General features: G+C 41.0%; 2 protein-coding genes across 2 annotated transcripts; both read left to right on the forward strand.

Moving 5' to 3' along the window:
* Window positions 1-533: 533 nt before the first annotated feature.
* Window positions 534-14,089, forward strand: LOC132762018 (b(0,+)-type amino acid transporter 1-like). Its single transcript, XM_060755031.2, has 6 exons — window positions 534-1,311; window positions 5,195-5,328; window positions 9,351-9,480; window positions 11,132-11,256; window positions 13,064-13,151; window positions 13,856-14,089. Exons 1-6 carry the CDS (start codon window positions 565-567, stop codon window positions 14,087-14,089), a joined length of 1,458 nt encoding a protein of 485 aa, XP_060611014.2. The 5' UTR covers window positions 534-564.
* A 13,226-nt stretch (window positions 14,090-27,315) lies between these two features.
* RHOB (ras homolog family member B) lies at window positions 27,316-32,194 on the forward strand. The gene has a single exon (XM_067468739.1). It carries the CDS (start codon window positions 27,502-27,504, stop codon window positions 28,093-28,095), a length of 594 nt encoding a protein of 197 aa, XP_067324840.1. The 5' UTR covers window positions 27,316-27,501; the 3' UTR covers window positions 28,096-32,194.
* The last annotated feature ends 39,895 nt before the right edge of the window (window positions 32,195-72,089 follow it).

Below are 72,089 nucleotides of genomic sequence, written 5' to 3' on the forward strand. Positions count from 1 at the left end.
TAAACTGGCTGGAATTTCTGGGAGTTGTAGGCCAGAAACATCTGGGGACCCCAGGTTGAGAAGCACTGTTCTAAAGTGAGTCAGGTTTGTTACAGAGACTTTTCAGAACTTTGGTCCATTATTTAAGATAACATTAGAACATGTTTGGTGTGAACTTTCTTTAAATTGCTTTTATTAATCAGGTAAAAAGAGTAAAGTGCAGTGTGTTAGTAACTTATTTACTGCATATCTTGTGTGAAGCAGAAGGTATAAATCAGCGAACTAGACAGCGTGCTTTTTTGCTGGCACCGTAGAAGTCAAGATGAAAACACGTGGTAGGATTTGGGCCAAAAGGAAATAACTCTCCCTTACCTCACCCTGCCTCAAAGAAGGAGAGGATCTTGAACAAGCTGCTACCAGGAAAGGCTTTAAGAAATAGCAAATGCAAGAAGCAAACATGGCAAGACACTGCTTTTGACTTATTACCTACAATCATTAACTTGAAGTTCCAGCTGTATCGTTATTCCTGGAAACTACTCTGCTGCTACTTCTAGCTTCACTGGAGAAACACGTTCTGCCAGATCCATGATGACAGGAAAGAGAAGACCAAAAATGCGTGGTTCGTCTATCCAACCCAGTGAGGCGACAGAAGTCTTGAAACTGAAAAGAGAGATTGGACTCACCAGTGCTGTGTCATTAATTGCTGGAACCATGATTGGTTCAGGGATTTTTATGTCTCCCGAGTTCGTACTGCGTAACATTGGTAGCCCTGGGGGAAGTCTCATTATATGGACAGCCTGTGGCTTGCTGGCTACTTTCGGGTCATTGTCATATGCTGAACTGGGAACGTTAATTAAAGAGTCTGGCGGTGACTATATCTACATTCTGAGGATTTTTGGCTCTTTTCCTGCTTTTCTTTACATATTCATCTCCGTCATTGTGGCGAGGCCTGCCAGTGTGGCAGCTATCTCTTTGAGTTTTGCTGAATATGCTGTTGCCCCCTTTTATCCAGGCTGCTCTTCACCTCCACTGGCAGTCAAATGCACAGCTATTGCCTGCATCCTTCTTCTAGCTTTGGTCAATTGTCTCAGTGTGAAGCTGTCTACCTCTATTATGAACATATTCACAGCTGCCAAACTATTGGCCATGCTGATCATCATAGTGGGTGGAATCCAGTTGCTTGTCCAGGGCCACACTCAGAGTTTTCAGAATGCCTTTCAGGGCACTAAAACAGGGGCTGGGTTCATTGGAATTGCATTTTATCAAGGGCTTTGGTCTTTCGACGGATGGAACAACCTGAATTCTGTGACTGAGGAAGTTAAGAAGCCTGAAGTGAGTGAAGAATTCAATAAATCAAGTGATCAATCAGTGAACTTTATACTGTTAATGTTGGATAACTCTATGTACATTTAAGTATGTGAGTTTTGCATCTTTTTTTCATGTCAGGAGTGACTTGAAAAACTGCAAGTCGCTTCTGGTGTGAGAGAATTGGCTGTCTGCCAGGACGTTGCCCAGGGGACACCTGGATGTTTGATGTTTTACCATGTAAGAGGCTTCTCACATGTCCCTGCATGGGGAGCTGGAGCTGATGGAGGGAGCTCAACCCACTCTCAGATTCAAACCGCTGACTTCTTGGTCAGAAATCCTGCTGGCACAAGGGTTTAATCCATTGTGCCACTAGTGGCTCCTGGTTTTACTTCTAATGTTGCTATATCTTCCAGATAGGAATGTGTATTGGATTCTGAACATGCTACTTGGAGCATATGTGATCTGTTAGTTGGTCCAGATTCTTAAACACCCTCTCTTCCCCCCGCCCACATTTTTAAAAGATCAGAAACCACTGATATAACAGAAGTGGAAAATTGTGACATGGCATGGGTTTATTCTTTTTATTGCTCTGCTGAATCTAGAAGTAATGAAAGGTCATATCTGGTTTTATTTTAGGTCATTCCTTAACCTGGGTGAGAACTAAAGTCTTGGGAATGTGGGAAAGAAAACCAATGATTTGAAGCATTTTTAATCCCTTTTGAGATTATGGGTCCAGAAATATAATTGAAGCGTGCAGTTCTGTTCTGGGGAACGCAAAGGATTAGAACAGTGGTTCTCAACCTATGAGTCCCTATGCGTTTGGGACTACAACTCCCTGAAATCCTAACCAATTTACCAGCTGTTAAGATATCTGGGAGTTGAAGGCCAAAACGTTTGGGGACCCACTGGTTGAGAACCATGGATTAGAACAAAATTTGGGGGCTCATGTGGTATGCAGAACACACACCAATAGTTCTATTGCAATGTTAACTGCAGCAGTTTAAATTCCTTTTCAGAAATTGTAACTCCAGTTCTGATTTACTGTAACCTTCTTATCTATAACAGTAAGCTATTGCTTTTTAAACATGACCCCCGAAGCTCTGATTGTTATTTAATATTTCACTTTATCTCCACTTAGGCAGAAAAAATGAAATGCAAAGATACAGAATGGGGGACACATAGCTCGAGAGCAGTATGTGTGAAAAAGATCTTGGAGTCCTCATGGACAACAAGTTAAACATGAGCCAAGAATGTAATGCAGCAGCAAAAAAATCCCAATGGAATTTTGGCCTGCATCAATAGGAGTCTAATGTCTAGATCCAAGGAAGTCATGTTCCCTTCTATTCTGCCTTGGTCAGACCTCACCTGGAATATTGTGTCCAATTCTGGACACCACAATTGAAGAGAGATATTGACAAGCTGGAATGTGTCCAGAGGAGGGCAACTAAAATGATCAAGGGTCTGGAGAACAAGCCCTATAAGGAGCGGCTTAAAGAGCTGGGCATGTTTAGCCTGAAGAAGAGAAGGCTGAGAGGAGACATGATAGCCATGTATAAATATGTGAGAGGAAGTCACAGGGAGGAGAGAGCAAACTTGTTTTCTGCTGCCCTGGAGACTAGAATGCGGAAACATGGCTTCAAACTACAAGAAAGGAGATTCCATCTGAACATTGGGAAGAACTTCCTGACTGTGAGAGCTGTTCAGCAGTGGAACCCTCTGCCCAGAGTGTGGTGGAGGCTCCTTCTTTGGAAGCTTTTAAACAAAGGCTGGATGGCCATCTGTTGGGGGTGCTTTGAATGCAATTTTCCTCCTTTGTGGCAGGGGGTTGGACTGGATGGCCCATGACGTCTTTTCCAACTCTATGATTCTATGATCTCCTTTCTATACATTGTTCACTTTCAGTCCACTGTGTGTATGTGTGTTTGTTGGGGGGGGGGGATATATACCTAGGTACTCATCAAATGATTTTGTGTTAAACATTTATTTATTTCATTATGTGCTGGTTATGGTGTTGCTCTAGCATCTTGCCACTTCACTTTCATTTTACATCTCATAGCATTTTCACTACAACCCCATTTCTACCTAAGGTCGGCCTTCTGTGTAAACATGGTAGTTTGTGCAATAACTTCTGCCATCTGGTTGTCTTGTTCTGTTTGGGGAAAGCACCTTAAATGAGGAAATGAGAAATTTGTGAAATGAGATGGCAGCACCCTTTGCCAGGTACCTAGATACCAAAATCACGAGTTGTGATTTCATTAGTTCTGATGATGATAGATGGATTGTGTACATTGTGTACTTTGAATGTGATCTTCCTGCTTCTTGGCAGGGGGTTGGACTGGATGGCCCACGAGGTCTCTTCCAACTCTAGGATTCTATGATTCTCCATGTATTATGAAGTAAGGAGGGTTAATAAGAAAGGTGCTCAGCTGGGTTTTAAACTACAGGTTGTGCACCAGATCTGCATAAATTAAATGTTGCTACTTGTCACCTCCTTGTAATTGAAATAGAAGACAAAATCAAACCTCACAGCCTTACCTATGACTTTTGGCAGCTCTTGTTTTTTTTTTTTTAAAAGTGTGCTGACAACTTCGAAGTTACTGTGCTAATACAAATGCTAATTGTACTATTTCAAAACCCACAGACAGAAAATACCTTGGCTAAGACCAAGTAAAATGCCAAACAAAAAAGCAGCCAAGCTTTTATGTTCTCTAGAACACATTAAGTTGTTCATTGCAAGAATAAATAGAGGGGGAAACTGCTTTGATGTTCCACCCACAAAATCTGCATTCTTACACGTTTTAGTTAGGATGAAAGGGAGAAGGACTTACTGTAGGTTTGTATATTTTTACTTTGAGAAGTGTATATGTATATTTGTAGTGTAGTCGTATTTTAACAGCATTACAAAATAAACACTGTAACATGTATCATATAATACAATACAATAGGTGAAGTTGTGTACTCTTCTGTTCACACAATTTTCTTAGGAGGGAAATCACACTTTTATATTTGTATTTACCATTTAATTATATCCATATTATATACAGTTTGGTTATCTTATCACCCGCCGAGCTTTTGTGATATGGAGTAATCCATCTGGAATTTGTGTGTGTGAATATTTTTATTGTATATTCCCCAGTCCAGACAATGTAAAGCACACTACTGTAATACAATGGACCATTATATAGGCAATAATGTATCAAGAAAACCCTAGCCTTCATGTTTGCTCAATCTTCATCACACTAGAGAATGAATCCACTTCAAATCCGGTTTCTGCCTCCTGCAGAATTCTGGAGTTTGTAGTTTAGTGAGACTGTTAAAGACTCCTCCCTAAACTACAAATCCCAGAATTCTGCAAGAGGCAGAAATCGGATTATAAGTGGATTCATTCTGTAGCATGATGAGGTCTGAGTATTCAGACATTACCAAGTAACACTTTGGGCCCTTCCAGACAGGCCCCATATATCACAGGATTTGATCCCAGGTTTTCTGCTTTAAACTGGATTATATGAGTATGCACTGCCAGATAATCTGGGATAAACAGAAAACCTGGGATCAGATCCTGGAATATAGGGTCTGCCTGGAAGGACTCACCCTTGTTTCAAATTATTGACTGCAAACCTGTGCCCTGGTTAGGGAAGACTGTCACCTAGTGCTGTCAGGTAGTAGTGCAGAATTCAAAAAATGGTATTATATGAAAAATAAGACTCCTCTTGACATGCATGCCACAGATCAGGTGTTTCGTTTCCTAGTATTTGAGCCATGGCCAACAGGCAGCTATACGTTCTCATTTGTTATAATGAGAAAAGGGCATATTTATAAATAATATATAATTTTATACATCAAATAACACACAGGTGTATATGTGTTTAGCATATGCTATTGTGTATCTTAATTTTCCTCTTCCTAGGTGAACCTGCCAAGGGCAATGATGATTGCTATTCCCCTGGTTACCTTCTTCTACTTGTTGGTGAACGTGAGCTATTTTGCAGCTATGTCTCCTGCTGAGCTTCTTTCTTCAAGTGGTGTGGCCATTACTTGGGGGTGAGTCATACTTCTGAGTACTGAGACCTTACTTGTATGTTTAGTAAAAGTGATCACATCTGTTTGTGCTCTAGTGTTGAACATCTATAATCATCACACCCTGCATGATTTTTTCCCCTATGAAAAATGAGTTTGCACACCTCCAAGTCCATTTTAGATTGTAGTCTGCGTTTATCCAGTAAACTAAAGAAGTCTGAAATTAACACACACCCCAGAAGCTTTATAATCCTAGGTGGGGAAATTTGTAAGAGCAATTTGTCAAAAGGTTCTTGCAATGCCATGACAACACTTATTTAATTCTATAAGAATAGTTCTGCACCCAACTGCAAAATAGCACAAAATTACATGTCACCTTAAAGATTGAGTCATTGTACAAATAGCCCTCCACATTTGTGAGTTTTGACTCCCTTCCCAGGGATATTAGATCAGCCCCCTCCCTCCTGCCTTTCAAAAAAAAAAAGCAAAAACTTGGCTCTTCAAGCAAGCATTTGGAATAGATAAACATGAAACTATGAAGAATGAACATGGAATGGCTAGACAATGCCATTGGAAAATAATTTTAATAGGACGACACTGGTGATTACATGTTTTTAATGGTTTTTAATAGGTTTTATATATATGGCGCAGTGGGTTAAAGCACTGAGATGCTGAGCTTGTTGATCGAAAGGTCGCAGGTTCGATTCCAGGGAGCGGCGTGAGCTTCCGCTGTCAGCCCTAGCTTCTGCCAACCTAGCAGTTCGAAAACATGCAAATGTGAGTAGATCAATAGGTACCGCTCCGGCGGGAAGGTAACGGCACTCCATGCAGTCATGCCGGCCATATGACCTTGGAGGTGTCTACGGACAACGCTGGCTCTTCGGCTTAGAAATGGAGATGAGCACCACACCCCAGAGTCAGACATGACTGGACTTAATGTCAGGGGACTACCTTTACCTTTACCTTATATTGCTGATTGCTTTAATTGTGTCTTTTATGACAATATGGCATCGAATTGTTGCCAATCTGTAACCCGCCTTGAGTCGCCTTTGGGCTGAAAAAAGCGGGCTATAAATGCCATAAATAAATAATAATAAATTTGCAGATTTTATTATGTTTTCTCTAAGAATCCCTAGGTCACTTAGTGAGACTCCATTGTCAGCTTCCAGCTGAAAGTGACCATGGAGTCATGCTGGAGGATCTCGAAAGGGGAATAGAGATCTCATCTACCTCAAATCTAAGCACATTAAGCACAATGAACTTCCTTCTTTTGTTGTTGTTGTTCATTCGTTCAGTCGTCTCCGACTCTTCGTGACCTCATGGACCAGCCCACGCCAGAGCTCCCTGTTGGCCGTCACCATCCCCAGCTCCTTCAAGGTCAGTCCAGTCACTTCAAGGATGTCATCCATCCATCTTGCCCTTGGCCCTTGCCCTTCCTTCTTTTATGTGGCTGCTATTTTGTAAAGTAGGCTGGGGTTGTGTGTTTCAGATAGCATACTTAATTTAGATACTTCAATTGATGCAAGCTGAGTTCAAAGCACAAAAATAGTTCACTCCCAATTAATGGGTAAAAAGAGGTGAGATGGGATCTTGCCCTTTCCAGTAGGTTCAGGCAAAAGCAAACTGCTCATAGCTTCTGTATTCTTCCTCGTTAATAACTTTTGCCATCTTGAACAGAGTCTGATCTTGTTTGGCCACATATATTTTAAGTGTGAACTGCTGGATATGCTACTGGGTATCAGCAAACTAGATTGGCACTCTAAGAAACAACTCAGTATTTGGAGAACAGTGTTCATCTTCACTTCCTATATATTGCCTATAATTATGTATTAATACTTTGCATTTTACATGTGCTTGTGTTGTAACTTAATACTGGCATAATTATAGCATATACATTTTAATGTAAGATACATATTCTTTTTGTTAACACTTCTGCCTAAATTTACAAAATACCTATTGAATCAATGGAAGTAACGTAAATATTTTCAAAGTTTTCTTTTCGATTTAACAGATTTATTCTGTTTAGGACAAATAGTTGTATTTAGGCCATATTTTATAGGATTGAGAGCAGCAGAGAAAAAAAAACAGTAGTAGCATTCGGAGATATAGGGCATATCTCATGACCTTTTCATGCACTTTCTTAACCATCATTCCTTATTAATGTGATGGTACCCTTTTGTTACTTGTTTTTATATCTCCACCCCACCCATACTCAAGCCATTCTCTATTTGTGTGTTTTGTCTGATTAACTTTTCCATTCTTGGGAACCAGGTTGAAGAGAGCAGTATAGGGTGGAATAGGGAGAGGGGAACTACTACGAAACTGCTTATCTCAAGGAACAGATGGAAGAGAAGGAGGTTATGGATACATCAGGAAGTACAGCATTAGCAACTGTAACATGATGCTCACTATCTCAAAGATATGCACTGCTGACAGTTTAAAATCATTTGTTTCCTTATTAAATTAAGATTCTACCTTTGTTCCTGAAATGAGATGCTGGTTGACAAGCAGACCGTTTTGCTCTCGTGTTACAGCCTTTACTTGGCAACCACACTCCCTCGTGCTGTGTAGTGCCGAAGGATTAAAAACCTTCCCAGCTATGAAACTGCCACAGTTTGGGATGTTGCTTTTACACATGGTCCACATTGTTTGGTTTGTTGTTGTTCTTTAATTATTACATTTGCTTTGATAACTTAATAATTTACAGGCTTCATGCTGCAAGGAAAAGTGGGATACTCGTAATATTATTTTCTGGGAAGAGGGCATTTCTCCAAAAATGACTGTTAAAGAAAAACAAGTTCATTATTTGTTATCAGCACTCCAACCACAGCATTGATACCGCTGCACTAGTTTAAGAGCTGGGGGAAAGAATACATGCTGTGTTGCAGTAGACCTAAATTAGATCATTTTTCTTCTGGTATGGGTAGGAACTGGGTGGGTGGGCAAATCAATACAAATTTTAAGTGAAATGGAAGCAATGGGCATGTCCTTAGAAACATTCAAGAAGGATTTCAAAACCTCGCTTTTCTGTTGTGCTTTTGGAGAGTAACCGCACAACTGTACATTGTTGTTCCCCCTCAATGTTTATCCCTACAGTACACTCCCCCCCCCCCCCCTTGTATGAAGGCCTGTTTCTACTATGTTTCGTTCAGCCGTATTGTTTTATATTGCTTTCAATTGTGTTGTTATTTGTTTTATCTGATGTTTTAATTGGTTAAAGTGTTTCACATGTGTGTTTTAATTGTAATCTTGGGTGTGTCCCTTGTAAGCCGCCCCGAGTCCCCTAGGGGAGATGGTTGGCAGGGTATAAAAATAAAATTATTATTATTATTATTATTATTATTATTATTATTATTATTATTATTCTATAACCCTGTTTTTATGTGCTCTCCCTCACAAATAATCTGCTCCATTTCTATCTCATCCCGGGTTTTTTTTAGTCTTTTATCCTGTACAATGGCCCACTTATTGTCACTGTGATTGTGAATTACTTTTTATTGTATTTTATATTGTTTCTTGTATTCTCATGTTTTATGTATTTTATTGTGTTGTTTTTTATGCCTTGGTTTTATTTTATTGTAATGTGTTGTTGGGCTTGGCCTCATGTAAGCCGCCCCGAGTCCCCATTGGGGAGATGGTGGCAGGGTATAAATAAAATTGTTTATTATTATTATTATTATTATTATTATTATTATTATTATTCAAGAAGCTGTTGAAGCCCTTTTGGTAGAACAACCTCTAGAATCTTCTAGCCACATTAGTTTGGTTACAAAATCTTCAAGATGCAAAACAGGATGATAAGGTCTGGTTTGCTTGTCCAATTGAGGCCCCTTCTACATATAAAATCCAGATGATGTGCTTTGAACTGGATTATATGGCAGTGTAGACTCATATAATCCAGTTCAAAGCAAAAAATATGGACTATCTGCTTTGATAATTTGGATTATATGGCAGTGTAGAAGGGGCCTGAGTGTGACTCAACAAAACTCATTAGGTGTTCTTTTCTTCTTTCTACTAATAATATTCTTCTCAACTCCATTCCATAGAAACAAGGTCCTAGGCAGCTGGGTATGGCTGATGTCATTATCAGTGGCACTTTCAACATTTGGATCAGCAAATGGAACATTCTTCAGCGGAAGCCGTGTGTGCTACATTGGCGCAAGGGAAGGCCACATGGTAGGTTTGACCAGGTCTTTAGCCTTCTCTACTAAAGAGTCTAACCAAACTACAACTCTCAGGATCCCATAGTATTGAGCCATGGCAGTTAAAGGGGTGTCAAGTTACATTCATTCTACAGTGTAGATACAAATTAAGTTAGCAGATCTGAGACTGAATCTGTATCTATAAATAGGACTAGATCCATACTTTGGCTGCAGCACTATATTTGGTTTCTAGGACCAAATTCCATAAAACTCAAGTTTTGACAGTGTACAGTAACAAATGCTGTACCTTAAATATGCCACAACAACTGCAGCACGCCCCCATATCCATGGATTCTGCATCCATGAATACAACCAGCCAGAAATAAAAAATATTCAGAGGAAAAAATCCTAAAAGCAAACCCTGACTTTGGACACAGAAAGCATTCAGCTGATGTGGAGTCATATCCTGCTGTAGCCTCCACCATGTCAAAGAAACTCAAGCTCTTTCCAGAGCTTGTATAAGTTGTTTCCCATTTTATATAAGGTATGCCATTGTACTATGCCATGATAATAATGGATTTTGAGAATGATAGATCATAAAACCAAATTCCAATGGATTCCATGCGTCCACCGTACCAACATTATCAGTGGCCATAAACAAGACACCACTTCTGTCTTATTTTATCCATCACCTGCACAAGGTAGGAGAGAGATACAATACCAGGAATATCTACTTTACACCCAAACAAGTTTGTTTTAAGTTGAACTGTTCAAAGATTTATTTGTTAGAAAGAACCACAATTGGTTGCTAGTTTGTAGCAAATTGCTTAAATAGAGTGAAAGGCTGTATGAAATTAACGCATTAAAACAAATGCTTGCAAGACATTAGTTTGCTTCTGAAAATACATCGACCACATTTATTGCTCCTTTGCTGATTAAAGCTGCGAAAGGGCCTCTGATGAACTGATGGAGTAAAACAATCTGCCTTGAGTTATCTTCGGGCTTGAAAAAGGCGGGATAAAAGTATCATAAATAAATAAAAATAATACGAGGGGTATTTTAAAAGCAAGGTCCGTTTTGTTGTAGACACTAGTAGTTCGCGCGCATACCGCAACAAGCGCGTGCGTCGTGTACCGGCATGCCTCGGGAACAACTGTGCTCAGTTTCTGCTCTGTAGCTAATCTGTACGGTTCTGTTCTGTACTTTAAAAATGTTTAAGACTATCAACTCACCCTCCACATGTGAGGTTCGCTCAGTGATACAGTTTTTGTCAGCAAGGAACCTGCCTGCTGCAGAAATCCATCGACAGATTTGTGAAGTGTACGGTGATACTGTTATGAGTTAAAGCAAAGTACGTAAGTGAGTACGACAATTCAAACATGGCCGTGACAACGTCCATGATGAGGACCGCTCAGGTTCCTTGCTGACAAAAACCATATCACATGTGGAGGGTGAGTTGATAGTCTTAAACATTTTTAAAGCACAGAACAGAACCGTACAGGTTAGCTACAGAGCGGAAACTGAGCACAGTTGTTCCCGAGGCATGCTGGTACACAATGCACGCGCTAGTTGCGGTATGCGCGCAAACTACTAGTGTCTACAACAAAACAGATCTTACTTAAAAAATACCCCTCGTAGATCCTTCCAGCATTGATTCTAATTTTTCTCTCTGTCTTCATTTTCAGCCAGACATTCTATCTATGGCTCACGTAAGATGTCTCACACCTTCTCCTGCACTCATATTTACTTCGATTATGTCATCCATTATGGTTATACCTGGGAATTTCAGTCAGATAGTGAACCTTCTCGGGTGCGTATGTTTGCTCTTCTTCTTACTCTTCTCTGTACTCCTCAGCAGTGCTGATTTTCCAGCATCCTTTGGATCTCATTTTAACCCTATTCTATCCTGAAGCCGCCAAGGGAGAAGCAGGGCTGTGCGTACTTGCTCCACATCCAACATCTCTGTGTGCAACAGCAACACCATCTATCTTCCTGCATGGATGTACACTGGAGACATGGTTAACATGTTAGGACTACAACTTCATAGAGAGCACTTGAAGTATTTAGAGATCCTGATTAAGGAGTTTTATAAAGACCTGTTATAAAACTAAAAGCTTTATAATAGGAACTCCCATTCTAAGATGGGAAAGTGGATCTATATTATCTACATTCTAGGGAAGAGCTGAGGGAAGACTAGCGGCATGAGGAGATGTGGAAAACATCCCTAAGAGTATCAGTTTATATTACAGAAAAGTCTTGACAAGTAGACATGGAAGAAAGATACTTTAGGTCACTCATACTACCTAAACCTATTACGTTTGCCTGCTTTGAGGCCTTCTTGACTTTTCAGTACTAGGTGTTATTGGACTTCCACCCCTAGTTGAAGGCAATAGTGACCAAACAGGGCTTTCTTCATTCATTAACTTCTCTTTCTCTTCTTGTTTTAAAAGTCTCTAATATTCTAAGACATTTTTATAAGTCTTCACTTAATAAGTTATCCATCATGTGAGAAAGACGGAATAAGAGGGCTACATATAGGAAAGAGAAACAACTGAATCAATTGTTTGCATTTTTACAAATCAAAGCATGTGTGATTGTGACAGATACAGAGGGATGCTGCCTTGTATGTGTGTGAAGCAAGGCTGGGAAAGTTATATTTAAGAAAATGAATAGAATGACATGTGGTGGAACCATCCATAGTTGACCAGCGATAAGATGACAACCTGGAACCATCCTTCTAGTGTTCGATAATGAATGGGTCCAGCAAATGTTCATTTTTAATCATTCTTAAAAGTAACTCCCAAAGCTCTGAAACAGGAGGAGTAAACGTGTGTGTGTGTGTGTGTGTGTGTGTTCATACATTATACCCCCCCCCTGTATTATTTATATAATGACATCAATGTGCATAATGCTTTGCAGAGAACAAGAGAACAGAACTCTAACACAACAATTAATGCATATTTAGTCTCATTGTCCAAAGATTAGAGAAAAGAAAAATAGGACCTGGTTGCTGTAGGTTTTTCAGACTATATGGCCAAGTCCTAGAAGCATTCTCTCCTGACATTTCACCTGCATCTATGGCAAGCATCCTCAGAGGTTGTGAGGTCTGTGGATGTTTGCCATAGATGCAGGCGAAATGTCAGGAGAGAATGCTTCTAGAACATGGCCGTACAGCTCGAAAAACAACAACCCAGTGATTCCACAAAAATAGGACCACCAGTACTTACTTATTTAGGTGGTCTCTTGTTGTCCGAGTATGATGACCCTCCAAGTGCAGTGTCCTGGCAGTGAATACGTAGGTGACTGTGGAGACCTATTCTTAATCTGCATGTTCTTCCACAGTGAGGGCATTGACCACTAGTAGCTAACCTCTAACTAGCTCATGGACTCAGCAGCATGATTCTGTACAAAGTAAAATGAATCTTAGGTTATTGTAATCAGCAGATTTAGACACACCTGGGGGCAGAATATACTTAAAGCTGCAGGACTGCATACACTAAATTATGGGGAAAACAAAGTGTGTCAAATATTACATGAGCTTTTAATATTACCCTCATAACATCGGGAATTGCACATTCAGTTCTAGATTAGCTTGTATTAATTCTATTTCTAAACAGTTTTACAGCTTGGCTTTTCTATGGGACAACGGTTTCCGGTCTCCTGTATTTAAAGATCAAGAAACCTGAAATGCCCAGATCTTATAAGGTGAGTCATTTTAAAATGCATTATTTTCCTCCTTGTATAGAAAACTGGTTAATTTTTTTAAATTGTACATGTGTTTGCCCACTCAGCTTTTTCTCTCTGAACCTTTGCCATCAAGCATGTGGTAAGCACGTTCCCCTGAATGAGATACTCTATCCTTCCTGAGACTATGTAAAACTCTATTTTTCCTTTCACCCTAAGAAACTGAACCTGTGTGTTATTATGCACAAGCTGTGAGTAAACATTTTTTACTACCCTTTACTTAAGTTTGGTTCTTTTATCTGCTAGAGTCTAGACTCTGTCTTGGAGAGGGAAGTGGCTGGTCTTTCTGTTTTGACTTGTACTGAAACAGGTTTAAGTCCACACAAGCCACTCAAAACCCAGGCTTTCTCAGGGAGGGTGGCTACATGTCATCCCGATAGCAATCGTGATGGCATGCAGCCCCCTAAATAACCTCTTAAAAAGAAAGAAAACTTAACTGGCTGCCAATATGGTTTAATGAGGTATTTAATTAATTCGTAATAATTGAGGTTATTCTGAATTAATTTACTTCTACAGCAGGCATCATTTGGATGCCTCTGGTAAAACATCTTGCATTTTGGGTCTGCCTGGATGGACCCTTTGTGGGCCATAGGCTCTGCTACCAAAGAGATTCATGAAATCTCATGCTGTTAAACCTAAGATGAACATGTATATTCTTTCCACAGGTACCAATCATCATACCTGTCATTTTTCTGTTGGCATCTGCATACCTGGTTCTGGCGCCCATCATTGACCAGCCCCAGATGGAATTCCTCTATGTCATCCTCTTCATTCTCGGTGGTGCCATCTTTTATTTCCCCTTCGTTCGCTACAAGTACCATCCTGCTTGCTTGCAAAAATTGACTTTGCACCTGCAACTGCTCCTGGATGTTGCCCCAACGGAAAAGAACATGGACTAATTTAATGCGCATCCAGTTGCTTGGAGAGAACTGTCCATTATCTTTAACTGTTGAGGGATATAATTTTTCAGAGGGAACAATGGATGCCTTTAGCATTTTTTTCCTGCTGCAAGAAAGTCTTTAAAAATCAGATTGTTTTACAAGACTATTCATAACTCAGGATTTATATTTCGTGAAATTCATACGTTGTTGTATACAATTCACAGTTCAATGTGAATTGTATACAACTATGTGGAAGGGCCTGAGGCTAAGATAATGTGACATGTCCATGGGCACCCAATGCAATTATATTAATGTGACTTAAACACAGGTCTCTAGAGTCATATTCCAATCTTAGGGCCCTTCACCGCAATATCTGCTTTGAACTGGAATATATGGCAGTGTGGACTCAGATAACCCAGTTCAAAGCAGATATCGTAGGATTTTGTGCCTTAGTATTCTGGGTTATATGGCTGTGTGGAAAGGCCCTCAAGACCACTACACTATGCTGGAATTGTCATGCACTCTAAAAGTGCAAAAAAGATTTCCTTATTCCACTTCTTATATAATATTTGTTGTAATTTACCATGTTACACTGTCTCTTAAAAGATGTTTTTAAAAGAGCTTATAGTATTTAGAGCTCTTTAGCTCTGTAAGGAGCTTATAGAGGCGAGTACCATTTCTCATGTTTCTCTTGATTAAATAACGATGGTGCCCTCTCAATCGAGCAAAATTAAAAGCCAGCCGTCACAACTCAGGACAAATGGATCCAATGTTCTTCTTTAGAGAGTGTTTCCTTGTTGTAAAAAATGAAGCAATATGTTCATAAAACTTACATGCAGGAACTTGCACTGATTAGTAGAAAAGTGTTGCTTTGAAATGTCAAATCTTGATGTTAAAAGCTCTATTATTACTTTAATCATTGTTATAGTTTATGCTCCCACAAGAACATTAATACTGAGGCTAGAAGCAACTGTGAACACTCAGAACAGAACATCCAAGAGAAGGTGGGTGCTTTGATAGGAACTTGGGGAACTCACATTTTCAAAGTCACCTTCATATGTATGAAATGTTGAACAAGGATGGTCGGTATGCATTCTCTTTCAAAGAATTCAAAGGAGAACTCTTTAACTAGAGCCAGTGTGATGCAGTGGTTTCAGTGTTAAGACTTTTGAGACCACAGTTCAATTTCCTGTTTGGCCATGGAAACTCCCTCAGTGACTGTGGATGAGTCGTACACTCTCAGCTTTAAAAATACTTGAGATAGGTTCACCTTAGGACAAGTCAGAAATAGTTTGAAGGCACACAGCAACATGAACAAGAGCAACTATTAATACAGTATAAAGGTAAAGGTTTCCCCTTGACATTAAGTCTGTCCGACTCAGGGATGGTACTCATCTCCATTTCTAAGCCGAAGAGTTGGTGTTGTCCGTAGACACCACCAAGGTCATGTGGCCAGCATGATTGCAGGAAGCGCCGTTACCCTCCCACAGAAACAGTGTCCTATTGATCTACTCACATTTGCATGTGTTTGAACTGCTAGGTTGGCAGAAGCTGGGGCTAACAGTAGGAGCTCACTTCACTCCACTGATTCAAACCGACAATCTTTTGGTCAGCAAATTCCGCAGTTTAGTGGTTTAACCCATGGCACTACTGAGGTCTGCTTAATACATTGTAGCCTTCTCTAAAAGGAAATCTCTGTATTGGTTACATGGTGACTCCTATTATACACATAAAAATTCCCATCTCTCCCCACAGATGTGTAGTTTCTTGGGCTAGTAACAAAAGTGTGTGCATATCTTTTGATTTCTGTCAACTGGGGGGGAGACCACAAAATTAGAGTATGTGCCCCCCTTTTCTTCCTTGTTCTCATATGATAACCATGTTTAAATATTTGAAAGAATGTCATAAGGATCCCAATGCTTGGACTCTCTTCTCCAGTTCCCAGGACACGTGAGAAGAATTCCAGGGTGAGAGAGCTATCTTGATAGGCATATATGTGTATATATTTATTTTTCTCATTTGTTAGATTTGGATTTTTTTCTGTTTGAGCAACACACTCTATTCAACTATAGTTGATGCTTAATGACATTGTCAGAGTCCATCTCCTGCGACATTGGAAAAGGCTGCACTTAAGTTTCAAGTTTTGGAGAGTCCTGATCTGGCAGTCTTGATAACTACATCATGTGAACTTATACAACACATACATGTTCAGTTTCTTGCTCCTCTTCCTCAGACATGCTATTGCCCTTTCACAGGGTAAGATCTATTGCAAGAACAACTTTGGCGACTGCAGCCATGTCCTTCTTTGTTTCTGAAGTTATGTGCCTTTCTCATCTGAGTTAATGAGCACTCTAGTAATTCTTTAACAGAGCCTTTATATTGCCTGAAGGATGCACAGATCAAGATTTGTGGTGACTGCCTTTATGGACACAGCAAGGACTGGTCACATAGATTCTCCAATGTGACAGTATTATAGCTCCACAGTTGGCTTCAGACTGTGATATATGGAAGCACACTGCTAGAAAGCATTATTGCTGGACCTGCAAATCCTTATATTCCATACCGAGAGTCGGGTACTTAAGAGACTGCTGGAAAAGTGAGAACTACAAAACTGTTGTACTCCAGTCCCAGAAACATCTATGACCCCAGCACCCCACAGAGTATAAGCAAACAGTTTATTGTAAAAACACATAAAATATATGAAAAATCAGGAAGAAGGAAAGAAGATGGATAATCCAAAAAAGAGTTAGCAATCGGTGTAAACCAAACAGTAATCCAAATGTCTCAAGCAAATCCCAAGGTAACACAGTCCAGGAATAGCCAGGAAGTCACAAGTACAGTGTAAGTCCACAAGCAAAAGTTATTTCCTAGTAAAACTTGGGAATGAATACAAATACAAAAACATTAAAAAAAAACTTCCAGGATACTAAAATCCAAACCGAGGGTTGACTTGAAACAAGAACCAGAGAACTCAGGCCTACCTTCTCACTTGAATGCTACATTGCCTGTAACCCTTAGGTAAACAACTTGTTAATTAATAAGCAGCTGTGAAGTCATTTCTTTTCCCATGAATTTTCTCCCCAACTTTCCCACGTACATGCCCTGATGGGAGATGCCTATTTTCTGCTCTAATCTGCAGACGAAGACCTTTGTTGATCTCCATACCTCCAAGTATTTTTCCCTGGGAGCCTTCCATATCACTTCGCCTGACTTCTTATCTAATGTTGCAGTTTCTGGCTCCCATGACTGACCTTGCCCTGCACTTTCTGAGTCAGGTTTTCCCCAGATAAAACCATCATTTCTCTGATTCATATCTTCATCACTTTGCGCCCCAGGAAATCTCCCAGAAAATCCCACAATTCTCTATAAACCACCAGTGAGCCCATCAGCCCCAGGCTGTACTACAACAAAAACAAACCCAATCCATAGTGTGGCATACAAAAAATGACAGGACTGGTAGTTGTTTCCTTTTTCAACAGCAGCCACAATGAGATTGCAACCTCTACTGCACCTAAATCAGGTGAGCTTGGAAAACCCACACTATTTATTAATTATTTATTTACGATATTTCTACTCTGCCTTTCTCACTCAGTGTTGTTGTATGGCATATATCGCTCTGTCATTCAACAGAAGGGAAAGACTGGAGAATTTATGGAGGACAGCCAGGCATCTGTCACCGCAGCCATACTATATATCCCGTTATCTTAAGGAGCATCTAGATTGTAGGATTGCTGCAGTTTGACACCACTTTAACTGACATTGCTCAGTGATATGGAATCCTGGGAGTTGAACTTGGTGAGACACCAGCACTCTTTGCCAGAGAAGGCTAAATACCTTGTAAAACGACAGGTCCCAAGATTCCATATCATTCTGTCATGACAGTTAAAGTGGCATTAAACTGCCTTAGTTGTATAGTATCGATGCACCCTTAGGCATTGAATTTATTCTGCTGTGATGTATTCAGCAATTGTAAGCTGTGCTCAAGATTTTCTCCGCATATGTTAATTCATGAGATGCAGGATTCCATGGGATGCAGCTATTATACTTGAAGTAACAACAAAGTGCTATTACAGAGCAGCGTGTTTCCAATATCCTAACACCCTTTCTTTCACTGATCCCAGACTGATTTGTCCACATGGCTCTTCTGTATCTGACGTTGTATTAAGGGCATGGGAGACACTTCAGCTTAATACTCACACTATGCCTTCTGTGCCGGTTTATCTGCATCAGCAGCAGAAAGGTTGGGTCCAAAGTATGAGATTTCATGAAGTAGGGATGAAAAAGGTATTGCTGATATTTTACAGTAAGGCCTCCACATCCGCAAGAGATATGTTCCCAGCCAGGCTGTAGTTATATAAAGTCACAGATATTGCAGAATTTTGAATGACAGAAACAGTTTTCCTCAATGACTGTTAGCAAATCAAAAAAATGGTAAAGACTGAGACAGAGATCTTTAGAAGAGTTGCAAGGACAGAACAGACAAGTAATTGTGGTAGGCAGAGAAGAGCCATGCTTTCAACAATGGCCTTGTTTCCAGACAATGCTTGTGTGTTTTCAAAGTCATTTCCTCAGCAAAGAAGATAGATGGCCAAGTTCATTGTGGATTTAAATTCTAGAGCATGCATAATTCTTTCTTCTAGTAGAATTTCCCAATCCTCGATCATTCGGGGGGTATTTCCTATACTTTGCACTAGATTCCAGGCATGCATCTACCCAATAAACATCTCATTCTCTCTATGTGCCAGTGGATGCATGCAGAAGGTTATAAAACATAGGAGTCACAGTCATGCAATGGGTTAACACCTTGAGCTGGCTAAACTGCTGACCTGAAGGTTGGCGGTTCGAATCTGCAAGACAGGGTGAGCTCCTATCTGTCAGCTCCAGCTTCCCATGCAGGGACATGAGAGAAGACTCCCACAGGATGTTAACACATTCAGGTGTCCCCTGGGCAACGTCCATGCAGACAGCCAATTCTCTCACCCCAGACGTGACTTGTAGTTTCTCAAGTTGCTTCTATGGAGCCCTCGATGGTGCAGTGGGTTAAACACCTGTGCCAGCAGGACTGAAGACCCACAGGTCGCAGGTTCAAATCCGGAGAGAGGCGAATGAGCTTCCTCTATCAGCTCCAGCTCCTCATGCGGGGATATGAGAGAAGCCTCCCACAAAGGATGATAAAAACCTCAAATCATCTGGACGTCCCCTGGGCAACGTCCTTGCAGATGGCCAATTCTATCACACCAGAAGCGACTTGCAGGTTCTCAAGTCGTTCCTGACACAACAAAAAAAATAAGTTTCTTCTGACACCAAAAAAAAAAAACCTTCTTTTGCTTTGCCTCCGTGTATTATAATGGTCACTGACAACTACACAGTTACACCCACAGTTCCTAGTGAAAATAGCAATTTTAGGTATGCCTGCACTTTGTGCTGGTTTCTAGCCACAGTCATTTATTTCTCTTGTGCTACAGAAATAATGCCATTCTGTACTTAATGGATTCCAGAATTTAATTATAAAATTAGAGTCAATCAAATGATAGAAAAAGAGATTTAAACTGTGCTATTATTTTTTTGTATTCTTGTTTCTCATGCTCATTTATCTACCGGCAAAAATAACTTTTCATCCTTGTTTTTATGTGTATTCTTAAAAAGACCCAGTAAGACAGAATTCATTATACTGGACCACTAGTTATGGCCACAAGATGGCACTAAATCCCAAGGAAAGCATAATGAGCCTTAGATTTTTATTTTTTTAAAAGTCTAGGTTGGGTAATATATTGAAACAGGTAGGAAGAGTTCATACACAGCATGCCAAATGTAGGTGTGTCTTAGGAAGAGACATGCAAGTGCTTGTCATTTTGATCATCTCTGGACAATGGAACATGTTCTAAGGATTGTCTGGTTTAGGTTATGCATGGATTAGGTTTGCAATTCGCTATAACCTGATAAATAGAAAGAGTCAGAAACTTTCCTGCCATAGAGGGTGGATCTACATTGTCGAATTAATGAGGTCCTTAGCTCTCTCTACCAAAGAATCATGGCACCTCACTAAACTACAACTCCCAAGATTCCATAGCACTGAGCCATGACAGTTAAAGTGGTGTCAAACTGCATTAATTCGACAGTGTAGATCCATCCAGAGATGAAGTAGTAAGAGGAAGACTTTGCCTGCTTAATATTGCCTTATCAATATATTGCTAAAGCAGAACTTGGGAAAGTTACCTTTCTCTCCCACAACCCCAGTTTCCCAGCTATGATGGTGTGTGTGTATTTGCCTGTTTATCACCTATCTTTGCTGTGTGTTCATGTGTTGCTTTTTGTTTATTATTGGGTGGGACTCATGTGATCCTTCAGATGATATTAAATGGCAATATTTGTACTATACTAATACACACACACACACACACACACACACACACACACACATATATATATATATATATATATATATATCTCGTAAGCCGCTCTGAGTCCCCTTCAGGGTGAGAAGGGCAGCATAGAAATGCCGTAAATAAATAAATAAATAAATAAATTTCCAGCATCTCTAACTATTAGGCATGCTAGCTAGAACCATTGGGAACTGCAATCCCCCAATATCTGGTTGATTAAATACTTCACCCTTGCTTTATTAAATTATTTACATGCTTAACTTAGTTAACTAAGGCCCCTTCTACACTGCCATATAAAATCCAGATTATCTGCTTTGAACTGGATTATATGGGAGTGTAGACTCATATAATCCAGTTCAAAGCAGATAATCTGGATCATAGGGCAGTCTAGATCCAGCCCAAGTCTCTGAAATAGAAAGTCCTTTGTTTACAAAGTCTTCTCGCATTTGCCCTTCTCTTTCCTTTTCACATTTTCTGTCTAGATGGAAAGGTGTTTTGTTTTGAACTGTGTTGACACGGGGAAGATAATCAATGGGTTACATCAGCATTTCTGGGATAAACAAAGTAATAAAGGTTGAGCTGAGAAAGTGTGTGATCTAATTTACTTCAGGGCTTCTTAAACTGTGGGCCCTGGCCCAAAATGTGGTTCCCTTAGCTCAGTGTTGGGGTCAGGAGAAAAAGAAAAACTGGCAACAGTAAAAGATTTTCACTAATCTCTTAGCAACAACATGCAGGATTTACTGTGGACTCTGCAGAAAATGCTTCAGTTGTATTTGTTAGTTCAGGATAAAAAGCTTACTGAAACATGTTGCAGTGTTTTGTGGTTAAGAACCTATCCTTTCCATATTATTTCTACCTCTGGTATCCAATTTTCGATTAAAGAAGTAATGTTCAGGAAAAAAAACCTACTTTGTTGACTGTGGTATCCATTTATTATCCATTTGTGTTGTTTTACATTGTTTTGGAAGCTGACTCGAAACAACCTTCTGCCTAGAAAAGATGAAACTTTTAACATACATAACATGTAGGAACCATGAGGAATGTGGCTTGGACAAAACATTTCCACAGGGCCAAGGAACATTCTGGGCTCCTCCACACAACCATATGAACCAGAATTTCAATCAGAAAATCCCACAATATCTGCTTTGAACTGGGTTATCTGAGTCCACACTGCCATATATTCCAGTTTAATTTTTGCTCTACTTAATGGCAATACTATTGATAAGAAAAACAAGACTTTGTTTACAGGCAGCAAAATACAAGACTCTGAGAAATACTTCGTATTAATATTGACTGAATTGGTTCTGTTTCAGCTCTTTGCAAAGCCAGAGGGAAATTTTGAGAAAGCCAAGTGTCACAAACAGTTTTTACTCATTGTTTTAAAAATGGTTTGGGAGCATTTTTGCATTTTGAAAACATATACTAAATAATAATAATAATAATAATAATAATATATTTATAGCCTGCCCTTTCTCCCTGGAAGAACTGAGCGGTTACTTTAAAGTAATTTATATTTTAAAATAAATTAAAAATAAAAACTTGAAAGAATCAGAAACTAGACCCCTGCTCATAGATAGATAGATACCTCTTGGATTCATTTGGTTTTAATAATGTATGGTACTGTTCATTATTTGGGCGAACTCCAAAAGGAGCCTCAACAGAGAAGTATAGTCCATTTTATTGTGTGTGTGTGTGTGTGGGGGGGGGGGGGGGTTGAAGAAGGAAAACCATATTTTCGCTGGTTATTCCCCACTCCCTTTCCCATATTATAAACGATCGTTGTTGCAATGACAGCGACATGGGTGGGAGAATAACAAGAAAACAGGGGGAAATGGCTTAACTGGATTACAATTTTAGTTAGGAGATGCATTGGATTGTTATTGATGGGCCAATATTGTGTATGATGTTTTTATGGTTTTAAATTGAATATTGTTGACTGTTGTATTTTGTTGTAAACCGCGTTGAGTCGCCGGCTAGGCTGAGAAACGGCGGTATACAAGCATAGAAATAAATAAATAAATAAATTAACCCCTTCATCTCCCCCCCCCCCCCATGAACTATCCTTCTCTCTCTAACACCTCCCTTTGGATAACAGAGCAGGACCTAATGCAGTGGTTCTCAACCTGGGGTCCCCAGATGATTTTGGCCTACAACTCCCAGAAATCCCAGCCAGTTTACCAGCTGTTAGGATTTCTGGGAGTTGAAGGCCAAAAACATCTGGGGACCCCAGGTTGAGAACCACTGACCTAATGAATTGCTCTTCAAACAAAGGGTAAGGAGGATAATTAAAGACATTTTCTACAACATGTGAGTGTGGAGAAGAGCAAACCACAGAACACTTACTAGAATGCAGTCTAGAATGCACATGCACAATCGAGGACCTTCTTACAGCGACACAAGAGGCACTTCGAGTGGTCAGCGTCTGGACAAAGGAAATATAGTATAATGCCAAGTTTTGTACTTTGTTTGTGATTTCTCTATACATTATAACTGTATTCTCAACACACACACACACACATATATATATAAGTAACAAGTTACAAATTACTTTAAAAATAATGCTCCAGCATATCATTCTTTCTGCTTTTGGAGGCTAAGCAGGAACAGACCTGGTTAGTATTTGGATTGGAGACTCCAGTGCGGTCAGAAGACGGCCTAAGAAAACCCTGTGAAATTCATGGGATCACAGTAAGCCAACAAGCAACTTCAAAGTACATATACTCATATTATGTGGGATAGGTGATTGAGTCAGGGCCCTTCCACACAGCCCTATATCCCAGAATATCAAGGTGGAAAATCCCTCATTATCTTGAATGTGGACTCAGATAACCCAGTTCAAAGCAGATATTGTGGGATTTTCTGCCCTGACATTCTGGGTTATAGGGCTATGTGGAAGGGCCCTCAGTGAGTAATGAAAGCCTACCAAACTGTAAGGAAGAAGTAACTACATGCTGAAATGCTAGTGAGTACTATTCACTATATGAGATTTGCTTCTAGGTAAGAGGAGTAGGACTATATATTCCACAGGTACCAAGTCCTGTCTGATCCTGAAAGCTTAGCGGAGTTGGCCCTGGTTAGTACATGGCAAAGAAACCACCAATGAATACTAGGTGCGGAAGCCTGTCTTTCAGGGGCAGAAACTGGAAAAACCAACTCTTAGCATTCAGAAAATCCTATAAAATTCATGGGGTTATCATATGTCATATGTCAACGGATGACTTGAAGACACATACACAAAGAGTAGCAGCACAGTGAAAAAGGAATACCAGTGTAGGGCTTTTGCTTTTCAAAGCAGATGACAGTATTGGTCTGAGTGCTTGGGTAGTACATTCATTTGGCAAGAGCTTTTAGTGCATTATTTAAAAGGCATACAGGGAACTCCTTGACATTAAAAAGTTGTTCGAATGTGACACAGCCATCCTACTAACAGTTCAAAATGAGTCTAATCTCTGGGATGCTACTTCTAAGAATGATTTCAAGCCTGTGAAGTGTACAGCTTTTCCAATGTTGTTGTTATGATCTCTGCTATACAATGCTTGTGTGTCTGGTGACTCTCAGGAAGGAAACTTGGGTGTGTATGTCTTGCACTGCTTATATATGCAGAAGAATTAAGAAGGGTGAGGAAGAATCAGTGCCTTTCTGTGTTCCACATGGTAAAACTATTTGTTTGTTTTGCTTAATCCTGTTTGGGAAGGAATATTCCCAGTGAAGATAAATGCCTCTGTTGTGTTAATGTTGTGTTATCGATGTTTGTTTGATGTACTTCGGGCTTAGCTTCATGTAAGCCGCACCGAGTCCCTTGGAGAGATGGTAGCAGGGTACAAATAAAGTTGATTATTATTATTATTATTATTATTATTATTATTATCATATGTTCCGCTCCTCTGGAAATCTGTTTGCATCCTGCCATCAAGGTCTGGTACTGGCCAAACAAAAGACATCATCATCATCATCATCAACAACAATAAACAAACAAACAAATACAGCATTACAGATAAGAGGGGTGATTCTGAGGATGCAGATGTGGTGAGCTCCTATAGTATGAGGATAACCTCATATTGGGAGGCTTAATAGCCTCCCAGGCCCCTTCCACACAGCTGGATAAAACCCCACATTATCTGCTTTGAGCTGGAATATATGGCAGTGTGGACTCAGATAATCCAGTTCAAAGCAGATATTGTGGGATTTTCTGCCTTGATATTCTGGGTGTGGAAGGGCTCTGGGTGGGGAAAGGAAGAGAGAGTGGGGAATAGATGAAGTGGAGCAGCTGCATTGGAGGAGGGAAAAAGTTGGAAAGTAACTCAGCCACACTTCCACTGGAACTGAACTGAGCATTGCCCTAAAGCCACCAAACTCTGACCGATTGTGGAAGCTAAGCAGAGTTAGCCCTGATCAGTACTTGGATGGGAGATCACAAACAGAGACCAGATGCTGTGGGTCAGGGGTCCCCAACCTAAGGCCAGTGGGCCAGATGTGACGCTAAGCAGAGTCAGCCCTGGTCAGTACTTGGATGGGAGATCACAAACAGAGACCAGATGCTGTGGGTCAGGGGCCCCCAACTTAAGGCCAGTGGGCCAGATGTGACCAGGCCCTTGCCCTAAACATTTGACTTAAGGCCTTTCCACACAGCCATATAGTAACCCAGAATATCTAAGCAGAAAACCCCACAATATCTGCTTTGAATTGGGGTATCTGAGTCTACACTGTCATATAATCCAGTGCAAAGTAGAAAACGTGGGATTTTATTCAGCTATGTGGAAGGGGCCCGAGGGTCATCTTAAGTCTGAAAGTATTTGAAGGCACAGAACAACAGCAATCCTAATTGACTTGATTATGGCCCCTTCCACACAGCCATATAACCCAGAATGTCAAGGCAGGAAATCCCACAATATCGGCTTTGAACTGGGTTATCTGAGTCCACACTGCCATATATTCCAGTTCAAAGAAGATAATGTAGTATTTTATTCAGCTGTGTGGAAGGGGCCTTTCTCATCAACCAAAAGGAGGCCCACACTTCCCATTGAAATACTGGGTGTCTTCTACAATGCCATATAAAACCCATTTTATCTGCTTTGAACTGGAATATATAGCAGTGTGGACTCAGTGTTTGAAGCAGATATTGTGGGATTTCCTGCCCTGATATTCTGGAATATAGGGCTGTGTGGAAGGGCCCTTTAAGGCACAGTGATGGAGACATGATTCATGTGGAAGGGAAACGAGTGTGAAAAAAAACTCCAAGGTGCATCTACACCAGGTATGGACAAACTTGGGTCCTCCAAGTGGACTTCAACACCCACAATCCCTAACAGCCTGTTAGGAGTGGTGGGAGTTGGCATTCATAATACCTGGAGGGCCAAAGTTTGCCCATGCCTGATCTTCACTATAAAACGAATGCTGCTTGATCCCACTCAATGATATGGGATTATGGGAGTTGTAGTTTTACAAAGCTTGTAAGCAATCTGTTGCAAAAGTGATGGACAAATCCCAGGATCCCAGTTTTTGTGAGCCATGGCATCAAACAGTATTCAGTATAACAGTAAGGGTCTGGAGAACAAGCCCTATGAGGAGTGGCTTAAAGAGCTCCTCATAGAAGAGAAGGCTGAGAGGAGACAAGATGAGGGCCATGTTTAAAGAGATGAGGGGAAGTCATAGGGGGGAGGGAGCAAGCTTGTTTTCTGCTGCCCTGGGATTTTGGCCTGCATCATAGTGTCTAGATCTAGGGAAGTAATGCTACCCCTCTATTCTGCTTTGGTTAGACCACACCTGGAATATTGTGTCCAATTCTGGACACCACAATTGAAGAGAGACATTTACAAGCTGGAATGTGTCCAGAGGAGGGTGACTAAAATGATGAAGGTTCTGGAGAACAAGCCCTATGAGGAGCGGTTTAAAGAGCTGGGCATGTTTAACCTGAAGAAGTGAAGGCTGAGAGGAGACATGATAGCTATGTATGTGAGAGGAAGTCATAGGGAGGAGGGAGAAAGCTTGTTTTCTGCTGCCCTGGAGACTAGGACACAGAGCAATGATTTCAAACTACAAGAAAGGAGATTCCATCTGAACATTAGGAAGAACTTCCTGACAATGAGAGCTGTTCAGCAGTGGAACTCTCTGCCCTGGAGTGTGGTGGAGGCTCCTTCTTTGGAGGCTTTTAAGCAGAGGCTGGATGGCTATCTGTCAGGAGTGCTTTGAATGCAATATTTTTTTGCTTCTTGGCAGGAGGTTGGACTGGATGGCCCATGAGGTCTCTCCTAACTCTTTGATTCTATTCTATTCATACCACAATGCCATCACTTTGGCAACAGAATGCTTTGTAAAACTACAACTCCCACAATGTATGAATCTTTAAGATTCTATGTGTTTTTGCAAGCGGAACAGCTCCAAGCTTTCTTAAATTTCATTCTGGTGCTACTTCCACAACCTCTGAGGATGCCTGCCACAGATGCAGGCGAAACGTCAGGAGAGAATGCTTCTGGAAGGTGGCCACACAGCCCGGGAAAACTCACAGTGAAAAAGAATAGTTCGCTTCTTCTTGGTGTTGGCTGCAGCTCCAGCTCGAGAGTCATTCCGTCGCTGCAGATCAGCTTCGCTTTCAAACCCAATTCAGAAACCTTAGCAAAGAGGAGGTGAGGAGAAAGCCACGCCCCTTTCTCTCTCTCTCTCTCTCCAGTTTGCAAACAGGAGGCGGGGAGAACGCCACGCCTCCCTCTCTCGCGCTCCCCGCCCTGTCCAGGGCGGGGAGCGCGAGAGAGGGAGGCGTGGCGTTCTCCCCGCCTCCCGCGCTGCCGCAGCTCGTCCCACCAATGGCGTGCCGCTTCCCAGAGGATGACCTCACCTCCTGCTTCCCTATTGCTTAGCTATATTAAGAAAGTCGCCGGCCCCTTTAAATACCGGCGCTGCAATGGAATAATCGAGGAGAGGCGCGAGAGGGAGGAAGAGAAAGGGAAAGAGAGCGCGCGCGAGAGAGGTGGCGATTTGCAGGGCTCGTGAATGGCATAGAGTTTGGGAAGCAAAGCAAAGCAAGGCAAGGAAGGGAAAGGAGGAGAAGCCATGGCGGCGGCGATCCGGAAGAAGCTGGTGGTGGTGGGCGACGGCGCCTGCGGGAAGACCTGCCTCCTGATCGTCTTCAGCAAGGACGAGTTCCCGGAGGTGTACGTGCCCACGGTCTTCGAGAACTACGTGGCCGACATCGAGGTGGACGGCAAGCAGGTGCAGCTGGCGCTGTGGGACACGGCCGGGCAGGAGGACTACGACCGCCTCCGCCCGCTCTCCTACCCGGACACCGACGTCATCCTGATGTGCTTCTCGGTCGACAGCCCGGACTCGCTGGAGAACATCCCGGAGAAGTGGGTGCCCGAGGTCAAGCACTTCTGCCCCAACGTGCCCATCATCCTGGTGGCCAACAAGAAGGACCTGCGCCACGACGAGCACGTGCGCGCCGAGCTGGCCCGCATGAAGCAGGAGCCCGTCCGCGCCGAGGACGGGCGCGCCATGGCCCTCCGCATCCAGGCCTACGACTACCTCGAGTGCTCCGCCAAGACCAAGGAGGGCGTGCGCGAGGTCTTCGAGACGGCCACGCGCGCCGCCCTCCAGAAGCGCCACGGCGCCCAGGGAGGCTGCGCCCACTGCTGCAAGCTCCTATGAGGCGGCAGCAGGAGGAGGAGGAAGAAGAGGAGGAGGAGGACAATGACAATGGGACTCTCCAGCCACCCCTTTAAGCAGGAGGAGTCAGGAGGGCCTTCTCCTTTCCACCTTTCCTCCTTGGCCAAAGGAAGCCCGGGACAGTGGCCATCAGGAGGAGGACAATGGGACTCTCCATCCATCCCTCCTCTTTGGCTCATTTAAGCAGGGAAGGGGAAGCTTAGAGAGGGGAGATGCCTGGCACTCACCCAACTGAAGGAACGAACTGCAAGGCCTTTTTCTTGCTTGCCCCTCCTCTCCCGCCAATCCTGCAAGTGGGGCCTTCTCCCTTCCACCTGTACTCCTTGGCCAAAGGAACTGGGGGGACAGAGGCCATCAGGAGGAGGACAATGGGACTCTCCATCCATCCCTTCCCTTTGGCTCATTTAGGCAGGGAAGGGGAAGCTTAGAGAGGGGAGATGCGAGGCACTCACCCAACTGAAGGAACTAACTCCTCTCCCTCCAATCCTGCAAGTGGGGCATTCTCCCTTCCACCTTTCCTCCTTGGCCAAAGGAACTGGGGGACAGAGGCCATCAAGAGGAGGATAATGGGGCTCTCCATCCAACCCTTCCCTTTGGCTCATTTAGGCAGGGAAGGGGAAGCTAGAGAGGGGAGATGCGTGGCACTCTTCCAACTCAAGGAACTAACTGCAAGGCCTTCTTCTTGCTTGCCCCTCCTCCCTCCAATCCTGCTCAGTGGAGCCTTCTCCTTTCCACCTTTCCTCCCAGGACAAAGGCCATCAGAAAGAGGACAATCCACCCCTCCCTCCCCTTTGGCTCATTTAGGCAACGAAGGGGAAACTATGAGCAGCAGAAGCCAGGAGGAGGACTCAGTGCCGCCTTCTCCCATCCACCTCTCCTCCTTGGCCAAAAGGAAACCCAGGACAAAGGCCACCAGGAGGAGGACAATGGGGTTCTCCATCCACCCCTCCCTCCCCTTTGGTTCATTTAGGCACAGAAGAGGAAACTAGAGAGGCGGGGATACATGACACTCATCCAGCTCATCTGCAGGGCCTTCTTTCTGCTTGCCCCTCCTCTCCCTCCAATGGAGCCTCCTCTCTTTGAGCTTTCCTCCATGGCCAAAGGAAACAGGACAAAGGCCACCAGGAAGAGGACAGTGAGACTCTCCTCCCATCCCTCTGGCTCATTTAGGCAGGGAAAGGGAAGCTAGAGAGGGGAGATGTGTGGCACTCATCCAACTCAAGGAACTAACTGCAGGGCCTTCTTCCTGTTTGCCCCCCTCTCCCGCCAATCCTACTCAATGGGGCCTTCTCCCTTCCACCTTTCCTCCTTGGCCAAAGGAAACAGGGCTCAAAGGCCATCAACCCTGTTGGCTCATTTACACATGGAAGGGGAAATCAGAGAGAGGGGGAATGTGTGGATCCAACTCAAGGAATTAACTACAGAGCCTTCTTCCTGCTTGCCCCCTCCCCTCCAATCCTACTTGTGGCCTTCTCCCCACCTTGGCCAAAGCAGACAAGAGGAGGACAATAAAACTACTTCTTTAGCTCCTCTAGGCAGTGGAGAAGCCAGATCAGTTGGAAAACCAGAAGGAGGGATTGACAGCACTCTTCCAACTCAAGGAACAACAAGGCCTGCTTTGGGCCTGCCCCTCTTCACCCTCCAATGTGGCCTTCTCCTTCCTACTTGGCGAAAGTGAGTGCTCACTCCTCCACTGGAGGAGGAGGGAGGAGGAAAGATGACAACAAGACTTTTTATCCGCCCTTGATTTAAGGAAAGAAGGGAGAGAAAGGTGGTATTCTCCCATGCAGGATGTCTCGCAAAAGGAACTGCAGGGCCTTCTTCATGCTTGCCCCTCTCCTTTTCCTCCAATCCTTTGGAGGGGGGCATGAATGTAGCCCACTTCTTTCAAAACTTTCTTGGAACTCACCTCCAGAGCCATTGGAGAGAGGCCTGAATGTAGCCTTCTCCCTCCCTCCCTCCTGCCTTTCTTCCTTGGTGTTGGCTTTTCCCAGCCAAAGTAGGACTCCAGAGACTGCTAAATGAACTGGGGGGGGGGGGGGCAGGGGGAGGATTGTCTCCTGCTCTGCCTTTGAAGAGACCACACCCATCTTTCTCTCTATAGCAGTGGTTCTCAACCTGTGGGTATCCGGGTGTTTTGGCCTACAACTCCCAGAAATCCCAGCCAGTTTACCAGCTGTTAGGATTTCTGGGAGTGGAAGGTCAAAACATCTGGGGACTCACAGGTGGACAACCACTGTGCTATAGGAAGAGGCCACAGATCTGCTTCTCTCCTCAATATGAGGGATATTTCCCTCTTGCTGTGAAATTTGCTTGGAAGCTTTATAAGGGGTGGGTGGGAGAGGTCATGGAGGAAGGGAGGGGGAAAGGGTGTGTGTGTGTATGTGTATGTGTGTACGTGTAAAAGTATCCTTTTCTTTTGACCGGGTATGCTGAAGTGGCGTGGCTTTATTTAAACACTGGACTGGCCCCCAAAGCTCTCTTGGAAAGTTTTGATTCAGATGACTGGGAAGGAGGAGGGCCTTGCCTCTCCTTTCCTGTGGTTGCTTTTTTTCCTTTTTGTTGGGGGGGTACATAGGGGGTTATTCCTGGCATGGATCTTCTCATAAGGAGATTTTCATGTGCGGTTAGAGAGTGGCAAGGCAGGGGAAATGGGTCGAGGGTTTTCAGGATTTTAGTGCCTGTTCTCCTTTAATTCCCTCCTCCCCTTGCAAATATTTTCGTTTATTTAAATAAATGATCTACCTTCCGGAAGAAGAGAGCAACTACTTTTGCACAATTGGGGTGTTTTCTTTGGAGGCTTTGTATGCACTTCTGCAATTCGGACACGGTAGCATTGCAAAAACCCTTGAATCAGGACCTCATTGTGGGCACAATCTGGCTAAGAAGCACTTTCCAGTGAAACCTGTTTTTGTTTTTAATTGCGTAACCAGATCTAAGCATGTCAAAGGACTCCAAACCGATTGAACTCTGGCTGGGTTGTGTCCTTTTCCTTCTGTAAAACCAATGCAAGAAGCAAAACCACTGTAATTGTCTCTTTGTTGTTCCTTGGTGGAAAAACACCACTGTCTGTATTTGTGACATTTCACAGTTGTTGTTGTTGGTTTGTTGGTTTGTTTGTTTTGAAGTTTCAGTCTTTGAATTCATTTCAAACAGTTGCACACTTTGTTTTCACAGGCCTGCTTTTCTGAGCCTGGGGGCCCTTCCACACAGCCTGTATCCCAGAATATCAAGGCAGACAATCCCACATTGCCTGAATGTGGACTCCGATAATCCAGTTCAAAGCAGATATTGTGGGATTTTCTGTCTTGATATTCTGGGATATAGGGCTGTGTGGAAGGGCCCTGTGTCAGAATAATGTGCTTCTCTGGGCCCTTCCACACAGCCCTATATCCCAGGATATCAAGGCAGAAAATCCCACATTATCTGAGTGTGGACTCAGATAATCCAGTTCAAAGCAGATATTGTGGGATTTTCTGCCTTGATATTCTGGGATATAGGGCTGTGTGGAAGGGCCCTGTGTCAGAATAATGTGCTTCTCTGGGCCCTTCCACACAGCCCTATATCCCAGGATATCAAGGCAGAAAATCCCACATTATCTGAGTGTGGACTCCGATAATCCAGTTCAAAGCAGATATTGTGGGATTTTCTGTCTTGATATTCTGGGATATAGGGCTGTGTGGAAGGGCCCTGTGTCAGAATAATGTGCTTCTCTGGGCCCTTCCACACAGCCCTATATCCCAGGATATCAAGGCAGAAAATCCCACATTATCTGAGTGTGGACTCAGATAATCCAGTTCAAAGCTGATATTGTGGGATTTTCTGCCTTGATATTCTGGGATATGGGGCTGTGTGGAAGGGCCCTCTGCTTCAGATAACTGGTTTCATCTCCCTTTGCCCTTACTGTTCAAAGCAAAACAAGCAAAAAAGCAGTGGTACTAAGATCTTTATTTAAAGAAAAACCACAACACTACATTGACCTGCTAAGAAGAGAAGACATGAAGTTTACATGAAACGATATAAGCTGTGTATGCAGTCTTTTTTTGTAAAGTATTAAAAGATTCTATGATTATGCTCATGAGATGCTTGTTTTGTCCTCCTGTTTTGATTTTCTTGGTGGCGCAGTTCAAATCTCTCCTGGTTCCAAGAACAAAAACATCAGCATTCATGGTTCAAGGGAGGCTACAAGTGGTTTGTGGTTCAAGGCATTCATAATTCCAGTTGATACTCTGCTCTAACAAAGCTGATTTATTCCCCTGGTGAAGATCTCCTCTAATTTGTTGCTAACTTGTGTCAAGTCGACCCCATTATAGAGGAATCCTGTTGGCTTAATGGATTTAACTAGCCTAGGTACTGTCCATTGCAAACTTATGGGCAACTTGAATGAAAGAGAGCCTTTTATTTAAGTTAGAGTGGCAGAGTGGCCCTTAAAAAAAGCATAGAGACTTGATTTGCAGTTCAGTGTAAAAAAAAAAAAAAAAGCACATGCACAAGGAAAAAAGCTTTTTTTCCAAAGGCCTTTGTCCTGCTGGGATGAGGTCAGTGCCTTTTCGCTTGCTTCTTCTGGGTCTTAATGCCTCCTGCTTTTCTGTCGCTTAAGCAGCTTTAAGAATAGCACACTTCGGGGATAAGGTATGGGTATGTGTATGTTCCTGTCCTTCTGTTTTGGAATCTGGCAAAAAACACTCCTGAATGTCTTGCTTGCATTTCTGGAGAGTTGGAACTTGGTGAGTGAAAGCAATCTGCAATCATCTTAAATCTTTTCTCAGGGGGTTTCAAGTTTATACAATGTTGACCTTAAAAAACAACAACAATTCACAATCATGGGAAAAATCTAAGTAATGTAGGAATGTATTGGTAACTTAGGGCCCTTCCAGACAGGCACTATATCCCAGGATTTCCTTTAAACCAGATTATATGAGTCTGCACTGCCAGATAATCTGGGATAAACAGAAAACCTGGGGTCAGATCCTGGAAGCCTGTCTGGAAGGACCCATAGTTTTTTTTTGTTTTTGTTTTTGTCGTGTCAGGAGCGACTTGAGAAACTGCAAGTCGCTTCTGGTGTGAGAGAATTGACCGTCTGCAAGGACATTGCCCAGGAAACGCCCAGATGATTTTTTTTATGTTTTACCATCCTTGTGGGAGGCTTCTCTCATGTGCCCGCATGAGGAGCTGGAGCTGATAGAGGGAGCTCATCCGCACTCTCCCTGGATTCGAACCTGCGACCTGTCGGTCTTCAGTCCTGCCGGCACAGGGCGCCACCGGGGGCTCCAGGACCCATAGCGATTTATCTTGTTCTCTCTCTTATTACATGTAGTGTATGTTGGAAGAAAAGTGTCCTCGAACATCCACAAACAAATCCAAGTTTTTAAAAGCCTGAATCCAATAGTAATTCTACAATCAGAGCTGCATCTACACTGCAGAATTAATGTGGTTTGACACCCTTTAATTGTCATGGCTGAATGCTATCGAATCCTGAGAGTTGTAGTTTGGAGAAGCACCAATGCTCTTTGGCAGGAAAGGCTAAAGACATTATAAAACTAGAACTTTCCAGATTTCATTGCATTGGGCCATGGTAACTAATGTGGTGTCGTACAGCATAATTTTTACTATGTAGTTCATAGAGGTAGTGAGGATGAAGTTCTTCATCTTCCTGGTCAGCCTCTTTCTGAGCTATGTGGAAACATCTGTGAATGTCATATTCCAACTAATTTGATTTAGAACAAATTTTCTGAAAATGTCCCAAATTGGCCCCTTGAGTTTTAAAAAGGACAACCTGTTCTACTCTTCTAGGTACAATTAAAGGATCTGGTTTATCGACTGGGGGAAAACCAAGAATAGAGACCCCCCCCCCCCTAGATCAGTGGTACAACTCCCAGAAATCCCAGCCAGCTTACCAGCTGTTAGGATTTCTGGGAGTTGAAGGCCAAAACATCTGGGGACCCACAGGTTGAGAACCACTGATGTAGATGAACTCTAGGTATTTGATTATGAACTCTTACCATACATAATTATTGGCTATGTCAACAGTATGCTAGAAGTCGTAGTCTGTTATGTCTGGAGGTCACTAGCGGAGCAAGGGCTTAACTGGTGTCCATATAAGGGACCATCAATTATTGTTGTTAGGCAAGGACTGTGATATTAATGGTGTATGCTAAAATTTCTTTAGATCAGTGGTGCTCCACCTGTGGGTCCCCAGGTGTTTTGGTCTACAACTCCCAGAAATCCCAGCCAGTTTACCAGCTGTTAGGATTTCTGGGAGTTGAAGGCCAAAACATCTGGGGACCCACAGGTTGAGAATCACATCTTTAGCGAGACTATTGTACTTTGGACATGTTATGAGATGAGATGACTAGAATAGTAATGCTAACAGTGTTTTGGAGGTTTCCCATTCCCTGGTTGCACATAAATTGCATTCTTTGATGGCTTCATCTTGGGAGGAGAAGAAAACTGATATTAGAATAACAGAGATACCTTTCCAAATCCAAAAGGAAATTGAAAGCTTTCCGTTTGTCTATATAGCATAGAGGTTGGAGGAGGGGATTAATTTGTTGAGTTGGATTAACTGAATCGACTCATTAAACTGAATCAATTAACTCATTAGCACTAGTTTAGAGAAGCTATTTCCTCTAAGAGTTGGGAGCCCCCCCCCCCCCTCCAGCACCAACTGCTGCTCTGAGATCAGAGTGAAGAGAGGGGCCAGGAAGGCAGTTCCATCTTGTCTCCTGCACTATGCTATAATATCATATATCATATCATATCATATAATAACATACACCTGCACACCCTGTCACTTGTACCTTTTTGATGCTGGTCATTGACCGTAATAAATGTTTATATTATATTAATATAATAATATACAATATAATAACATATAATTACATATATTGATAATATTATAATGTAATTCAATATACTACTACTACTAATATGATATAATTATATATTTTATATTAAATATAAAATTACTAATAATATTACAGTATAATAATAATACTATTATTATTATTATTATTATTATTGTCGTGTCAGGAGCAACCGCTCCTGTTGTGAGAGAATTGGCAAGGACGTTGCCCAGGGGACGCCTGGATGATTTTTTGATGTTTTATCATCCTTGTGGGAGGCTTCTCTCATGTCCCCGCATGAGGAGCTGGAGCTGATAGAGGAAGCTCATAATAAACTTTATTTGTACCCTGCCACCATCTCCCCAAAAGGGACTCGGAGCGGCTTACATGGGGCCAAGCCCAAACAAAAATTACAATACAACAATACAAATTACAATCAAATAAACAACAGTAAAATATAAAACATCAAAGCATATAAAATAATATACACAAAACATAGGAACTAAGCATTATGACAGACAGACAAAGGGCGGGCCGCATATACATAAAATGATTTAAAAACTCGGGGTGAGATAAGGGGGGAGAACTAATTGTAAGGGCGAACTCAGAGAGAGATAGGAAATTAAGCCAACCTTCATATGGTATGTTATAGTACAATATAATATATAATATTAATATTGTGCCATGACAATAATATAATATATTGTATTTACTTTTTACTTGTAAGCCATTCTGAGTCCCCTTCGGGGTGAGAAGGATGGCATATAAATGTTGTAAAGAAATAAATAAGAGTAAGTGGGTTTGTCACTCAGGAGGCAAGAATGATGTTGAATATTTCTAAAAGTAGTGGGGGGGGGGGGGCGAGAAGAGAAATCACTGGCTTCTCCTTTTTCTATCAAAAGCATAAGGTTCTCAGATCACTACCATCAAAAGGATGTGGCCTGTGAAAGTAGAAAGGTTGCCCATGTCTTTTCAAAATAATTCATTGGTATTGCTGTTGACTCATTGTAACTTTACCATTCTCTTGTGTGTAATTCTCAGAATTATAATGAAATTAGTTCAATAATCCCATAACTTTTTTCTTTTTGTTTTGTTAGGGCATAGGAGAGAACACCTGTATGCAGAATCATTGAACAATATGTGTACTTTTGCATTAGCAATGCATTGGTCATCTGAACTCCAAATGTGTGCATCTTGCCAAAAGGTGGAACTTGGAAAGCAACTCTTTCAAAGTAATCTGCATTACACTTTATTTCAAGGCTCCTTCAAAACAATTGTTACTCATAGGTACTCCTGACTGAGGCCCCTTCCACACAGCTGAATAAAATTCCACATTATCTGCTTTGAACTGGAATATATGGCAATGTGGACTCAGATAACCCAGTTCAAAACAGATATTTTTGGATTTTCTGCCTTGATATTCTGGGTTATATGGCTGTGTGGAAGGGCCCTAAGATACAACCACAGATGTATTCAGAGTTATGGAAAAACTGATCCCCTTGACTCAAATGTGTCTTTCCCTATGGTTTCCTCATAATGCATTGTTTGCCAACTGCAGAATGTCACACTGGGAGACGAAGCACATTGCTTAGGGTAATAGTTTAATGACTAATTGCTCCACACATCTTAGAAGTATTAACATTAAATAGTTACTGTTCTTTGGGAGCTGTATTCGTATAGTTTTCCTTTGAAGCTGCCTAGAGCACCATGGGCCCTTTCACACTACACAATAATAGCTCTATTATTTCATTTTGACTGCCATGGAAACACTGGGTGGAATCTGGGGATCTGCAATTTGGTGAGATTTAAGAGCTTCCTGGCAGCAAATTATAAATGTTCCCCCTTAAATGACAAATCCTAATATTCTGTAGGATGTTGTCATGGCAGCCAAATTGGGATCATAGTGCTATAATTATACAGTGTGAAAGAACCCCATATAAAGGTTTCCTTTCAGCTATTGATTCAATCCTCATGTCCTAGGCCAGATTAGCTTTCCAGTTTCACCTGTATTTTCCATGAACATACATGTACAGGCACACGTGTTGCGCAAATAATTCCATGATAGGCACCAGGGAGGTTATAGGATGAACAAAGAGAAAACTCCTCGACAGAATGGTAGATCCACTTCCATAGAACCTTGGCATAGTTGGACTCCGCTTACGTTTAACTGAGAAACAAGGATGCTTAAAACTTAATTTCTATGGGGTGGCAGGTTGGGGGAGCAGAAAAGCCCTGTTGGTCATGTGTGCCCTGTCATTTCTACATTCATCTTAAATTAATATACTCTATACATGGACCTCTTTGCAGGTTCCTTGCACAATGGTGTACTTAGCAGTATTGCCAGGCACTAGTATATTATTTCTACATGGTAATGAGATGAAGCATTTGGCATAGCTATGTACACTTAATGGGTCATATTTAGAACAACTTGAGTATTGAGAAATCTTTTTTCCCCCTATCCAGGGTCAGTTTCTTGGGGGTCACTGATGGATCATGCCAGCATTTTTTCCCTCTTTTTCCTACTCTCTCTCTGATTAATACTTTTTTTACTCCTCTCTCTCTTTGATATCCATCTATTGTTCTATCATCCCATTATCTATCTCTCTCTCACTTTCAGATACACTTCTGTTTTTGTGCTACATTCCTTCTCTTTGACAATGGCTACCTTCACTCCCTCATCTGTATACCTCTTTTATTTATCATTTATTTATTATTTAATTGCAACATTTATATGCATTATATGCATTGGCTTGTTCAGTAGACTCTCCTCTACAGTTCCATTTTGGCAGGAAGCCTTAGCATTGAACGGTTGTGTTGTTAAAGTGCAAAGTATGGAACCCTGCACAGACAGTCAGTCAATGCGACTTAAGCAATGTGCAGTCATTTCATTATTGACAGCGGAAGGTGTCACCCTAAAGGAGATTCATCAGAGAATGCAAGTTGTTTATGGTGATTGTGTTGATGTAAGTACTGTGTGTCGTTGGGTGAGTAAGATTAAAGATGTTGAGGTGACACCTTCTGCTGTCAAGAATTCAATGACTGCACATTGCTTAAGTCGCATTGACTGACCGTCTGCGCAGGGTTCCATACTTTGCACTTGAACAACACACCCATTCAATGCTAAGGCTTCCCACCAAAATGGAACTGTAGAGGAGAGTCTACTGAACAAGCCAGTACCTGCCGCATACCAGTACTGCCATCTGTTGAGGAGTTACAAAGGTGGAGGCATTACTTTTCATTCAACCCTCTTATATTCATTGAAACTCATATCTCTCGCACTTTGACTACAATAGCTTTTTAAAAATCTCATCAAACGTTCAACCAATGAGCATTCACGACAAGTATTTCATATCTGGACCCTATCCAGAAACTATATCTAATTACATATAATATACATAGCATTTATTTATCTTAATTTTTCTAATAAACACAGTGCCCTCCCTCCAAATCCATATCACTACTGCCCTATCAATGGTGTGGCAAAATCATTGGGTAGCTTTAATGAAAGTATCCAAAATTCTCAATTTATTTGGAAATAGGGTGGAATCTCCTCCTTTGAAAACTTTTAAACAAAGGCTGAATGTCCATCTGTCGGTGGTGCTTTGAATGCAATTTTCCTGCTTCTTGGCATGGGGTTGGACTGGATGGCCCACAAGGTCTCTTCCAACTCTAGGCTTCTATGATTCAATGCCTTCAACAGCCCCCCTTTAAACCTGCATTAAAAACTGGAGTAGAATTATTACTCCATTAATATGGAAGACCGCAGTTCCTAAATGTTTTGGAACGTCTTGGGTTCCCTACCTCTTCTGTTATAGGTTTGGGTGGGTGTGTAGTAAATCACAAAGGGGGAATAGGCCATGTTTTTGTGGTTTGCATTTGCTCTTCAACTTTAGCCCAATATTAAGGAAGTGCTTGTTCTGTACAAGACTAAATTAGGAACCAATTTCATTGAACTGGAAAAGACAAACATTTATACTAATTTATTGAACTATTTCTTCCACTAACCTTGAATTGCATTCCCAGGGTGGTTCAGAATGTGATTAATAGAACAATCAAAAAGCAGTTTGAGCTGAAACCACAGACTCTTAAAAGCAGTTCCAAACACATTTCATCATTAAAACAGGAAAGCTAAGAGAATAGAAATATCTTTTCTGAAAAGATACTAATGCAATACTAATTGCTTTGAGGAGGCCACATTTGTAAGCTAGGGCACCATCCCTTTCTGATTTTGTGGGTTTCCAAAATGGTCATTTCCCAAAAATTTATTGTTGACGGTTTCTGTGGCCAGAATAACTAGGTTACTAGATTTTTCAGGCTGTATGGCCATATTCTAGAAGCATTCTCTACTGACGTTTCGCCTGCATCTATAGCAGTCATCCTCAGAGGTTGTGAGACCTCACAACCTCTGAGGATGCCTGCCGTAGATTTAGGCGAAACATCAGGACTGAATGCTTCTAGAATATGGCCATATAGCCCAAAAAACCTACAACAACCCATTTCCCAAAAGTTTTTGTATACTAATTTCTGCAACCAGTAAGAGGGAGATGATCGAGACCCATATATTTCCATCCTGTTAGATAGGAGATTCAAAGGAAATTCTGAATATTAATTATAAGTGTCCCCAGTCTACAATCTTGTTGTTGTGTACTACAAGTTGTTTCTAGAGACCAAATGCGCGCGCACACACACACATGTATGTACAAGTTATGAACAAGATAGGTTCTGTCAGTTTGTTCTAAACTTTAATTTGTGTGTAAGTTGCAAGAGGAACATTTTTAAAGTGTCACTCCAGCCAAATATATATTTCTGTTAGCTTTGGATAGCATAGGGAAGGGTTAACACCCCTGTGGTGTTTGTTTTGTTGCCTGTATCCCTGTTCAGAAAAGATTTCTCCTCACTTTCTGTCCCTGAGATAATTGGATTTTTAAAAAAAATGGATTTCTGTGGAATCAAGGATTAATGAGAAAGCCTCTTCGGAGACACTTCCCCCCTGTGATAATAACTCTTTCAGGAATGAATGTCCTTTCCAATGGGTAAATTTCTCTCACTTCCTGTTATCTTACCCCCCGTTCTTAATTATGAGTTTTATTTAAGTTGGATGTTTGTAACTTGGGGACTGTCTGTATATGTATATATTTATCTGTTGGTGGTAATGAAATTAGTATGTATCTTACAATCGATGGCATCCTAGAATTGAAGAAATATGGAAATTCAAAAGCCAGGTGCACACTTGCAGTATTATAGTGATGATTTGGCAGATTTAGTGTGGGGGGGGGGGTTTGGTGGGGTTGCCTTTATCTTTTGATATTAAAATTGTCATATCACCTCTGGTCAGTTCAGCTAATGGGACTGAGCGTGATTCAGGAAATTAAGGAATAACTAAGTAACTTTTCCAAGTTGTGCAATGGGCAATAGATTATTCAATCCCAACTTACTTCTTCCATGGTATAGCTATCGCTCATCAATTCTGTTTCCCAACAGGAAAGCTGCTATAAGTATGGGCATTTTCCCCTTCTGGTTTCCACTATCAAATAATCTGTAGCAGAATTTCAGTTTCCTTTAATAACATTTTTTTCCTGTCAGACAATGGGTTTTGTTTTTCCTTCTAAATATGTTCCTAAAATAAAGTTGGATTTCCCAGAGAGAATATATCACTTTTTAAAGCATTTAGAGATCCTAGTTTTTCATCTGGAGAAGCTGTTCAGCAGTGGAACTCTCTGCCACAGAGTGTGGTGAAGGCTCCTTCTTTGGAAGCTTTTCAACAGAGCCTGGATGGACATCTGTTGAGGGGAGCTTTGATTGTGCTTTTCCTGTATGGCAGGGGATTGAATTGGATGGCCAGTGTGGTCTCTTCCAATTCTCTGATTCCTTGAAGCTGTTCTTGAAAATATCACTGAGACTTGGGGCAGAATGAGGAAGAACCCAACTATCCCCAATGTTCTCTTCACTCCTCAAAGTTTAAGATTTGCAGGTCTTCAGAGAAATGCCAAAGAATAGCAGTCCTTGCCATTGGCTCCTGAAGTAGCCTGTGGGAACTCCTTGCTTTAGTTTTAAGTTCTCATTAAAGCTATCAGCAGTCTTGAATGACTCCATGGAAAGGCTACATGCAGTGAAACAAAACAGTCCCAAAATTACATGGACTTTAGAAAGCTTCTCTAGTTAGGATTCCCTGAATGGGACATTTGGCCATAGAAATCACAATTTCTTCAGAATAGAGGTGTGGTGGTAGTTTGGGAGATGGGACTTTATGGGATGCAAATAAGGCCTTACGGACTGTACTTTGCTCAGGGTGTATCTACATAGTTAATGCAGTTTGACAACACTTAACATACAATGCTATAGTATCATGGGGGTTGTATTTAAAAGATATTTAACCTACAAATCAGGCTACAAATCCCAGAATTTCATAACCTTGAGCCATGGCAGTTAAAATGGTGGCAAACGGCATTAATTGCATAGTGTAGATGCTCTCTCCAAATTTATCATTTCTGAATTAACAGTTCGATCACTTAACAGTAGAATCTCATTCATGCTTACTTAGATTCTCTATTGCAGGCAGGCGTTCTTTCAAATAGTTGAGCATATGATATCAGTGGAAGACACGATGATGGTGGTTTGATGAGAGATGAAGAAAGGGTCAAGAACAATTGGATGAGATAGCATGACACCTAATAAAGTGAGACAAAATTATGGTTGTGTGATATTTGTAGAGGAATAAGCCCATTTGGTCCAAAAAATAAGAGCAAAAAGCTGGCCAACTGTATAGAACTTTAGAAGTAATGCTAGTAGTGGGATTTTGGTGAAGCCACAGTCAGTTAAGAGCCGGACTGCTGACTGACAGGTCAGCAGTTTGAATCTGCAGAGAGCGGATTGAACTCTGTCAGTTCCAGCTCCCCATGAGGGGACATGAGAGAAGCCTCCCACAAGGATAGTAAAACATCAAACATCCGGGTGTCCCCTGGGCAACATCCTTGCAGACGGCCAATTCTCTCACACCAGAAGCAACTTGCCGTTTCTCAAGCCGCTCTTGACACACACAAAAAGCTAAGACACAGACTCGTAGGAAATCTAGACAGGAACACAATACTATTGTGTTTGTTTGTTTAACTGTATACTTACTGCCACCGTTGCGATGACCTGTATTTCTGACCTAATTATACTGTCTCATATTCACTGGAAATTATTGAAGTCAAAATGGAATCAATTGGCGTCTACAATATTGTATTACATCATGTCCTGAAACTCACCTGAAGTTGCAGGACATCCCTTCCAGTCTTCTTGAGTGTATGGACACAACCCAACTGATCATAGTTTGTATCATACTGGACCCTAGAGGTATCATAATCTCTTGTCACTGAAGAAAACTGTAGTCTTTGCTGTGTGTCACCAAGATTATTTGACAATGTGTATGAGACTAGAGAACCATTGTAGTGTGATTGATAACTGGGCGATGACTGTGGAGACCAGGGTTCAAATTCCTGTTCAGGCATAGGTGACCTTGGGAAAGTCACACTTTCAGCCTCAGAGGAGGGCAAAGGTAAACCTCTCTGAACAAATATTGATACAAAAAAAAACCATGATACATTTGCCTTAGGGTTGTCATAAAGCCCAAAGAAACTTGAAGGCATACAATGTGTAAGATTAACATATGCATGATTACTCCATAGATGGCTCACTATTGTTTACAGCAGGTTGAAAAACCTCACCTATGACCAGTAGTCTAGGGAATAGGAAGTGATGCTTAACAACATCTAGAGCAGTGGTTCTCAACCTGGGGGGGGGGGGGTCCCCAGATGTTTTGGCCTTCAACTCCCTGAAATCCTAACAGCTGGTAAACTGGCTGGGATTTCTGGGAGTTGTAGGCCAAAACACCTGGGGACCCACAGGTGACAACCACTGATCTAGAGAATGTCAAATTCTGGTCTATAGTAAGTGTCAGCAGCTCTCAAGAGACCCAGGGAGAAGCTTTCCCCCAAATCTACATGGAAATACTTGGAGTTGACCAGAGAAATTGTGGACTGGAAACTTGAAGGCATATGTATGTTGTGTAGACCAACATGGTGTAGTGTTTGAGTGTTGAACTATGAGTTTGGAGAGCAGGGTTTGCATCCCCACTCAGGCATGGAAACTCAGTGGGGGTCCTTGGGAAAGTCACACTGTCTCAGCGAAAAGCAAAAGTACACTTCTCTGAATAATTCCTGCCATGAAAACCCTGTGATAGGTTCACCTTCAGGTCTCCATAAATCAGAAACAACTTGTACTGCTAAGCTGCAGCCTCTCTTTGTGGAGCAACATATTGATTGTGCTACACAATCCTTGCATTGAATAGCAATGTTATGCAACTGACTGTAGAACAGCATGTGAAAGCCAACGTGGATCTGCATGTATAATGGCTTAGATCTGAATGTGGGCATTTAACACTCGATGAAAATGTCTAACTACTTCCATCAGAGGATTTACACACATTTGAGACACTAGTTAGAATCTAGCCTAAAACTCCATAGAGGGTTTTGTGTTTCCTATATCATATTTGCTGGGTAGGCTTTTTAAAAAAACAGACACTAAGTGCTTCTTTAATCACTCTTGCGCTCAAGGGAATACAAGAACAACGATACATCATGCAGCCAGCTCTTGTTTGCATCTTTCTTCTTACCATATATAGCTGTACAGACCTCAGTAATACAACTCAATATATAGTTTCCTCCATCTCTCACACTTACTCCCACGGAGAATTCAATGGCCGTTCTCAATTTATCTCTTATTTCCAAATTTAGCTCTCCCTCCCTCCTTTCATGAGCCTCCTCTTCTCCTCCCTCACATTAATACATGACTGGCTGCCAGCACTCATCAGCTGAGAACAATTTTAGTACACAGGATGGAGTCAATCAGACCCCAGCAGAACCCCTTCCACTGCCAAGATAAAGATAAGGAAAAGTGCAAGTAGGGAAAGAGACAATGTTACAGCAAGACTGTTAATAGCCATCAAGTTGTTCCTGAATCATGTAGTGCATGATTGCCCATCTGAACATTAAGAGGAATGTCTTGGTGATAACGGTGTAATAGGCTGACTCAGAGAGTGGTGGACTCTCCTTCTTTGGAGATCTCTAAACAGAGCGTGGACAGCCAGCTTTCAGGAATGTTTTAATTGTATATTCCTGAATGGCAGGGAATTGGACTAAATGGTCTTGTAGTCCCTAACAACACTATGATTCGCATATTGCTCTTTATCAAATGATATCCACAGTCAGTATGACCAGTGCCATGCTAATGGGAAGACTGGTCTGGTAATTGTATTATAAAAATGTAACTTTTTCAATTGTTGGTCATTCAAAATCCACAAATAGGTCACAAACAAACCTGGTGGCAGCAAATTCAGTGATAAATATTTATTTCTTTGCGTCTTTGAAAAAATAATATAGAAATGAGAAAATAATATTTGTTGGCGGCAAAAGGAGCAGAGTAGAAATCAGGGAGAAGAGCATATTAGCAGATAAAGACATGTCTAATAATAATCATCATCCTCATCAGGCAATAGTGCTACAAGTCTATACAGGCTGGAAATGTCAGATTTAAGTCATTACCGCTTGAGTTTTAGGCATTTAACAGCTTGTCATGTAACCATAGCTTTGGAAAGAACCACAAAGGCACCTTCTACACTGCCATATAATCTATATTATCAAATCAGATAAAACACATTATCTGCTTTGAAGTGGATTATCTGGGTCTACACTGCCACATAATCCAGTTTTTTTTGTCATGTCAGAAGCAACAGTTTTTTTGTCGTGTCAGGAGCACAATGGTGAGGGATAGAAAATATGTATAAGCAGAAAATTAACACTAGATGCAAAAAGTATGGTAGGTTGTACTGAATAATATGTATCTGCTGTAAAACAAACAATGTATAACAAATGTAAACCATGATAAAATAATAATAATAATAATAATAATAATAATAATAATAATAATAATAATAATTTAAAAGAAGCAACTTGAGAAACCGCAAGTCGCTACTGGTGTGAGAGAATTGGCCGTCTCCCATAGGATGCCGGGATGTTTTTGATGTTTTCTGTCATCCTTCTGGGAGGCTTCTCTCATGTCCCCACATGAGAAGCTGGAGCTGATAGAGGGAGCTCATCCTTGCTCTCCCCGGATTCGAACCTGCGACTTGTCTGTCTTCAGTCCGGCCAACACAGGGGTTTAACCCACTGCACCACCGGGGGCTCCTATAATCCAGTTCAAAGCAGATGATCTGAGTTTTATACAGCAGTGTAGAAGGTGCCAAAGTCTTCTTCAAGAATATATACCTAAAGTGCCCATCCAACTTTTGATTGAAACCTTACAAAGGAAAAGAATTTGCTGCCAGTATAGACTATTCCACTGTCAAACACTTCTCACTAGAGTTGTGCGTGGATCCCATTCCCATTAGTACATGCAGCATCTCTGGTAACATGTAATGGGAAGGGGGCCCCCAGCATGAAAACCCATTCAACACAAAAGTAAGTGGGAGCCGATCACTGGCTCCCCCTCTGCTTTTGTGAGCACATTGCACTCCATTCCTCCTTGCTTTGGAAAGAGAGTGTGTGTGTGTGACATTCAGGCATAGCACAGGCGCCTGCTGGCAACTAGGCACCTCCTCTAGAGTAAGAAAGTCAGAACTTACCTCCTTGCCATGGAAAGTGTGTGTGTGTGTGTGGCGTGTAGGCCCAGAAAGTGCGGGTACTGTCTGCAGCTGAGTGTCTCTCCTCTAGAGTAAAAGAAGCCTCCTTAAAGTGTGTGCCTATAGCTGAATGCCTCTCCTCTAGAGTAAAACAGCTGAATTACCTAAAAATACGGGAAGGGGAGCCTGGAGGCCCTTCCACACAGCGACATATCCCGGAATATCAAGGCGGAAAATTCCACAAGATCTGCTTTGAACTGGGTTATCTGAGTCCACACTGCCATATATTCTAGTTCAAAGCAGAAAATGTGGAATTTTATTCAGCTGTGTGAAAGGGACCTGGGAAGCCCCCCCCCCCCCCCAAATGGGTCAATAGAAAATAGATCTTTTGGCATCTCAGAGAGAAAACAGATCTCTGTCCTCCTGATTTTCAGAGGCTCCCAAAAAACAGATCAGGGCCCCCACTGAAAGTCAGGTCATGGTTTACGCTGAATGCACACCCTTACTTCTCTCTATCAGGAGGTTCAATTTGGGTCTTGTCATCTAGACCTGCAGAAAGAGCTTGCTCCATCTTTCAAAGGACAAGTCTTGTGTGACATTAATGTGACCACATATTTTTCATTTAATGGAGTCTTTTAATCTTCCTCATACAAATAAGGAGAAAGTGGATGGTGTTCCTTTCTGCTGTGTAAACTTCTCAATATGTTCCAGTACAACATGTCTCAAAGACTAATTTTTCATTTTGACACCAAGAGTGATATTTCCCTCTCCTACCGAAGGTATGCTCCATTCTGCTGTTGAGAAAGACGAAGCCAAAAGTGCTTCGAAAGTGACCCGGGAAAATCCTTGAGAAGAATGTGAGGCCAATAGTTCATTCCCAAGGTTATTCCCCAACAATTGCTCCTCGGAGGCAGGGCACCACTGGTACAAATCATGTGGGTTAATTCCGTCTTGGAATACAATCAAATGGAAAGCCAGCTCATGAATTTTCCTTCTGCTTTAACTGGCTGCCATCTGACAGCCTGTGAGGCAGCTTTAAACACGAACAAAAGGAAGAAAAAGAAATGTTTCATGTTTTAAGCCCACTATTTCTTGAATTCTTCCTTACATCTTCTGTTAGCCTAAAGTCAGATCAGTGGCTCTGTCTAAAACAGCTTTTAAAAAAAACTCAGCCTAGTAGCTGGCATCAAAGTTTGCATGAAGTAATTAATTAGAAGCCGGTTGAAGTTTACAATGCAGGAGGTCTATCCAAAATTTGAGAGCAGATTGATATAGTTGAAGTTACTGGCTGTTGGAGTAGTGGAGTTCCAAAAGGAGGGACACTGTACAGTTGATACAGTTTGTCATTACTTTAACTGCCATGGCTCAATGCTGTGGAATCCTGGGATTTGTAATTTCACAAGGTCTTTAGCCTCTGCCAAAGATATGCAGGATGTATTTTCAATCACTGGACCAAATTTGGCACAAATACCCAATACGCCCAAATTTGAATACGGTGGAATTCGGGGTAGATTGATTTTGTCATTTGGGAGTTGTCGTTGCTGGGATTTATAGTTTGCCTACAATCAAGGAGAATTCTGAACTCCACCAATGATGGAATTGAACCAAACTTGGCACACTGAATTCCCATGACCAACAAAAAATACTGGAACTGTTTGGTGGGCATTGACCTTGCGTTTTGGAGTTGTAGTTCACCTACACCCAGAGAGCACTGTGGACTCAAACAATGATGGATCTGGACCAAACTTGGCACGAATACTCAATATGCCCAAATGTGAACACTGGTGAACACTGGTGGAGTTTAGAGAAAATAGACCTTGACATTTGTGAGTTGTAGTTGCTGGGATTTATAGTTCACCTACAATCAAAGACCATTCTGATAGAAGTGGGCCAAAATTCCCACACAGAACACCCATGACCAACAGAAAATACTGTATTTTCTAATGGTCTTTGGAGACCCCTCTAACATTCCCTTGCGACCCTCCCAGGGGTCCCAACCCCCAGATTGAGAAACGCTGATCTACAGAGATACTCACAGGAACACCTCAGCAAGTGAGAGTCCAAAAGTGGCAGGCTAAAACTCAGAACCTCAAGCCACTTCCCCCTGGGCACACAAAAGACTGGGCAACTTGGAAGGCGTTGAACAAACTGCACTCTGGCACCACGAAGTGCAGAGCCTACCTCCAGAAATGGGGCCACAAAGTGGAGTCCATGACATGCAAGTATGGAGAAGAGCAAACCACAGACCACCTATTACAATGCAGTCTGAGCCCTGCCACTTGCACAATAGAGGACCTTCTTACAGCAACACCAGAGGCACTCCAAGTGCCCAGCAACTGGTTAAAGGACAGAGGTCTCGCTGTCTCAGCCACCCATATGAACAATTTTAAAGTATTATGGATTCTGGAAATCTGGATAAGGGATGCTCATCCTGTACTAGGCTGAAACAACATGATCCTCATTCTATGAGCTACCATTTCATATATCAACTTTCCAGATATTTAACATTTTCTCATGGGAGGAGGTCAAATGGGATACATATGGGACCCATCTGGTGTGTGAAATGGATTTTCCCCATTCCTGATCTGAAGAGTGTGTTGCATATGTACCTAGGTTTTCTTGATGCAGTGGGTTTCAATGGCCAAAGGAAGGATTTAAATTCTTGTTACGCATTCCGATTACTTTACTATGCTTGCTTTTATTTGCCTCACTGGAAAAAAGTATTACCTTTTGAAACAGGCATAAATAATGATGGCTTTTCAGATGTCGGCTGCATCTCACAATCACTTCCTAAGTGATTGCTAAGGCTGATGGGAATTGCAGTCTGCCAACACCTGGAGGAGGATGATTGCTCTTCAACCCTACTAATGATAGGTTTAGACATCCCTGTTTCGATTTCAGAGGCTCAGTCTATTGGAAGAAGTTCAAAAAAGTGCCTTTTATATAGAAGACAGATGCCTCCTTTTTTCTTCTCCTGGGAAATTACATCCCTATAAGTCTTCATTTTTGCTGACATTCCAATTTGCAGCTTCAGTGATGCCACAAGAAAGGCTCTGAATTTGCACTCCTGCTAATGAAACCCAGAATGAGACAAGCACAAAAAGAAAGAAAGAAAAAGAAAGAAAAGGTGAGGGGGATATTACAAATAGTAATGGCTTCTTTATAGCTTTGCATTTTTATAACTCAAAAGTGCACATCATGAGCCTGCTTCAAGAAAGAACTGTGTGAATGAATACTTGCTATAGTTTCATTTTTCATCACAAAAAGCAGAAAAAGTTTGTGGGTTCTGGAGAACACAAGTCGAGGATTCCGCACAGTGTTCAATGATTTCCTCTAAAACATGTAAGCAACTTTCTGGTTTTCTTAGCAAAGTATTACAGGTTTGTTCGAGTGAAATGTAGGAGCAGGGAGGTATGGACTCTCTTGGGGCTCTTCCGCACTACATAAATATAGCATTATAATTCTGCTTGAACTGCCCTGAATCCTATGGAATTCTGGGTTTGCATTTTGGTCAGAGGCAGCAGAAGAAGTGGGTTGATACCATGCAGTTAAAATTGATTTATAGCACTGCAATTTCACGATGTGAAAGGGCCCCTTATGCAGTCAATAGGAGCCCCTGGTGGCACAATGGGTTAAACCCTTGTACTGCTGACTGAAAGATCGGTGGTTAAATCCAGGGAGCGGTGTGAGCGCCCGTCTGTCAGCTCCAGCTTCCCATGCGAGGACATGAGAGAAGCCTCCCACAGGATGGTAAAACATTCAAGTGTTCCCTGGGCAATGTCCTTGCATATAACCAATTCTCTCACACCAGAAGTGACTTTCAGTTTCTCAAGTTGCTCCTGACATGGAAAAAATTGCAATCCAGTACAATGTTTGAAAAACTTCTACCCAACCCAAGTTCTTTTCAAACTTTTTCAAAGATTTATGAGCTACTATATCAGCTACATTGTTGTTATGTTGTGTTCCATCAAACTGTTTATGATTTATGATGATCCTAACCCATCACGAAATTTCTGGGGGCTGAGGATCTGACTCACCCAAGGTCACCCAGTGGGTTTCTATGGTTGAGCGAGGAACTGAACCCTACAACCAGAGTTGTAGTCCAATGCTGAAGCTGCTATTAGATACTTAGTTAACTAAATAACCACTCCAGACTTGATCCTGCACCAAACCTAATGGAAACATCACTCACCCATGCTCTAGTCACAGACAGAATAGACTTACTCCTCTCTATTCGGTTTATGTTCTGTAAAGTAGGTTGTGGGAAGGAGTTATGATTGTGGCAATAGTTTCAAAATCATGACTAAGCAGACATCATGAAGTGGAACAATTACTTAGATTTACTCAGCCATAAATGTTCGGCATTCACAGCAAACTTCTGACATGGTCATAACTGGTCCTCTCCAAAACCTACTTTTAGCTACAATAGGAGAAGAATAAATAAATCCATTCTGTTAGCCATCAGAGCATGGGCAAATGATGTTTCAATCAGGTTTGGTGGGGTTTAGTGGACATTGACCTTGAGTTTGGGAGTTGTAGTTCACCTACATCCAGAGAGCACTGTGGAATCAAACAGGACAGGCATGTAGCGGGGGGGGGGGGGGCTTTGGGGGCTTTAGCCCCCCCCCGAAATTCTCATGGTGGTCCGCGAGAAGGCCTTACTGGTACATTATTTAAACTGTTATGTTTATTCATATCATGATCTGATCACCATGTTCAATATATCCCATAAGTATGGGGGTATTGGGGTAATGATACAAAAGGTTTGGTAGGGTAGACCCTCTTTCACCCCCCCCCCCCCGAATCAAACTCGGCTCCCCCCGAATCAAAATCCTGGCTACGGGCCTGCCCCCAAGAAACATTACTTTATTAAGTGTACTGAGGGCTTGTCTACTGCAGCAAGTGGATATTATACTTCACACCAGGAATGAGGGGGAAGAAGAGTTCAGCTGTTGCTTGCAGATAGCCATGCAATTTTCTGTCTCATTTGCCTGTTTGCTCATTTCAGTTTAAGAAATGGTTGAGCTGAAGAAGTCGCTAGTCATGCTGAGCTTGGGCAGCTTCAAGGCTAGTACTCCCACTTAACAGGCTTATACTGTTTGCTACAGATTACCTGACATATCGCTTCCTGCTTGACCATTCACATACTGCATGATAGGTTGGCTTCATGAAACAAGATCAGCCATCTCGCAAGTCCTTCCATCATGTGAACAGCCCGTGACATAGGAAATGGGATGGTTTTAAAGAGAGAGAGAGAAAGGAATTGGAGGGGGCAGACTAGGCAAGATTCATTTATCTTCTTCTGAAAAGCAGTAGAGATTGTAGCCCACCTCCATTTGTGAGCACTCCATGCAGATTTATTTGTTTGTTTAAGTTATATCCTGCCTTTCTCCAAGGTAGCTAACAACAAATTGTGAATAGATCAATAGGTATCACCTTGGCGGGAAGATAAACAGCGCTCCATGCAGTCATGCCAGCCACATGTCCTAGGAGGTGTCTATGGATAACACAGGCTCCTCAGCTTAGAAATGGAGATGAGCACCTCCACCAGAGCCAGAGATGAAGGGGAAGACTTTGCCTTTGTCTGTATATCTGTGTTTCATTGTTTCAAGGCATTAAATGTTTCCCTGTGTTTTTATATGCTGGAATCCTCAGGAAGATAGTGCAGAATCCAAATAAAGTGTTATTTGTATTATTATTAAATTAAAAGAAAGTATATATGTAAATTAAAAACAATTAAAGTTTAAATCACATTTGAAACATAAGAATAAAAACCAAAGCTTTTGATAGCTTATTTATATTTTTAATTGATGTTGTTTTTTTAGCTGCATATATTTTAAATTTTGTAAGTAGCCTGGAGTCTCAAGTTGAGAGAAAGATGAGATACAAATAAAGATAAATGAAGGAGGAGGGAGGAGGAATAAACATTCTAGCTCAGTGGTTCTCAACCTGTAGGTTCACATGTGTTTTGGCCTACAACTCCCAGGAATCCCAGCCAGATTACCAGCTGTTAGGATTTCTGGGAGTCGAAGGCCAAAACATCTGGGGACCCACAGGTTGAGAACCACTGTGCTAGTATTGATGGGAGTTGGGAAGCCATAACATCTGGGGCAAAAAAGTCTCCATTCTTGGTTTTTCCCCAGTTGATAAACCAGATCCTTTAATTGTACCTAGAAGAGTGGAACAGGTTGTCCTTTTTAAAATTCCAGGGGTCAGTTTGGAACATTTTCAGAAAATTCGTTCTAAATCAAATTAGTTGGAATATGAGATTCACAGATGTTTCCACATAGCTCAGAAAGAGGCTGGCCAGGAAGACGAAGAACCTCATCCTCACTTCCTCCAACCCTTTATTAGCTCACAAATACATTTTCTCTTTCATTTAATTAATTAATTAATTAACTTTGCTTTATATCCCACCCTCTCTCTCTCTCATGGAGGGACTCAGAGTTAACACATGGCACAACTCCTGTCTTTCTGTCATATTTTCAATGGGCATGGGTTTGAAGTCTACAGAAATTTGTACAGTTTCTTAAATGTGCATCCCATTTTCAACTGGTGGATGTGGGGGGGGGGCACAGGGTGTATACATATTTTTCAAAATAGCTAGGACCATTTTAGAGCAAAAATTAAGACTTAATTACTCTCTCTTTTTAAGGGAGTGGTTGCTATTGACGGGAAATCACCATCAGCTATCCAACTTATTTCTGAAATATGTATCCAAATTCTGATTCTTTAATATTCACTATGTCTTGTTAACCTCTATATGAGTAAAGGTAGCATGTGTGCTAATCAAATCCAAAAGTAAATACCTTGTTGTGCACTTGAGGTTGCTGGATTGCAACACCCATCATCTGTTGGGTGTTCTGGACAGTGTTGAAGGGGTTTCTGTCCACATTCCCAAATCATATGTATAAACCGCCCTTTCTGTTGACATCCATGCCAGCACTGATTGGGTTAAAACAAAAGAAATTGCAGTCTTAATACAAAGAGAGGGAATAGGAAATTACAGGGAAACAAAGGAAGCAATAATTGAGTGCACACAAGCAGTGATAGTATTGGGATAGAAAGACAAATCAAAGTGGACAGTCAGTAAATGGTATCAGTGTATGGTGGACCAAATGGAATTCGAAATCATGGATGCAAAATTAAATGATTCAAAACGTAATGAAAATAGAAGGCGAGAAGTTGAAGAAAGATGGAACTGGGTCAAGAATTATACGTATTATGACTAAGTCTAGAGATCAGGCCATAAGAAATAGGATACAAATGTTATACAGTATGTAAATCTAGAAGGATTGTCATAAAAAGGATTCACATGAAAAACAAAATAATCTCTGTGGTGGCGGTGGGAATTGTAAATGTTGTGTATGTGTATGTCCTAAAATTAAAATAAATAAATAAAAAGAAGGGGTTTCTGTCAATGAGAACATCTGGAGGGCCACATATTTCTTAGACCTATTGTAAATGTTGGACATGAACGGATTTGACAGTGATTCTTTGCCATGTAGGCAATCCAGCTTTTTACAAATTGCAACAGAACCTCTGCCTGGCAAGGCAAGGTTAAGTCAGGATAATTAAAGGGATTTTTTTAAAAAAAATCTAGAGACTTTTTAGTTTCTAATTGTTCTTATCTGTCTTTACCATCCTTATCAGCTCTTCCCAACCAGTTTTATTGCCTACTCAAAGCAACAGTGGAAAAAAACTTTCACCATCCCAGTACGTCTTTGGTTTTGACTGGGTTCTGTTCAAAAGCCAAACATTCCTCTCCCTCCCTATTTGGACAACTTCCAAAATCTCTACTTATTTCTCTTGGAAAATAAAGAAGAAACATGCAAATAATTCTGCCTCATACTGGTTCAGAAGTACTTATTAAGCTCAGTCCGCTCTTAAATGCTTTCCCCCTTCTCCAATTTTATCACATGCAGATTCGTAAGGAGCCCATTTATACAAGCAGTAAATTAAGCGGATGGGTTGTACCACTTCAGGCTCTAAGTGGGAGTTGCAAATCTAAGCAGTGTCTTACCCTAAACAGCACAAAGAGTTAGTGTGGGTGGCTGCCCTAGCATTCTACCTTGAAGGTTACTTATTTTTAACATGCAGGGTTCCTCTCCACCTACACAGCGGGGAATATGTTCCCTATACAGGAGACCATTCAAGAATGTAGGTATTCACTTGTAAACTGAAGCCTGGGGTATGTGCGTGCCACATCATTTGATACTACTTTAATTGAATCCTGGGATTTATATTTTGATTGCGGTCCTTACATTTTTCCGCTTGAGAGCTCTATTCTACTTATGGTAAGTGATGAATGTATCCTGGAAAGAGAAGAACTCAGGGCCTTTCCACACAACCCTATATCCCAGAATATAAAGACAGAACATTTCACAATGTCTGCTTTGAACTGGGTTATCTGAGTACACACTCAGATAATGTGGGATTTCCTGCCTTGATGTCCTAGGAGAAAGGGCTGTGTGAAGAGCCCTCAGCCTTACGTAATATAATAATAATAATAATAATAATAATAATAATAATAATAACAATAATCTTTATTTGCATACCACCATATCTCCCCTAGGGGACTCAGAGTGGTTTCCACATATGCAAAATAACACAAAAACATACAATATAAAACATAAACATAAACGGTTAACACAACATATACATTAAAATCAATTTAAAACCAGTTCCGCTCTCTTCTTCATGCAAGGTAAGCTGCCAGGGCAAAGATTTCAGTAAGGGGCCTGGACTATTTGGAATGGGCTGACCCAAGGCTAGTGCAAGAAGAAGGGGAAAATGGGGCTGGGTGAATGCTACAGTGCAAGGATCGGTCTCAGCAATGGCCCTACTAGGGGACTGGGGCCATTCCAGGGCCAATTAAAGGACTATAAAAAAGGTCTGGGACGGAAGAAAAGGTGCCCTCAGATGACAGGGAACTGGCAAATGGATGGGGTACAAGGCCAAGTCCTAACTGTTGGATCAAGGGCTTGAGACTAGTCATTATCAAAGGCCTGATGAAACCACCAAGTCTTCAAGTTCTTATGGAAGGAGGTGAGGGATGGGGCCAGCCTTATCTCTTTGGGGAGGGCATTGCATTATATTACTGACATACATCAGTTTATGTCTGCAATGCAAATAGGAAGTCAGGGTACTTGAATTGTAGTAGCATGTTGAGAGATCAGTTCTCTTTATACATGTTGGGTTATAGTACAGTTAGGGAGCCAGCATGGCATAATTATTTTAGTGTAGGTTGGAAGCTTCATTCAGCTATGAAAATCCACTGGGTGACCTTGAGAAAGTCATACACTCTTAGCCTCAGAAAACTCTGACATGTTCACCATGAGTTGGAAACAACTTGAAGATACAGAACTACAAACAAACAAAAAAGATTTTTGGGGTCCTTTTGTAAGGATAAAGTTGTCAGATGCCTTGTCAAATGGGAGCAAATACAATTCAAGGCTTTATGCATAAAATGCCTGGTGGCTCATGCTAACATAAAGCCACTTCACATTTATCATGAGTGGTTTGTTTACCACATTTACCACAACCCCCCTTCTCTTTTCTGCCATTTTCCTTCTTGATCAAATGCAATTTGTACACTCATGGGGCAAGGCTGGCACAAAAGGCATTTTTCAGCCTGAGGCAGAGCAACAATTGCAGCCTGTCCCACTGCAACTCATGGTACAGAGCCAGTAAAATTATTTTGGAAAAGTAGGGAGAAAAGCCCATAAGAACCCTTTTCATCTCTGGCAGTAGAAACAAAAAGGAGTAAACAACTAACAATGTACTGCCTTTCATGACTCTCCTAACCTATTTCCTGAGGCAGTCATCTCACTCTGCTTAAAGGTAGGGCTGGGCTACCATACTGTTACTTATTTGCTTTAGGATTTGATTCAAGAGCGGGTGTTTGTGCTTAACCTTTGAACTATCTTGAGGTGGGAGGTGGGATCTCATGATTGGATCTATTTCAGTTTGGATTACAGTCAGGTTTTTAGACAGAAACATAGAATCACAAGCTGGAAGAGACCTCGTGGGCCATCCAGTTCAACCCCCCACCAAGAAGCGGGAAAATCACATTCAAAAAACCATTCTTAGTTCTCATGAAAGAAGTTTATTGGGGTCTGGAGAAGAGGAGAGCTGCCCTGTTTGTCCTGCCAGAATTCCCAATGACTTTGACCCTACTGAACATGGTCTCAGTCATCTGGTATAGGTAAAGACACACTATATGCCTGTACACTATCAATTAGTCCCAACTAGAGCAGGAAAACTCAATCAGTTGCTGAATGGTGATTCAATATATGGAAAAAACCCACAGGGTCTCTTCTAGGACTAACACAATACACTTTACGCACCAAGTTCTGGCTGGTAGATCTCAAGATTCTGCTAAAAATGCAGCATATCATGCAAGTCTAATGTGTGCCTGCTCTTGAATTATATATACAGTACATCACCCTGGAGTCATGCAATAATATAGATTACATAGTTTTTGAGGTGATGGAGAAGGTTCATCGGGATACTTTGATTGTGCTTTTCCTGCATGGCAGGGAGTTGGACTAGATGGCCCATGTGGTCTCTTCCAACTCTATTATTATATTATTCTATGATTCATGCTTGTCTGTCAATAATTCTTTCTGAATCACCATCTTTCCTCACTAGTCCAAGGCATTGTGAGCAATCTGGCTAATCAGGGATGAAATACATTTTATACAAGGAAAACAACGTATACCCTGGTGGAATCAGGAAAATTTCTCAGTCTTGCTTCACTTTAGTCATGCTTATCCGTTAACCGTAGGTAAGCAGCCTCTGCTGAGCTGTTCTGTGTGGATAAAAATACAGCCAGCTAGGATTGGTTTTATTCATAAGAAGAGGAAGGGGTTTCTTGTCAGCAACTGTTATTGCCACAATGCCACTCAAAATGCTCCAGGGACCTCTGTGACCTTCAGACAAGAGTCATTTCTACATGGTTGTACTTCAAATTTGGATTGCCACATCCATATACTTGGATTTAGCTAGTTATTTCCTCTCACCCAAAATTTCCTTTCGGGGGGGGGGGGGGAGGGCTGCAGGAGACAATACAAAACTATCGATTAGCACCCCTCCTCCATGAGGTACTGGAGACTCAGGAGAAAAGAAGGATTCACATTCCAAAAATGAAACAGGACAAAACAGGAAATACGTTTAGCTACACATTTTCGTCTTTCCATGTGCGTTTCCTGAACTCTACAATGGGAATTGAATTCAAAAAATAGAACAAAAAGGGCACTACCTAATATATTCCTTTGACATGTGACACTTTCTGTCATACCATTAAAAGACACACGCAGAGAGAAAAAAAGATAACAAAATGCAAAGTATCTCATGGGATCATCAGGTCATTTCCTCAGAAGGCTACATATGCATAATTTTGCTAGCAAAAAAATGTCCTTACTGTAGAACAAGGATGGAAGAATATTTGAAATATTCAAAAGATGTTGGAAAAAATATTTTCCAGTGCTGAGAGATTCCGATAAGGATCTTGGACTGATAAAACTTTTTGTAAGATTTAAAGACATAGCCATCTTAGTCTTACTCAGCATGTAGAGGGGTTTCTGAGACCAACTGAAAAAAAGTTCGTAGCATTAGATTTTGTAGACTCAAAGCAATAATCAGATGATGTAGATTCAGTATATCAAAGATTATGTTACAATTTTATTTTATTTATTTATTATTATTTATTTATGATATTTATAACTGGCCTTTCTCAGCCCGAAGGCGACTTGAGGCGGCTTACAAGTTGGCAGCAATTTGATGCCCCCGCAGACATAAAATACAGTATAAAAACATTAGCATATAATATAAAACCAAACAATTAAAAACATAAATCATCTGTGTCTTCTTACTAAACTCATTTTCCAGTTACATTGCCTGAGCCGTTTCATAGTTCCATATTTACCTATTACGCTACATTTGTGAAAGCTTGTTTGAAAAGCCAGGTTTTGACTTTTTTACGAAATGTCAGGAGGGAGGGGGCCGATCTAATATCTCTAGAGAGGGCATTCCATAACCGAGGGGACACCACTTAGAAGGTCCTGTCTCTTGTCCCTGCAAGACATGTCTGTGAAGGAGGTGAGACTGAGAGCAGGGTCTCCCCAGACAATCTTAAAGTTCTTTTTATTTAGTCTCAATGGTGCTGTGTTACAAGATTCCTTTTCATAAGAATCTTCATAGGTTTGGACTGATTTACATATTTCATACTTGATAGTTTTGTGCAGAAAACGGTTTTGTGCAGTAAAAAGTTTCCTGCAGAGAAATTTTCTGTGAAAATCAACAACACATACATTTTGCAGTCTAGTAAATATGATATGGGGTTTGAGAACTACATGTTTTTGAAGACTTTCTTGCAGCAGAAAGAAAATGACTAAACATTATTCATTGTTTTCTTGAAAAAGAAAATGAATAAAGAATTATATCCCAACTACAAAACAATGTGTGCAAATACGTTTTGACAAATGAGGTCTCTCTTTTTTATTTTCAACTTCAATCGGGGTGATTTGAAGACATGCTAATGCTTCCTTCCACTGAAGGCACTGAGGAGAAGTAGACTGGCTACTTAAACCTTCTTCAGGTTGGTTAAGTAGTGATTGAATTTCCCACTGGACCATAGGCCAATGCCACCTAGGCCATGCGTGCCATACAGATCTGTCCTCCAACACCTTCCTTGTCACACAAGATCTGAATCTGTGACCTCTTTCTGCCTGATTGGAAGGACAAGCCCTATTTCTAGTTCTTTTCATACTGGGCAGTTTCCACGGATCATCCAAAATATCTTGTTGCAGGAAATAAAATATAAGATTGTGCAACACTTTCAGTATATAGAAGCTAGCTGATTTTACTTTCAAACCTTTAATAACAGATTATCTTTCATGGTTCAGCAGAGGCCCAGAGCAGTGATATAACAGCCAGAGAACTCTTCCGTCAGCATCTTCTCCTCTCAGTCTACCTAATGACAAGTCTGGCCCTGGCAGTTTCACAAGCATTGGAAGTGTTAATAAGAGGGCTGGATTGTCCCAAATAGCTCATGGAAAAATTCTTTCTACATGTCTGCTGTCCAGATTGCCAATGGTCTTGTGGATATCCTGGATAGTAGACATATAGAAAGAAGGCAAAGTCCATTCTAACAACAACAAGAGGAATGGGTGGATGAATGAGAAATGAAACATCCCAAGCTTTTAATCTTCCCAGGCATAATTAAAAATGGGGAGAAATTATAAGATAGGTCTTCTGTGGTACAGTAATATGGGAATCATCCCATAAGCTACAATATCTGTTTCTCATTTGCAACAAGGAGATAACATATTGCAAAATTAATAATACAGACAACTGGGAGTGAGACATCTTTGATCTAATCTCCCATTATTGTCATATAATTAAAATATCTGTATTTATCTTACTTTCTGTAGTTTAGCATGGCTTAATAACTTAATATGCTATGTTATTAAACTGTATTTACATGTAGTATGACTGCAGGTTGTAAAAAGCAGAGTTCACGTGCACATTTGCAGAGCATGGGAAAGTTCCTTTTGGAGTTTACAGTTCCTAGAACCCCCCAATAATGTTGACTGGGTATTTGGAATCAGCAGGTCACATATACCCAGAAGCAAACATGTGAGGCACCAAAATGTGTGTTAGCTAATATTATGTATTCCAGGAAGCCTGTATGACTTGCGAGCTCTTCACACAGCCATGCTGCTTTGCTGGCAGTGGCTGGCAAAAGGGAAGGCACATGGGACAGCTGGTGGCACCCTGTCCCTGTCCCATCAGATGGGAGAAAGGGCGGCAAAGTACAGCATCATCATATGGGGAAAAGGGAAGGAAAGTGTGGGTAGCTCCGATAGAGCTGTAATGGTGAAGGAAGTGCCTTTTGGCATTTCCTTTCCACTTTGGGGGGAATGTTGGTTGGACCTGCTGTGCATTGTGTGATGGTACATGGCAGGCCCTGTCCTTGCCATGAATAAAAGAAGCAAAACAGGGCTAAAATGCTCCATGAGAAGAAGTCATTGGTTGATTTCAGTATTATCAGCATGTTATTTCTATACCATAGGTAACAATATATCTTTGGACCAATCTAGAAGTAGTAAGAATCTTATAAAAGACTGCCTCTCAATGTGTTGGCTGGAAGCAGAGATGTGTGTGCACATCTTTGCTCATGTTTATGTGAGACATCTCAGCTCTAAGGTCTTAATTTCAATACACCACACAGGAACAGCTCCCAACATGGCCCTATTGAAACATAAGTGAACAAAAAAACCTCCCTCATTTCAGGATTTCGCTGGGAGGAAAAACAGGATGCCAGTAACGTAGAGGGAAAGGATGGGGTCAGACAGGAGAGCTACACAGTCTGTCCATGTTTTCATTTACAGGAAATGATACATTGGATGATTTGGTTAGCTTGTACCATGTGTGATTTATGTGCCTCTTATGGGTGAAACAGAGACTCTGAATTGATGATATGGGTAAGATTTCAGTAAACAGCACTGAGTCTATTTATTGGAAGAGAGGACACGCCAAGCTGTTCGTTGGCTTCAAGTCAATCCCTACACTGAGTTTCCTTCTACGTCTCCCTAAACTTTTATGTAAAAACACTCTCCTCCCTTGAGCCTTGTTCCAAAATGAAGCACATGCACAAAGAATGTACATTGTTCAAAGAGAGTACATTTAAGCAAAACAATGGTGTGGGATATAATGAATATCTCCATCTTTTCCAGCTGTTAAAGGCACAGAAATTCTGAAAGGAGACAAAGCAGCAAAGAAAAGGTGCTGTGGGAGTGCACAAAATATCATGGTCTACTGCATATGCACCACTGAGTTCTGTGCAAAGAATATAAGAAAATCCAACTTCTTGTTTTCTGTTTATAAGGCAACATGAAGGCAATGTGAACAGCATACTTCTGAAGGAGACACATGTATCTGTGTACATACTGGTGAATCTTTTCAAGATCTGTCCCAAGATTTGCAAGTAATTTGAATGATATCCAAAAATAGGCAGCTGGATTTTGAGAAGCAATGAATTACCAACTTTCATCCTTTCCAACACATGTGATCTTGCTTTAGAAAGTGTCTGTATACCCTCCCACTCTCAAAGTGCATTTGAGAAAAAGGTGATGTGAAGAATAACAACGGGGCAGTACTAACTTGTGAGATTTGCATGTGTGGATGCCACCTTAAATTGCCGAAATTCCATTTTTGGTTGGATGTGAGAGTGAATTTCATTTTATGCCACATTTATCATTTTTTTAAATGTCACAGGACACTGCAGTGATCCCTTAGTATCCATTGAGATTTGGTTCTAGGACCTCTGTGGATACTAGACTCTGTGGATGCTCAAATCCTAATTTAATTTTGATAGATTTATTCTATCAAATAAATCTTTGGGTTATGTGTGTGTGCTTTCTAGACGCTAAACATTAAGCTGGAGGAATTTGTGACACTTGTACGATTCAAAGACAATTTCCATTTAAAGAAACTCAAGAAATTCCTTTGCTAAGAGAAGTAAAACAAGCTTCTGACTGTCCCTGAAGAATAGCCACTTCAGACTGCATGCAGGATATGGAGTGAGCAGTATTTTGTTCTATTGAAGGAACAGGGTTTTTGCTCCTTCTCTCCTTCCCCCTGCTATTTCCACTCCGCTTTCACATTGCAACCAACAAAAGCATCAGGCTTCATTCAAAACTATTGTCTCCTGAACCCAACAGCTTGACATATAATAGGAAAGCTAAGAAGTGGAGTAGAGATTTCCTGGGAACTCTTCAAATGGAAGCTATGCAAGTTCAAGAATTTTCTCTAGCAGTTAATCCAAACAGTTATTAATTAAATGTCCAAATGAGGTAGTTCTTCCTAAGACGAATAAGCCAGGATTTGTAAGTTTAAGCCCAAATATCATTTTGGAGTGAAGTGAGTGACACAAGATGCAAAATATATCTTGTCATACTGGTAGAATATAGTCTCTTTCAGTGGTTCTCAACCTGTGGTCCACAGACCACTGGGGGGGGGGGGGGGGTCCACAGGAGGTTTGCCAAGAATTGAAGAAATTACAGTTAAATCCGAATAAATGAATGAGTAAACAAATGAAAATATGTCAGAAAGGGAAATGGAACAAAAACGTATTTTTCCAGGCTCTGTGTGTGTGTGTGTGTGTGTGTGTGTGTGTGGAAAACTTGGTTTTTTAAATCTACTGCCTCAATTAAAAACAATCAGAGGTGGAAATCAGCTATGAGAGTATCTGGGTGGGAAATGTATTTCAAAAGTACATATTGAGAACATGCAAGTGAATAACGCTGAATGGCAGAAAGGAGGCACATTAAACTTTTGCTATTGGCAGACAGTCAGAAGCCATGGGGCAGAACACTGTAAGTATGAGCAAGTGTTCATACTTGTTTTTATCAGTTTATTTAATTTTTTACTGGTTCATATTGGCATATATATTTTTCCTGGTTTATAATATTTTACTGCTTTATATAGTTTTATACTGGTTTATTTTTGTTACTGGTAATACTGTTTTTACTGGTGTGTATGGTTTTGTACTGGTTCATACTGTTTTTATTGGTTCATCCTGAGATCGATCGATCTATTTATCATCTATCTATCTATCTATCTATCTATCTATCTATCATCTACCTCCTGGTTTATAATATTTTACTGATTCATACAGTTTTATCCTGGTTTATTTTTGTTATTGTTAATGCTGTTTTTTATTGGTATATATGGTTTTGTACTGGTTCATACTTTTTTTACTGCTTCATACATTTTTTACTAGTTCATACTGCTTTTTACTGTACACACCAGTAAAATACAGCATGAACAAATAAAAATGTAATATTTTACATACCAATTTAAAACCCCAGTAAAACCCCAGTAAAAACCAGAATACACCATTAAAGAAACATGAATCTGTTTTTTTAAACAGTCAGGAACAGAATGAAACAAAAAACTATATAAAACAGAATAAACCAGTAAAAACTGTATGAACCAATAAAATTTAAACACTAGTAAGAAACACAATAAACCAATAAAAACTGTATGAACCAGTAAAAAACTGTATAAACCAGTAAAATGTATACACCAATAAAAATAGAATAAACCAGTAAAAAATAGAATAACCTGGTATGAACTAGAAAGAGATTTTTACTGGTTTACTCTGTTTTTACTGGTGTATATTTGTTTTTGCTAGGTCACTTTTTTTTACTGTTTTATAAACATTCAACGTCACACCTTTCCTTTTTTGCACAATTGTTCCAATTTGCCAATTCATGGTCCAGATATTATACTTTGCACAACCTCATGACTCCATACTTCCACTGCTCCATATTTTTGTATTATTTTAAGAGCAATTTGTCAGTGTGGTAATTGGCTGGGAGATTCTGTGCTATGGCAAAAACCATTTTTTCTATCTATCTCTAAAGTGGCCATGTTGCCTAGAGGTTTACTTCAAAGAGAAACTTTTCCAAGCTCAAATTTTAGTTTAATCAGAGAATGGGAGTGTAATGAAAGCCATATCTCTTGATCCCTCATTTCCAACCACATAAGTGTATGCAGAGGTGGCCCTAGGTAATTTTCAATGGTAAGCAAACAGTATTTTGCCCCCCCCCCAACCAATCACTGATATATATTTTCTGTTCGTCGTGGGAGTTCTGTGTGCCATATGTGGTTCAATTCCATCATTGGTGGAGTTCAGAATGCTCTTTGATTGTAGGTGAACTGTACATCCCAGTAACTACAACTTGCACATGTCAAGGTCTATTTTCCCCCAAGGGCGCCTCAAGAGCTCCCCTGGGCAAAATCAACTATACTGCAAATGCTTACTTTGCGTAATTGATTGAGCCGCCCCTGAGTGTATGGATACTTAAAAGGTCAGCTAAACTTACTGGGCCAGTGATAATATGTGTAGTGAATCCACAGAACAACAGGTTTACTTAGAGATCACCTTGAGGCCCAAGTACTGGATCTAGGGAAGGGTAAAGGAGCAAAGGAACCCAAGGTTTTGGCATTGCAGGGTCAATCTGGGGAAAGGATTCAACACATAGTGGTCGAGTGAAAGCAATGAGAGAACACAGCTCAGACAATAATTATGTTATCAAAACATCTTTGGTTCTGGGGTGGAGTGGAAGATCATCTGTCTCCTCTCAAAATTTCATCTTATATTTACATCCAGCCTATTTGGATTGTACACCCACAGAAATATCTGTTAAAATCACAACAGAACATATTTTTGGTGGGTGCCAGGAGTGTACATTTTTAGAAGAATGGCTGAGCAATGTTTAGAAATGGAAAGTAGCATTGCATGGTACTGTGTAGGTGTAGGATAAATATAAAGTGATCAGTACAGTTATAGGAATGCATCTTGCTAGATTTAGCTCCATCTTGCTAGAAAAGGTTGAATTGTAACTCATTTGCTAATACTAGGTGTGTTTGTGGTTTTTAAATTTTTAGACTGAGCTTATACTACTCCATATGGTATCGGAGATGGAAGGTTTGGATGATATCCTACAGTGATGGATGCATATAATTAAATTCCATGTTTTCTATGCAAGAAAAAAAATTGTATCCATTACCTGCATAGAAAACAGGTAAAAAATCACATTTTTGCACACACAAAAAATGTGTTTTTCTATGCAGAATAATTCTTCCACCATGTTGTTGTTGTTCATTCGTTCAGTCATTTCCGACTCTTCGTGACCTCATGGACCAGCCCATGCCAGAGCTCCCTGTCAGCCGTCACCTCCCCCAGCTCCTTCAAGGTCAATCCAGTCACTTCAAGGATACCATCCATCCATCTTGCCCTTGGTCGGCCCCTCTTCCCTTTTCCTTCCATTTTCCCCATCATCATTGTCTTCTCCAAGCTTTCCTTTCTTCTCATGATGTGGCCAAAGTACCTCATCTTTGCCTCTACTATCCTTCCCTCCAATGAGTAGTCGGGCTTTATTTCCTGAAGTATGGACTGGTTGGATTTTCTGGCGGTCCAAGGCACTCTCAGAACTTTCCTCCAACACCACAGTTCAAAAGCATCTATCTTCCTTCACTAAGCCTTCCCTATGATCCAGCTCTCATATCCGTAGGTGACTACGGGGAATACCATTGCTTTGACTATGCAGATCTTTGTTGCCAGTGTGATGTCTCTACTCTTCACTATTTTATCGAGATTGGACATTGCTCTCCTCCCAAGAAGTAAGCGTCTCCTGATTTCAGTGCAGCATTACGGTAATAAAAAAAAAATATTCCATCATCTTAAATCCATGTACTCAAGCTTAAGCCATTTGTGGATCACGTGCTATATTTGGTCATTTAGAACAGCTTTCAACTATTGTTTAAAGAAAGTACTTCAAACAAGGATTACTCATGAAGAATATATTTTTATAGTGATACATATGGAATAGAACAATTTACTGGGGAATGATTCATTCATGAGGGCAGGGAGAAGCTCAGAGCGGTGGTTATAACATTTTGATTCTTTAGTCATTTACCTCCCTTCATTTTGTCAATACACGTAAACAGCTAGTCGCTTACCGTGTCTCCAGTACTGTCTGTATTTATATTAATCTAGAGGTAACTGAACAAACTGTACTGAGATTCAGCCACACACAGATTGCTGAAAGGCTCTTAGAAGCTGGAACAGAGCAAGCAGCCAGGTTTCAAAGAAGCTCATTTTAAGTTTGCTTGGCAGTGACACAATATCCATCTCATCTACTAGAGTTTAGTAAAGTCACCATTTGGAGGCTAAATCTTAGTCCCAACGAAAGAAGGACCATTGAACTGAGGAGAACAGAAGTCAATGTGTCCATTAATTTTACGTAATTAATAAGTTTACTCTAATTGGGATGATTAAATGAAGTCCGTCTTAGACTATACTTCTGGTCCTAAGCATTTTTGATAAGAGAAACTCAATTATTTTAACCAATTTAATCTGTATTTATCCAAAATTTTAATACCAGTATTATCTTCTTTTTCTCACTGAGTTTAAAACCATTTAAGTAACATCTCTTTGATCCATTCCTGATGGCTATATTATAGGAAGATTTCCTACAGAGTGCAAAGCTCTGATTTTATTACCTGTAGGAGATGGACTGATCAAGGAAATTAATTCAATGATTTCCCTCAGAAGAAATGTTACACCTCAGCACATTTTTGGTTTGTTCCTAGAAGGAAAAAAAAACTCTTAAAGAGTCTCATGATGCTGATGCTGCTGATGATTTATATGACCTAGTCTGTCTAGATCAGTGGTTCTCAACCTTCCTAATGCCGCGACCCCTTAGTACAGTTCTTCATGTTGTGGTGATCCCCAACCATAAAATTATTTTCATTGCTACTTCATATCTGCAATTTTGCTATTTACATTATGAATCGTAATGTAAATATCTTATATGCTGGATGCATTTTCATTCACTGGACCAAATTTGGCACAAATACCAAATACGCCCAAATTTGAATACTGGTGGGGTTGAGGGCAAATTGATTATGTCATCTGGGAGTTGTAGTTTATAGTTCACCTACAATCAAAGAGCATTCTGAATTTATAATTTACCTAGAATTTATAGTTCGCCTTCAATCAAAGCGCATTCTGAACTCCACCAACGACGGAATTGAACCACACTTGGCCCTCAGAATTCCCATGACCAACAGAAAATACTGGAAGGTTTTGGTGGGCATTGACCTTGAGTTTTGGAGTTGTAGTTCACCTACATCCACTCAAACAATGACCAATCTGAACCAAACTCGGCACAAACACTCAATATGCCCACCTGTAAACACTGGTGGAGTTTGGGAAAAATAGGTCTTGACATTTGGGAGTTGTTGTTACTGGGATTTATCATTCACCTACAATCAAAGAGCCCCTTGAACCCAACCAATGATAGAGTTGGGCCAAACTTCCTACACAGAGCCCCCATGACCAATAGAAAATACTGGAGGGATTTGGGAGGAATTGACAGTGATTTAGGAGAGATGTAGTTCACCTACTTCCAGAGAGCACTGTGTTCCAAAGACCATCAGAAATATGTATTTTCTGATGGTCTTTGGTGACCCCTCTGACACCCCCTCACGACCCCCTCAGGGGTCCCAACCCCCAGGTTGAGAAACGCTGGTCTAGATAGTTCTTTTAAGGCAGTAGTGTAAACAAAATGCCTTTAAGGCCCCATCTACACTGCCATATAATCCAAGATTATCTGCTTTCAAGTGGATTATATGTGTCTACAGTGCCATATAATCCAGTTCAAAGCAGATAATATGGATTTTATATGGCAGTGCAGAAGGAACCATAGTCTAAGGACCTCTTCACATAGGGCATTTTTGCCCCGATTTGCTACTTTTATGTGTGGCAAGGATGGGGCCTGTTGTGTACCATCACACGATGCATGGCAGGCCCCATCACATTCCTCCCAAAGTGGAGGGGAAGCACTGAAAGGCGCTTTCTCCTCCACTACAGGGAAGAAAGTGTAGTTTGGGTAGCTCTGATGGAGCTAGCCACATTTTCCTCCAATTTTTGCCGTGCAATGACAGAAAGGGTGATGAGGCAACCGGTGTTGCCATGCATTGCCACCCTTTCTACCATCTGATGGCAGGAGGGAAAGGATGCCGAAGTACCCCTACCATGTGATGAGGGGAGAGGGAAGGGCGTATGGAACACCACAAGCCACCCCACATGCCTTCTCTTTTTCTGGCAATTGCTGGCATAAAGGCATGACCCAAAAGGGCCATATGAAGAAGTCCTAAATTCTTTAAGGTGTAAGTAACAAATCAGATGTGAAAGCTAAGAGCATCACCCAAAAGTAAAGAAGGAATTTGGAATAAGTACAGTCAGCTCATGTATTACATGAGGGATCCATTCCAGGACCCTTTGTGTAATATGATTTTTGTTTATAAACTAGTACCTTATTTTTCTTACTGAAATGAACTTGGGCTTCTGGTCAAAGCATAACAAAGGATCACACTGAAGGAGATACAGATGCTTAGAGAAGTGTTCTTTCTAGGCATCTAGTGTGATCCTGTGGTCAAACATTGGTGGAGTGCTAGACGCTTAGAGAAAACACTTCTCTAGCATCAATAGGTTCTTCAGGATAACTCGATGTTATCCAAAGCCCATCACATATAACTGAAACAGCATTCAATGATCTTGTGTAATAATCCTACTGGAGTTACAAATGGGAATATGAAAGGTATGAAATTATTTCTGCAGCCAAGCAGAAGACTATTAGAGAGGAAGCCAGTTCATAATGGACTAACAGTGTACTTGCGGTTTTGCAGTTGTTGGACCATGAATCTTCACAATCCAGCATTGTCAATGGTGAGGCATGATAGAAGTTGCAATCCAACAGCTCCTGGAGGACTAAACCAGGTCATCTTTGTCATATGCTGATGTCATTAATCTTGCACCCCATCTCCCCCTTTTCCACTGTATGCCTCCCTTCCCAACCCCCATTCCTAGACATATTTTGTCAGCTAAAGCACTCCTGGAGTGCTTCATGGGGCCTCATTAGGAGACGATGAGTTTGTGCATTTACAATGACTTGGAGGCATTGTAACTGCAAAACAAACAAGTAAGGAAATAAATAATCAGTCTGGTGTTCAGTGTCTGGACTAGAGTCTGGAATCAGAATGAGTACTTTCTCTTTTTTCTTATCTCCACGAGCCATCAGTTTTAAAGAGGTCACCTGCATGTCAAGGGAGATAATTGCATTTGCCTTGGGATGTTTTCATCTGCTAGGAGCTGTGATGTACTCCCCCCCCCCCCCAATTGAGTTTGTTGTGTAGAGTGTAAAATTTATACTGGACAGAAAAGTGATATGCATCTGAAATCTTTGGCTTTTCTCCTTTCTATATAACAAACACATGGGTGTCAGCATAAATAGCAAAAGAAAGCATTTGAGTGACTTAACACACATGTATAGAAGCACTTATGGGGCAGACAGAAACACAGAAACCTGCTTTATAACTATTGGTAGATCAGATAATTGAATAATCTGTCTGAGTATGGACAGCACAGGCTGACAGCAATGGCACTCCAAGGTTTCAAAATACGTTTGTTCCTAGCACTACCTTGAGATCTTGGGATTCCCTAGGATGGTCTTCCATCCAAGTACTAACCAGGCCCAACCTTATTTCCAGTATTGCTTTTCAACCCATCTCTTTCAAAATCAGATGATCAAGTGTATTCAGGGTGTCACGGTAGTTTACATAAGAAGCACTATCATGAACTCTTCCCCCCCCCCCACCACAATTGAATAATGACTTATGATCTCTGTATGAACTATCTGTGAACTTTTAATTTGTACCTGCCTTGTATCCGTTGTGCATTTCATTTATTTATTAGATAGTGAGTTAATTATATTTATATTCTGCCTTTCCTTCAATGAGATCAAGACTAGGCCCACAGCTCTCATTCTCATATTGTCCTCACAACGATCTTGAGTAGAGTTCAGACTGATTGCCCAACAACCATCTAATGAGTTTCATAATTAAGTGGACTCTAATTCTTCCAAAATTTAGTCCAAAAGCCAAAGTGCTACTCCACACTCTATTAAGGAAGGTCTGCATAGAAGGTTCCTGCTAGAAGCAGACATACTCGAACAGAAGATCACCTCCTAAGCGACTCAGATTTGCTTTGGTGCCAATAATGCATGTTGCATTAAAAAGAAATGTGTAGAAAAGTGTGTAAATAAATGCCTATGTATTTTCTAGGAGGAAAAAATACTATATAATATTAAATTCCCTTGGCTGCATCAAAATGTCTTAAGCAGTCCTGAAATTTGCACATGATTGAGTACATTACACTTCCTGAAAGGAAATGACTCAGAAAAAACCAACCCCAAATGCCATTATAAATGCATTTCAATGTGTTCAAATAACATCATCATGTGGGCAGATGATGTTTTGGCTATCACTAAGATTTATTGTCTTTGGTTTCCAGGAAACAAGAATGTTCAACATGTTCTCTTTATTATATTTAATGAAATTGATAAATGTTGATATTGATCATCTGTGTTAAGAATTAAAATATGAAGTGGTTTTTTGTTGTTGCTGATTTCATTAACTGCCTTCAAGTCCATTTTGAGCAGTGACGACTCTGTGAATGAGAGATCTTTAGGTCACCCTATCATCAAAGAGCCCTGTGAAGGCCCTTAAGGCTTAAGGCTGTGGCTTCCTTGACTGACTCTGCCTATCTAGAACAGTAGTTCTCAACCTGTGGGTTCCCAGATGTTTGGCCTTCAACTCCCAGAAATCCAAACAGCTGGTAGCCAAAACAACTGGGGACCCACAGGTTGAGGACCACTGATCTAGAATGTGATCTTCCACTTTTCCTTCTGCCTTACCAAACACTTTTATCTTCTCTAGTGAGTCATGTCTTCTCATGATATAGCTAAAGTATGACAGCCTCAGTTTAGTCATATTGGCTTCTAGGGATAGTTCAGGTCTGATTTGTTCTAGAACCCATTCATTTGTCAGTTTAGCAGTCCATGGCATCTGTAGAATTCTCCTCCAGGTCCACATCTCAAAGGAGTTCACTGTCTTCCTATTGACTTCATTGTCTAGCTTTTATGCGCATAAATAGAGATGGGAAATACAATGGCTTGGACCATCTTAATGTTAGTATCAAGTGATATAGCTTTACTTTTTCAGGATCATCTCTAGTTCCTTCACAGGTGTACTAGGTAAAGGTAAAGGTTTTCCCCTGACATTAAGTCCAGTTGTGTCCGACTCTGGGGTGTGGTGCTCATCTCCATTTCTAAGCCGAAGAACCGGCATTGTCTGTAGGCACATCCAAGATCATATGGCTGGCATGACTGCATGGAGTGCCGTTACCTTCCCGTCAGAGTGGTACCTATCGATCTACTCACATTCACATGTTTTCAAATTGCTAGGTTGGCAGAAACTGGGGCTGACAGCAGAAGCTTATGCTGCTCCCCGGATTCGAACCTGCGACCTTTTGGTCAACAAGCTCAGCAGTTCAGCGTGACTGCATGGAGCGTCATTACCTTCCCACCGATGAGGTACCTATTGATCTACTCACATTTGCATGTTTTTGAATTGCTAGGCTGGCAGAAGCTGGGGTTGATAGGTGTATGTCCAAGTCCTAATCTTCTACTGATTTCATTAATTGACTGCAATCTTAATATGGACAGTTGTGCTTTTGTTGAAATTCTTATCCAAGGATTATTAATGAGAAGGAAGTAGAAAAGGCAACAGAACAGCAGTACAAGACAGAAGCATGTGGTCCTACAGTAGCTCCAGAACACATCCACTCTGAGGGTCTAGTTCACATAAGCATGTTCATCACATGATATCTTCTACAACAAAAGGTGATCTTCTGATGCGACTCAACTACCCATTTATTATATATAAAATATCATAATAGAGCAATAGAGCAAATAGAGCATCCATGTCTTTCACCTTCCAACTTCATGCCACATTATATAATTTTGAAATCACAGTCACACATACAAATGATCAAGCGAAGAGCAAGGATGTATGTGGAAATTCAGCAACTGTATGAATGTACTAATACCCATCAAATAGTTATAATATAGAAAAGGGAGAAAAAAACAGACCATCAGAAACTTTCATGCCTATGAATATCAAACACTTCAAGGAATTAAATTTCCACATAAAATGCTTATGAATAGCCTAGAGACACCTGGTTGTGGGAAATAATTAAACAAGACTCTTCTTATATTCTTCAGTCTGAACTTGGGAAATGTTACATGTTCTCTCATTGAGGATCTATGACTTTGTGCCTCCTTAGAGTAGACTGTTGTTGTGAATCTTTATGCCAAACAAGCCCACATGCCCACTTTTATAACTGTCTTCTGCTTTAGAAATGAATGTTGGGCTTTCTCTGACCTTTGGAAAAGGTAGGATTGGGTTTGAATAGTGGCAGCAGGGCCTTCTTGCAGTCAAAGCTTGGTGATGGAAAGCAGAACTGATTATTATCTTAGTCCTGGCAACAAGCAAAATTTGTTAGCTTTGTTTGGATTTCAAAATATTGACATCACTTGTTTCCTGTTGAGAGAGGTCACCTGAAGTTCCACTTGCAATTTTAAAGACATCTTTCTATCTGTGTGTTTTTCAAATGAAATGAAATGAAATGAAATAAGGCTAATTATAACTACTAGCATTGCTTTTTAAACAGTGTGACCACCCAAATACAAAGGGAAATAATCATAAGATAAATAATTAGAATCAGTCTGGAAAATACTAATTTGTGTGGGTTTTTTCCACTTTGAAGATAAAACCCTAAGTGGTAAATCAATGATTCCAAAGGTTGTTAAAACAGAACATATTAGTACTGGCTGGCTTTCTAATGTTGGAAGCAACACTGAAAATTATTCTGTTTCCATTTTTGTCAATACATTTTAAATGTTCAAAATACTTTTTAAAAGCAATGAGCCACATAAGAACAATGATCGAGCCACAGTTAGAATTGCTTCCTTCATTTTAAAGGAAGAATTAAG

Source organism: Anolis sagrei, chromosome 1, assembly GCF_037176765.1.
Source record: "Anolis sagrei isolate rAnoSag1 chromosome 1, rAnoSag1.mat, whole genome shotgun sequence".
Taxonomy (NCBI): domain Eukaryota; kingdom Metazoa; phylum Chordata; class Lepidosauria; order Squamata; family Dactyloidae; genus Anolis; species Anolis sagrei.

Bases quoted from the DNA above. Each gene is read 5' to 3' on its own strand.
- LOC132762018 (XM_060755031.2), top strand. From the start codon at position 565: ATGATGACAGGAAAGAGAAGACCAAAAATGCGTGGTTCGTCTATCCAA. The intron at 5,329-9,350 runs GTGAGTCATACT...TCCATTCCATAG, and splicing joins GGTGTGGCCATTACTTGGGG to AAACAAGGTCCTAGGCAGCT. The intron at 9,481-11,131 runs GTAGGTTTGACC...CTTCATTTTCAG, and splicing joins GCGCAAGGGAAGGCCACATG to CCAGACATTCTATCTATGGC.
- RHOB (XM_067468739.1), top strand. From the start codon at position 27,502: ATGGCGGCGGCGATCCGGAAGAAGCTGGTGGTGGTGGGCGACGGCGCC.